Below are 71,108 nucleotides of genomic sequence, written 5' to 3'. Positions count from 1 at the left end.
TTTTGCTGTCTATTTCTTCTTGCAGCTCTCTTAACTTCTCCTTTAGGAATTTCAATGTTATAACACTAGGTGCCTTATATGCTTTTGTGTTTGTTCTTTCCTAATCTTGGATAAACAAGTGGATCCCAAGATGAATGTATTTTAGGCTTAGCTAGGATTTTGTTGGATTGAGAAGTGCTAAATCCTAGGTCCCATTGAATTAAAGCTACTTGGGGGCCAGGGAGCTGTCCAGCATTTTTGTAGAGGTGTTCAGTCATACTTCAGTCTAGTCCAACTCTTCATGATCTCATTTGAGGTTTTTTAAGGCAAGAATACAGAAGTGGTTTGCCATTTTCTTCTCGAGCTCACTTTACAGATGAGGACATTGAGGCAAATGAGATCCATTGACTTTCCCATTTAATTAGTAAATGTCTGAGACCAGATTTGAAGTCAGAAAGATAAGGCTTCCTGACTCTATGTTCAGCCTTCTATCCATTATTACCACCTAGAAGATAATCACCTTATTAGAGGATTGGCCCATGCCTATCTGTACCAGTAGTGATTTTAACAGTGCAGCTCTAGATATGGTATAATGGAATACTGAAATTTAGGAAGCCCTGAGTTTAAATCTGGCTTTGGATATTTCCTAGGGATATGAGCCTCAATAAGTAAACTCTTTAATAGCTATATGCCTTTGTTTTCTCATCCATTGGTTGGTTAGTTATTTAGTTGTCCTTCATTCTCAAAGACCAAAATTATATGACTATATTAGAGTCGAGTTACAGTGTATCTGACTGTGGCTGACCAATCAATACAAGCTTGAAGTGTTCTGCCACAGCTCAGACACAAATAGCCCATATAAATGTTTGGGACAGCTTCTCTAATTTTGCACATCTCACATTTCTTTTTTGCTCACAGAGCACAGCACTTTCTCTGATGAGGGCACGCCAGGCTGGGTGGTCCTGTGCCAGTGTCTCTCATGTCATATAATCGATTGTACAGTTGTTAAGAGATACCTTGAGAGTGTCTTGGTATCATTTTTTTCTGATCACCTTGTTTGAGGATAATAGCATCTCTTCCCCCAGCCTAATGTCACGATTAAATGAAATAACACATATAAAGCATGTTGCAAACTTTAAAGCTCTATGTAAATATTAATTATTCAAATTCCTAGTTATCAGTGATGTATACAGAACTTGCCCCTCACACATAGCATTGTGTTTTTATGTGGCTCAAAGGGAAACAGAATAGACAACTATTAGATTCTTTCCCTCCTTTCTCCAATAAAGACTTTATTTCCTACCACAGGGGAAGCAGGAAGTTAGGGACAAAACTTGGACATTCTGATCTCCTCAGAAAGAGGGGATACTGGGCTAAAATTATATCAATTCCCTTAAATATTTTTAGTCCAGGGAACATGATTTTCAGATTCAAGCTGAACTTCTGAGAACTATTCAAGAATTGAGAAAAAACACTCAAGCTTTATATCCAAGGCCCTACTCCCTTCCCACCAAACACCAATTCCTCAGTGAACATACATAGCAAATAGAAAAGAAACACATTTATTCAAGTCAGTAACAAAACAGAAATTAAAGAAAGTATACCTAGGAAAATATACACCAGACAATACAGAATGAAGGTAGTCTCCCATTGGGAACAAGTTTACTCAACTTGAACAAAAGGGAGTTCTAAATCTCACCCCAAGAGGAAATTCCCCAAAGCCTTTAGCAAGCTGGGGGTAAGGACATGACAGAGACTGCCTATTCCTATCATATTGGCTTCTTCTAAGAATTTTTTCCTTCAGCAACCTAAAATAATGTTAGCCTCTTCCTTCTCTTTTGAAGCTGGAAGTCAGGAGCACCCAAAATGATCGTAGAACCCCTCAAAAATTAAGAAAATCAAAGAGAAACAGGTATTCTTCTTTTGCCCACCCTTGCTGATTCCATCCCTTCATCATAAAGGCTTGAGGCTTTGATTTCCACCAATGAAGAGAGACCTATACCAATAAACTTTGGGACTCTAGTTACACATGAATATACCTTTTTGTTCTAATGATATTGTAATAATAATGATATTTAAGAATCAGCCTCCCAACCGATTATAATACTAGTTGCTTATTCTTATTGAATATAGTTTTAAATTTGTTTTTGTTGAATGTTTGTTTTATTTTAGCAGTAGTGTTAACTTCAAGTAGGAATTGGCTGCTAAGCTCATGCATAAGGATCTCTATGAGCAATATATTGACTTAGAAAACCACAAATTAATATTATCTTGGTTTTGGTGTATTATTTTTATTTTATTAAATATTTCTCAATTAAAATTCCATCTGTTTCTAGCCTTACTCACATATTTTACACCTCTTGTATATAGCATTTCTTTTGTGTAAAGGAATAAATTACTCATCTCATAGTCCCATACCTGACTCATATATTGTATATTTTGTTTTGTTTTTTCAGAGGTGATAAGGGTTAAGTGACTTGCTCAGCTAGTAAGTGACTGAGGCTGGATTTGAATTAGGTTCTCCTAACTCCAGGACCAATGCCCTATCCACGACAGCACTATCTAGTAGTCCCTTCATATTATATATTGAGTACCTTTTAACTACCCCTTCTTGAGAAAACTATAGATTTGAGTCATCACCTAAATTAAAAATAAAATTGTCCCTACAAACAATTAGCAACTACTATTATAATCAGCTGGAAGGCTGATTCTTAAATACCATTAGAACATAAATTAGTATTCATGTGTAACTAGAGTCCCGAAGCCCACTGGTATGAGATTCCCATCATAGTTGATATCCTCTTTTTCTGATTTGCCTTGGGATTGCAGGACTGATAGTGCTATTAGAAAGTCAAACTTGTTATTCTTTTATATTTAGCTCTCATGATGCTACGGGGGGGGGGGGGGGGGGGGGAGGAGTGTTGTAGCAAAGGTAAGGTGCTACTACTGGGCCTGTATCCCAAAGAGAGCATAAAAGAGGGGAAAGGCCCTACATGTGCAAAAATGCTTGTAGCAGCTCTATTTGTGATGTCAAGGAACTGGAAACTGAGCAGATGCCCATCAGTTGGGGAATGGCTGAATAAGTTAAGGTATATGAATGGGATGGTATATTACTATTCTATGAAAAATGATGAAAAGGATGATTTTAGAAAGACCTGGAAAAATTTATATGAACTGATGTCGAGCAAAAAAAGCAGAACTAGGAAAATATGATACAGCAACAGCAAAATTATGCAAAATTATGATTCAATGATCCAAGGCAATCCCAATAACTGGATGAAAAATGTCATCTACATCCAGAGAGAGAGAACTATGGAGACTGAATATAAATCAACACATGCTATATTCACTTTTTTTTCTCTCATGATTTTTCCCTATTGTTCTAATTTTTCTCTTCTAACATGATTCATAAGAAAATATGTGACTGTATGGACATGTATACATATATTGTATTTAACTTATACTTTAACATATTTAACATGTATTGGCCAACCTGCCATCTGGAGGAAGGGGTGGGGGGAAGAAAGGGAAAATCGGAACAAAGGATTTTGTAATTGTCAATGCTGAAAAATTACCCATGCATATATCTTGTAAATAAAAAGCTATAATTAAAAAAAAAAAAGAAAATATGTGAGGGCAAATAGGTGGCGCAGTGGATAGAGCACCAGCCCTGAAATCAGGAGGACCTGAGTTCAAATGTGACCTCATACACTTAACACTTCCTAGTTGTGTGACCTTGGGCAAGTCACTTAACCCTAATTACCTCAAAAAAAAAAAAAAAAAGAAGAAGAAAGATAAAGAAGAAACATGTAGTTTTTTTTAAAATTAATTTTATAATTATAATTTTTTTGACAGTACCCATGCATGGGTCATTTTTTTTTTTTACAACATTATTATCCCTTGTATTCATTTTTCCAAATTTTCCCCTCCCTTTCTCTACTCCCTCCCTTAGATGACAGGCAATCCCATACATATTTAATGTGCTACAGTATAACCTAGATACAATATATGTGTGTAAAACCAAATTTCTTGTTGCACAGTAAGAACTGGATTCCAAAGGTATAAGTAACCTGTGTAGAAAGACAATAGTGCAAACAGTTTACACTCAATTCCCAGTGTTCCTTCTCTGGGTGTAGCTGTAAGAAACCAGGTTTTAAAAAAATGAATGTACATGTATAATCTCCCCAAAATGTTGCTTTTACATGTAACTGGAAAAATAATTTTTTTAAAGTATAACAAAGAAACACAAAAAGCCCAGTCCATGATACAAACTAATGACAGCCACCCACATTATATCTCAGACAAAAGTACTATTAACAAGAATATCCCTAAATAACAATCATTACTTTAATAATTGATATTATAATAGGAGACATATCTATAAAAACATAGGAAAGTTGATTTTTTTTTCTGAGGCAATTGGGGTTAAGTGACTTGTCCAGGGTCACTCAGGTCTTCCTGACTTCAGGGCTGGTGCTCTATCCACTGTGCCACTGAGAGCGTCATTTAAAGGAGCGAATTCGAACTTTTCTTCAAAATCATAATACAGCCACTTAGCTGTCTCAATTTTTTTAAGTTAAAAAAAAGATACTGAAGTGGTTTACTGTATCCTTCTCCAGATCACTTTACAGATGAGGGACTGAAGCAAATAGGGCAATGACTTGCCCAGAATCACACAGCTAGTAAGTGTCTGAGGCTTGATTTAAATTCATGAAGATGAATCTTTCAAGATATATAGTGAATTTTGAGACAAGTTTCAAACTTCTTTCTGGAATGACTAGGTCAGTTAACAGTTCTACCTATAATTCACTATGTGCCTGTTTTCATAAAGTTCCTCCAACAATATTATTCTCCATTTTTATAATCTTTATTAGTTTATCTAAAGTAGACCCTTAAAGGTCATTTAATTTGCTTTTCTTCACTAGTGATTTGGATTCTTTTTCATCTTTCTTGATAATTTGTATTTCTTCTTTTGACAACTGCCTATTCCTATTTTTTGACCATTTATCCATTGAAGAATGGCTTTTATTCTTATAAATTTGAATCATTTCTTATATTTTGGATATGAGACCTTTAGCAAAGAAAAGTGCAATGAATTTTCCCCACTTTTCTCTTTTTCTTCTAAAGTCAACTGCATTGGATTTATTTGTATAAAAGCCTTTTCATCTTGCATAACTGAAATTGCCCATTTTTTATTTTTTAATCCCATTACCCATTGTTTATGAACTTTCTCACCTATTCATTCATAGTTGTGAAAGATATAATTTTCCTTGTTCTTCTAGTTGTTTATGATGTGATCTTTTATGTTTAATTACATATATATATATATATATGTATATATATATATATATGTATATATATATATATATACAGAGAGAGAGAGAGAGAGAGAGAGAGAGAGAGAGAGAGAGAGAGAGAGAGAATATATAGCTTTTCTTGACATATGGTGTCATATGTTGTTCTGCCAGGTTACTTTTCAATGTTTTCAGAAGTTTCTATCAAACTTACTGCGGTAACTAGGATCTTTATGTTTATCAAACACTATAGTCTGTGTTTATTTGTTCTTGTGTGTTATATATCTAATCTATTTCACTAATTAACCCTAACTTTCACCTTAAATTTTCAGTCCCAAAAAGTTTTGAAGATTATTGCTTTATTTAATCTTTTGAGATCTGATGCTACCTAAATGATATTTTCTCCCAACCCTCATAATATCTTCAAGAAGTATTCAGGCCAGAAGTTAGTAATCTGCTTGACTTTTCTACTATTTATAGTTCTGAAAGTATATTCTTCCTTGTTCCTCTAATTTATTTATGATTTGATTTTTTGTGTCTGAGATACCTATTTGAAGATTTTCTTGACATAATTTGTGGTCTATACCTAATTTCTGCCAGACTACTTCCAGTGTTTCCAGCAGTTTTTGTCAAATAGTGAGTTGATGGGATATTTAGGTTTATCAAATATTATATACTGTGTTTGTTTACTTCTTCTGTTGTGTACCTTAATTTGTTACATTGAACAACTCTAACCTCATTTTTTATTGAGAACTGAATAGTTGTATTGGGATATTTTCCCCCATATTAAACTGTTTTAATGGTCTCATTCTGTGAAATTTAATTTTTGTTTGTTTTAAATAATAGTTTATTATTTTTTAAATTATATGTAAAAATAAATTTTAACATTTATTTTTTAAAGTGTTGAATTCTAAATTCTGTCCTTCCTTCTATTCCTTTGTCACTTCCTGAAGGCTATTTGATACAAATTATACATGTGCAATCATGCAAAACTTATTTACATAATAGTCATGTTGTGAAAAAAAATACAGACAAAAAAAACCCCAGGAAAAATAAAGTGAAAAATAGTATGTTTCAATCTGCATTCACACTCTCATTTAATTTTTCATTCTATTTCTCATTTTTATCGTATTTCCTGAAAGCAACATATTGTTGAATTCAAATTTGTAATTTGTTCTTGATTTTTGTTTTATGGGTAAATTCATCCCATTCAGATACTAAGCTATAATTGCTTGTTGTATATTTTCCTCCTTCCTAATTTTCCTTCTTTGTTTTATTAATCCTATCCCTCCTCACTCCTTTACTTTAGTTCTCTTAAAACTTTTTTTTACTTGCAATTCCATTTCATCTTAGAAATTCTTACGTGACCTTGAGTATATAGGCATACAAAATATATATATGAATCAAACATTTACTAAAACAAATCATAATTTCATGACCCCCACATTCAATTATGAAACTCAATATGAGGTCGTTCAAGAAGCTGGATTAAGCTTTACTTCTACTTACTATCTTCCTCTTCTATTTCTAACCTACTCACCCCTCTAAAATCTTCCCCCCTGCCTTATCTCTTTCCCCTCATTTCTTTCTGAATTTAGAAGACATATCTTTCTAGATATATATATGTTACTTTTGAGATTTTATTTAATCAAAAATCTGATAATAATCATTAATATTTATACTATGCTCACTATGATAAGCACTTTGGAATCATTTTATTCCTCCAACGAGCCTAGGAAGTGGGTGCTATTTTTTATTATCCTCTTTATGTATAAAAAAGACTGATGAAATTCTTTGTTTTGACATAATTGTAATTTTAGAAAAAATTTTTATGAGATTGAATCCAGATTTATAATCCTCAATGATAATATTTAAATCTGAAATTTTCCAAGAATCTACAGTTCTCAATTAGCTTGTGCTTCAATTTTTTGAAATTCAGTGTTTTAAATATATGTATTACAAAGTTTCATAACCCTACAAATTGAAAAATGATGCTGGCTCTAATTGCTGACATGTAATGACACTGGTTCTTATTAAAGCAATTAAATGGAAATTAAGCAATAGTATCTTTGACTGACATATACTAGTATACTTATACATATACTTATACAAATTCTTATATATTTTAAAAAGTTGTTACATCAATTTCACTAGGTCTTTGCTAGTAAAACAGATTGTACTACCTCAAAAGTTCTGGGACTTGTCTTAAAAATTTGTAAAACATAAGATTATATTTCCAAGTGATGAAAATTTGTTTTGCATTGTAAGATTCCTATTCTATAAAATGTTTATTTATTTCAGTACCCAAGATAATGAAGCAAAGAACATTCTGATAGAATTTGCCTTTTTTTGCTCTCTGAAAACTTCTATATCTTATACTAATATTTATAAATAATATACTCTTTTCATTTTGATCTTTTGTTAAAATAAGTATCCTCCACATTAAGTAAGCTGCTGATTCCTATATCCTCTATAATATTATGTTCTTAATTAATTCTATTCTCATTATTATTATTTCTTACCTTATTTCTTGCTTCTTTTTGAAATACACTTTACTTCTTATTATTCTTATTATATTACGCCTTACTTCTATTGAAATACACTTTTGAATTAATTTCGCATTGATTTTAGCACAAGTTTACATTTCTAACATACCTAAACAATCAATTTAAAATACAGTGATGTTAAATTTCACTTACTTTTCACAACTTTTTCAGTTGCTTCCCAATTTTGAAACAATCTTCTTGCTATGATCATACTGAAAACGGCAGAATTTATTAGTTCAAGCTTTCAGTTATCTAATCAGTAAAATCACTTTCCTTTCTTGCCCCTACTAAAATAAAATGATTATTTCCCAGAGAGTGATAAAAGCAAATTTTATAGAGGCAGCCAAACCCCAATTTATTGTAGAGAAAACATCCTTTGGTCTCTGATGTAATATGATTTTATGGTCCCCTGATTTGGGGGGAGGAGACTTCTGTTCTGGCAATGTGATTCCAAAGTCTTCTGCCTGATTCCTGAGACCACTTCTCAATTCATTGCTGACAGATAATTCAGTAAGAACCAAATTCCTTCCTATCTACGAGGCATAGAATTAGCATATCTAGGATTGAAAGCTAGATAAATGTGTCTCCTAGCTTCCATTCTCTGCAGAATTCCCTTAAAATTCTGTCTGCTTGTAAAGATGTTACAATTGCAATAAAGCTTTGTCACTTGGTTAAGGAGATGGGTTCAAGCCTGCAAATTCTTTTGAGATACCTCGCAACATCTGTGATTCCAAGCTTTTGGGGTCCCTTTCCCAACCTCAATATGATAAGCTTATTCACTTATTTTTTGCAACTCGAATTAAAGTACCATTTTCTTATTTGTGTATCTTGTTTTCTTTCTTCCCCACCCAGTTTAGCCAAATCCACAAAGGAAGTCCTGCAGAAAGTTTCTATTCTATATTTAATTTTAAGAGAGAAACACAGAGAAACAGAAGTACTTGCTCACAAGTTGTTTTTTTTTTTTCTTTCTAATGAATTTATTCAAAAGATTTAGAAGCAATTTTAAATTTTAGTTTTTAATAATTGAAAAATCTCTTCTTTGGACCATATTAAGCATTCATATGAAATTTCATGTAATTTGTCAGCTAAACCTTTTTTAATTCTAATATCATTTTTCAAAGCCTCTCTCAAATACCTCCTGGTAGTCTTCCTTCCTAATTCTCACTAAAGATTTGTAGGAGTAGGACAGCTATGTGGTGCAGTGGATAGAGCACTAGCTCTAAGTCAGGAGGACTTGAATTCAAATAAGACCTCAAGCATTTAATACCTCCTAGCTATGTTGCCTCAGCAATAAATAAATAAATTTATAGGAGTTAAGTCCCTATTAGAAGCCTTTTAAGTATATACTCAAGACAAAAAATTAGGGTTTTATAAATACCAAAGATTTAAATGAATTTATTTCCTTTCTTAAAGGCCTTTCTTTACTTATTGCCTCAAGAGGCTTTTCCTCTACAATGAAAGAAAAAAGGAGAAATATCTTTCTTTCCCAATAAAGTGAGGAGTTTAATTTGATTCAGAGGAAATGTAGGTAGCTATTTTTGCATAACTATATGCCAGTTAAGTAGACAATCTAAATGAAATGAATATTTACAAAAACATAAATTGCTTAGATTAACAGAAGAGGAAATAGAATACTTAAGATTATTTTTTATCTTAGAAGAGAGAACAAGCCATCAATGAGATCCTCTCAAAAAACAAACAAACAAACAAACAAACAAACAAACAAAACCCAGGAGTAAAAGAATGAATAAGAAAATTCTGCCAATATTTAAGGAACAAATAATTCCATTACATAACTGTTTGCAAAAGCAGGTGAAGAAAGAGCCTACCAAATTCCTTATGTGACACAAATATGATATTGATACCTAAGCCAGGAAAATCCAAAACTGAAAAAGAAAATTAAAGACAAATTTCCCTAGTGAATATTGATGCAAAAATTAAAAATACATATATTATCAGAGAGATTAGAGCAATATATCATAAGTATAGCATAAGAACAGGTGGGATTTAAACCAGCAATACAGGGCTAACATAATTGACTATATCAATAACAAAACCAACAGAAATCTATGATTACTTCAATAGATGCAAAAAAAGCCTTTGATAAAATACAGCACTCATTCCTTCTAAAAACACTAGAGAACATAGGAATAAATGGAGCTAACCTTAAAATGATAAGTAGTATTTATCTAAAACCATCAGCAAGCATTATCTGTAATGGGAATAAGCTAAAAGCCTTCCCAATATGATTGAAGGTGAAGCAAGAATGCCCATTATCACCTCTACTATTTAATATTGTACTAGAAATATTAGCTATAGCAATAAAAGAAGAAAAAGAAATTAAAGGAATTAGAATAGGTAATGAGGAAACAAAATTATCACTTCTTATAAATTTTATGATTGTATTACTTAGAAAATCCTAGAAAATCAACTAAAAATATACTTGAAATTAACATTAGCAAAGTTGTAGGATATAAAATAAACCTACATAAATCATGAACATTTCTATGTATTATCAAAGAATGTAGCAAGAGATAAAAAGAAATTCCATTTAAAATAACTAGACAATATGAAATACTTGGGAATCTACTGTCAGAACAAACCGAGGAACTATATGAACATGATGAGGTCTAGATAATGTATACTTAAATTAAATTAGAGTTTAATTGAGGTCTAGTGGCAGGTTCGGGGCATAGGGAGTCAAATGAAGTTCCCTTGCAATCCCTTTGGATGTGGCGGTATAGAGTCTGCTGTAAAGGAATTTACAGGCCCAAAGACCTAGATTGATTTAAAAAAAAAAAAAAAAAGGTTTATTGTAGGGTTTGGAAGCAAGGTTAAAGTCTGGTTAGTAAAAGGTATTAGATAAAGAAAGAAATACACCATAAGTGGTGGACAGAGAATCTGTGATGCAAAGCATCGTGCCAGCATGTTTTGATCCTCTGCAAAGAAATGATTCCATCTTGGCTCTTTTATTTGGTAAAAGGGGCCTATGGGTGGGGTCCCAGATTGGTTCTTCTTAAAGGGGATGGGGGGTTGGGAATCAGAAAGGGGCTACCGCCCCGCATCAAACGCAATTGTAAAACATTTTTCAAAATAAAATCAGATCTAAACAATTGGAAATATATTAATTGCTCATAGGTAAGCTAAGTCAATATAATAAAAATGGCAATTCTACCTAAAGTAATCAATCAGTGCCAATCAAATCAAACTAGCAAAAAATATATATTTTATAAAGGTAGAAAAATATTTTAAAAATTCATTTGAAAGAACAAAAGTTCATGGATATCAAGCTAATCATAGGTAGAAAAATATGAAAGAAGGTACTACACCAGATCTTGAACTATAATATAAAGTGGTAATTATAAAAACATTTTGGTACAGGCTAAGAAGTAAGCTGGTAGATCAATACAATAGTTTAGGTACAAATTACATTATGGTAAATGATCACAGTAATCTAATATATGATAAACCAAAAGATTCAAGCTTTTGGAACAAAACCTCATTATGTGACAAAAATTACTCAGGTAAATGAAAAACTGTATGGCAGAAACTGGGTTTAGACTAATATCTCACACTGTATACCAAGAAAAAATCAAAATGAGCATATGATTTACACATAAAGAGTGATATCATAAAGGAGTATGGGAGAATATATCTATCAGATTTATGGATAAGGAAAGGATTTAAAACCAAAGAAGATATAGAGAGTATTACAAAATACAAAAAAATTTACTATAAAAGTTAAAAAGTTTTTGCACAAAGAAAACCAAATCATAAGGAAAACAGAAAACTGGGGGAAATTTTTTGCAACAATTATCTTGGATAAAAGTCTTATTTCTCAAATATACAAAGAACCAAGTCAAATTTACAAAAATACAAATCACTTACCAATTGATAAGTGATCAAAGGATATGAATAGGCAGTTTTCAGACAAAGAAAACAAAGATATATATCTTTAGTCATGAAAAATATTCTAAATAATTATTGAGTAGAGAAATGCAAATTAAAATAAGTCTAAGATATCACCTCACACCTATCACAATGGCTAATATGAGAAAAAGGAAAACGTTGGATGTTGGAAGGGATGTGGGAAAACTGAAGCACTCCTGCACTATTGGTAGAGTTGTTAACTGATTCAACCATTCTGGAAAGCAATTTTGGAACTATGGCCAAAGCTTACCCTTAGATAAAGCAATACCACTGTTAGGTCTATCTTCCAAAGACATTCCCCAAAAGGGAAAAGGACCTATTTGTGCAAAAATATTTATAGCACTTCTTTTTGTGGTAGCTAAGAATTGAAACTAAAGGGATCCTTATCGTTAGGGAATGGCTAAACAAACTGTGGTATATGATTGAAACAGATAGTACTATTAAAAAATAACAAGGAGGATGGTTTCAGAAAAAATCTGGAAAGATTTACATGAACCAATTCATAGTGAAGGGAACAGAACCAGAATGTTGTACACAGTAACAGCAATGTCGTTCAATGAAGACTTCTTCTCAGAAATACCATGATCAAAAATGCTTCCAAAGAACTAATGATGATGCATACTATCTAGCTCTAGAGAAAGAACTGATATTGAATGAATACAGATTGAACCAAGATATTTCTCACTTTCTTTTTTCATTGTTTTCTTTAAGTCACCTTACTTGGATGGAACATTTTACATAATTGCATGTGCAACTTCTAGATACAAGGAATGAAAGTGAGTAGACCTAAATTGTGAGTCTTGGTGACTGAGAAGATGGTAGATAATCTTAACAACCATAGAACAGTTGGGAAGAGGGGAGAATTTTGGGGGGAAAGAGAATAAATTCAGTTGGACATGTTGAGTGGGTTTAATTAAAAAGCTCACTGGAACACTGCTAAATAATTATTAAATTTTTGAATAGACTCTTCATGTATTAGTTACAGTTAAAATACAGGATGTCCCCAAAGTCTTAGTGAAGTTTTAACCTTTAATAACTTAAAACTATTTAAGAAACAGATAGAGCACTGGTGTTGGAGTCAAGAGGGCCTGAATTCAAATGTTCCCAGACACTCATCCGCTGGAGGACTCTGGGCAAGTCACTGAACTGTGTTTGCCTCAGTTTCCTCATCTGTAAAATTGCTGGAGAAATAAACACTCTTGACATCTTAGCCAAACAAACAAACAAAACCATGCAGACTCAGACATGATTTGAAACTACTCAGTAACAAGGAAAGAAATACAATATTTCTACAAGATCATCAAAGAATGAATCAAATTCATTATTTTTTAAATTATTAAAGTCATTTTTATTGTAAGTTTATTTATTTAGTAATTGTATGCCAAAAATAAATTTATGATTTATTATCCGCAAATGCTCCATTTTCATGCCTGTTTTATATATCCGTACACCCGGGGATGCGTAAAAATTTCCCGGGTGAGAGCGTTGCGAGTGGGAAGCTTCAGAAACTCAAGCGAGCTTGCCGCTCTCCACCCGCTCAGTGCTGAAAACACCCTGGAGTACGCCTGCGCTCATCGGCCTCGGCTCGCATTTCAGCTTCTCTCGCAATCCCCCTTCCCTTTCAGAGGGAGAGTCCTTCGCGCGCGCACTTTGAGCTCACTCTCGCTCCTCCCGCTGAGAATGCCTATTTGCCCTAGCACCTAGTGCGCGTGCGTAAACGCTCGGGCCGGGGCTGGGACGAGAGTAGCTGGGAAGGAATTTCTGTATCTCCCTCCAAAGGAAGCCACCAGCCCGTGTCTTCCTCCTGGAAACTGAAGTTCGGAGTGCGCAGCCTCGGTCGGATCTCTATTTCCTTCCGGTAAAGGCGGGTTTGACCTGGAAATCCTTTCTAGCCCGTAGTCCCTTTCAGGTCTGGCCCTCGGTGAAGATGGCGACGTTGCAGGGAGCCGTGGTGACCGGGGACGGTACCGAGGCGAAGCTGAGCAAAAAGTAAGCATTTTTGCAAGAGGGCCGGGGTCAAGACATGGCGGCCAGGCCGGGGATCCTCTTGGGCTTCCCCGAAGGGGAGGCTGTGCCTAGAGCGGTTCCGGCGGCTCGCGTGGGTGCTGACGTGCTTCTAAGAAGCCACCTTCGCCTCCGGAAACTACTAGCCCCAGCATGCACCGGGGCGCGAGGTTTCGGTTTGAGGCCGGGAAGGAGGTGGTCTGAGAGGGCTTTCCTTCCGCTGCGGAGCAGCCTCGTGCCGGCTTCAGACCGGGTTAGGGGGGCGGGGAAGGGGAGAAAATGCAGAGTTTTCCAATAATCTTAGGAGAGGCTGGCGAGGGGATTCAATGCCCCGTCCCCCAACAAAGGAAGGGTTTTTTCTGGCCACAGAGACTAGCGAGGCTTTGCATAGCGCTTATTACATGTTACTTTTATCCTCCCAACAGCCACATAGGTGATGGTCTAATTGTTCTCGTTTTACTGATGAGGAAACCGAGGCAGAGCTGGCAGGTAGACAAGCGGCCAAAGCAATATTAGAACTTCGTTTTTTCACTTATACCACAGTCTCCTGTAGGGACCCAGTTGTCCCCACGTTGCTTTCCCTATTGGGCTGTAAGGTTTTTGAGGACAGGACTAAATTAAATTCAGTGAATGAGCCGTCCAAGTGTTGTTCAGTTCCTCTTATGGAAAGCTTGGAAATGTATTAGTCTCTTCATGTACTTTAGGATCGCAGAAGAGAGGCCTGTGGGACCCCGCCTTTGGGGGGTGTGACCCAATGGGGCTCTAGCCGAGGAGCCTGAGGTAGAAAGGGAACTGGAGGGAGGGAGAGGGTGATCCTGGGGCCAGGACGGCCCCCGGATCCTGGTAAATAATTAGTGGCTCTGGAGGGCAGGCTGGAAGGAGAGGCAGTTGGTCCAGTGAGGATGCTGGAGGAGACGTGTGGAGTGGGGTTGCTCCCGGGCAAGTAGGATTGATGACAAGTAGTGGGGCCTTCGTGGGAGCCCAGACTGAAGGAGAAGCTGGGAGAGAAGCCTTTGAGTGGATGGGCTGAGGAGGAGGCAGCTCTGGCCAAAGAGTTCAAGAAAATGAAAAGATGAGGTTGGGGGGTGAGAAGGGATGAAAAGACTTGGAAGAACCTTGTAGAAAGTGAGGTAGTGACTTAGAACAGTGTGTCAAACAACTGCCCGCCTTCCGTTCCATGAAAATTTAGACGTCTTTATAGACTTGTGGTGGATCCAGTCAGCATGGCTTCTGATTCTCTCCATTCTTGTTCTGGGGTTTTCGACAGGGAACAGTCTCTTACATAATATGGGCCCTTGAGGTGGTTCACCAAGGGGACTGATGGGAAAGGAGCAGAGTGTGAATAGTTCCGGGGTGATGGCCTGAGAGAGAGAGAGCCGAAGGGTTAAAGCAGCGCTCCTCAAACTTTTTACTGTCCCTCAGACTGTGGGAGGCCGGACTACAGTAAAAACAAAAGCTCCCACTCTGTCTCCGCCAGGCCGATGCATCTGGCCCAAGGGCCGCAGTTTGAGAACTCCTGGGTTAGGGGATTGGAGGTGTTGGTGTGGATGAAGAGCAGGCTTCGAGAAGAGAAGGCAGAGGGAGAGGCTATGGTCAGTTTAGGGATTTCAGTTTTTGAAGATGGAGTTGTTGGTTTTGTGGGCGATTGGATTAGAGAAATAGGTTATATGTAAAATAGCTTGAGGAACTCTGTGCTCAGGGTATGTATATCTCTTAATAAATAAATTTCTTTTTCGTTTCATGGCTGAAGATCTGGAGGAAGACTTTTAGTCTTAGTTGTGTTACACAAACTGAAATTGATAATGAAAATGAAAAGTGTTCATTTCTCATCTCTCCACCTTGCCTTTTTCTCTCAGATTTCACATCTCCAAAAAATTAGCATTTATCGGATTTTAAAACTCATCTGGTCATGGGCAGAGTTTTTCCTTTGCCACATATATGATTGGGGGGAGGGGAAGAGAGAGGGGATCACTTACTAAATATTTCTCAGCTTGAGTTTTGCTTTTGAACCGGGACCGGATTCCTCCATGGTTAACCCACAGTCGGCAATTAATTTTTTAAAAAGTTGTTGGATGGTTTACTGAATATGGGCTCCCAGAAGGACAAAATAGGACACTTACTCACTTACAGATTTCCATGGGTGCAAAGGGCAATAAGCCTTCTCTTGTGGCTGTTAGTATGTCTCTCCAGATCTACCATCTCTGATTCCTGTTGGTGGTGAGCGTTTGTGCTGCAGTATTTTGCCTTAAAAGTGATAGTTCATTAGGGACCTGGGGTCCACTCCCTGAGAAGAGGAGGGTCAGGAGGTGTGATTGTGTGGGTTTGCAGCACTCCTCTTTCATTAGGGCGAGGCTTTTCTTGTAGAGAAAGGGGTTGTCTTTTTCCTTTATCATGCCATAGATATAACATTGCCCCTGATTTATCTTTGCTGCACTGTTTTTGTACATTTCCTTTGACCATTTCTTTTTTCTTGGATTTTTTTGGGGGTATAGATGCAGTCGTGGTTCTGCTGGGTCAAAGTCTACACTGGAAAGAGAAAAGGAAAACATTTATCTAGTGCCTTCTATAACAATACACTTGGGGGGGGGTGTTCAGTTATCCCTAGTTTGTCTACAGTTCATGAAGTTGAGGCAAACAGCTTAAAAGACTTGTCCAATACAAGACTGGAACATATTCCAGAATTAACTTCCATTAGTGATGAGTGGCAGCTTTTGAATTCATCTAATGAATGCAGTACAATTGATTTTCTCCCTAAAGTCTGTCCCATTCTCTGGAGTGGTTTTAAGCTGGGACAGGCTCCTCAGTCAGCCACCAACCTCCAGGGCATTTTAAGTGCTTGCTGGTTGCTATTTCCCCCTGTGAATTTGGGGCAAAGTATCGCATGGCTTTCCAGAATGGCAGAGCTCCAATCAGAATGAGACCCTTCTAATATCTTCCTGTGTTGTCACTTTGGCCTATCCGATAACCAAATGTCACAATTGCTTTCGTTTTCATTTCTTTAATTATTAAATGTTTGGGAGCATTTTTCTTCATATTTTTGCTTCAATTTCTCCCACTGAAAATTTTCTGTTCTTATCCTTTGAGAATCCTTAGAGAATGATTACTTTTGTTATAAATTGGAACATTATATAGAGTGTCTCTATACAGTTTAAAGCTTAATCAAGATTTTTGGGCTATCCTGTATGCCTTGAAATACAGGACCATTATTAGAGAAACTTACTGCAATGATATTCCCCCAGTTATCCTAATCTTAACTACATTGGTTTTGCCACATGCAAAAATGTGAACTTTGTGTAATAAAAATTGCCTGTTTTAGTTTCTGTTATCCATAATTCCATGCATGGTCATGAATTCTTCCCTGACCTTTCTATAGTTGTGAAAAATGCATTGTTCCTCCAACAGTGTGATCCTTGCTATCTAAATCATGGAGCCATTTGGAACTTATCTAGGTATATGGTATCATGTTGACTTGGGAAATGACACTTGTTCTGAATGTATTCCTGATATAAGGTATCAAAAAAATCTTAGTTGAGTTTTGTTTTGTTGCTCCATACCTGATTTCCCTATGATTGCTTTCCATTCTTTCCAACAGTTTTTGCAAAATATTAAATGTTGATCTTAGTAGCTTTAATATACTAAAGTATTTGGAATTATCAAACAATATATTACTGTGTTTGCCACTATGTTTGTATCTGGTCTGTTCTGCTGGGGGGGGGGGAATAATTTTTTTTCAGCTCTCAAGGCCTTTTTCTATCTGTTATCTTATTCCCCCAGTTAACTTAACTAAAGCTTCATTTGGAATTTATTTTGACATGCAGTCTCAGATGTTCTACACCAATTTTTTTTTTCTTTTTTAAAAAATTTATTGAATTACATACAAAATAAGAAAAAACAGAATCGAAAAAAAGCCAGAAAAGGAAAATAAACAAAATGTCATATTCTCAGCAAAACATCAGGAAGGATTCAAAATACAATAAATTTCCCTTTCAAGAGAGCATATGTAATAATAGAAGAAATATATTCATGAGTTGTCCATCTTTTCTTTGTTTTCTGATAGGTTATTTTGTTTTCTGCTGTGCAGTTTTTATTTTCTTTTTCCCCCTTTTGTTCCCTCCCCCAAGGAGACTAGAGTTAAACACAGATGTATTTATTTTATGTGGGCATGCATGAAGGTGCACACATTTATCTCTATTTCCTATCCCTGCTAACTCTTTTACTTTAATTCTACTCCTTTACTTACTTTGCTATTACTTGGTCTTATCACCCATAGGTCCCTCCCTCTTTATCTTTTTCCCCCATTAATCTTTATACATCCTCCCACTACCTTTACATATCCTACTAGACCACACTTTATCTTATCTTCTTCCCCCTCCCTTATTTCTTTATAGATTTTGGAGGGTGCTGTACTCTTCATGGCATGTATGTAGTGTTGCTTATTTAAACCATTCCTAAGTAGGTTTTCAGAGCTATGAGCCCTTCTCTAAGTTCAGGTTTGGTTGAAATAAAATCCTGAAAACCTGCAAGTTCATTGAATGTCCTTTTCCCCTCCTCCCCCCAATATTATAGATAATATTCCTGGATATATTTTTGGCCACAGGCCTAGTTCTTTTGATTGTCAATAGTTATGATTCTAGGACTTGCAGTCTTTTATTGTAGCTGCTGGTAAGTTCTGTACAAGTCTAGTTATAATTCCAGAGTATTTGAATTTTTTTTTTTTTTTTTTTTTGTTTCCTGCAAAATTTTCTCTTTGATCTGAAAATCCTATGTGTTTTCCACAAAGGATTTCTTTGGGGTGGTAATGGGTGGATTTTTTTGTTTTTACTTTGCCCTCGTGTTCTATCACTCAAAAATAATTTTCTTGAATTATTTCTTGCATTATTTTGCAAAGGTTCCTTTTTTTGGTCAGTTTTCAGGTGGTCCAATTCTTATATTTTTTCTTCTTGATCTGTTGTTTTTCTTATAAGACGTTTCACATTCTGTTCTAATTTTTAAAATTCTTTATATTTTGTTTTGTTATTTCTTGGCACTCTCATAGCTTCACTGGCTTCTTGCCCAATTTTAATTTTCAAAGAACTATTTTCTTTAAGACTACCTCCTTTTCTATTTTTTAATTTTTTTTCTCATAATCTTGTTTCTCTTGGATTTTGTTAAGTGAATTAGATTACTTCTAATTAGAGATCCGAGGACTGTATTTGTAGATTTGAGAATCGTTTACCTATAAATGATCATTGAACCCATGGAAGCTTTTGAGAAAACAGCTTTAGAAAATAGAGAAACTATTGATTCTGTATTCCAAAAAGATCATAAAAAAAGGGAAAAGGACCCACGTGTGCAAAAAGGTTTGTAGGGGCCCTTTTTGTAGTGGCGAGTAACGAAATTGAGTGGATGCCCATCAGTTGGAATGACTGAAGTTACAGTATATGCATATATTGGAATATTATTGTTCTGTAAGAAACAACCAACAAGATGATTTCAGAGGGTCCTAGAGAGACCTACATGAACTGATGCTGATTGAAATGAGCAGAACTGGGGGCAGCTAGTGGTGCAGTGAATAAGAGCACCAGCCCTGAAGTCAGGAAGACCTGAGTTCAAATCTGGTCTCAGACACAACACTTCCTAGATATGTGACCCTGGGCAAGTCAATTAACCCCAATTGCCTCAGCAAAAAGAAAAAAAAAAAAGGAAAAAAGAAAGGGGAAAAAAAAAAAAAGAAATGAGTAGAACCAGGAGATCATTATACACGACAATAGCAAGGTTATGCGATGATCAATTCTGATGGATATGACTCTTTTCAACAATGAGATTCGGGCCAGTTCCAAAGATCTTGTGATGAAGAGAGCCATCTACACTCAAAGAGAGCACCATGGGGACTAAATGTGGATCACAACACATTTCATTGTTGTATGCTTACTTGTTGGGGTTTTTTTTCCCCTCTCATTTTTTTTCTTTTTTGACCTGATTTTTCTTGGATAGCATGATAAATGTAGAAATGTTTAGAAGAATTGTACATTTTTAACCTAAATTGGATTATTTGCTGTGCAGGAAAGGAAAAAAAAAATAAGAAAACAGGGTTTTACAAGGGTAAATGTTGAAAAGTATCTTTGCATGTATTTTGAAAAATAAAAAAAAGAAAATAGAGAAAAGGGGGATGCATCTTAGGCTACATCCACAGAAAGGAATGCAGAAAGGATTAGGAGAATAAGAAAGAAATATGGAAAAGGAATCAGAAGCAAGTGTAAATTGTCTGAGCCTGCTGGTAATAGATATTACATCAGAATAGGAAGTGGTTGGTAATATAAAGCTATAGAATGGTAAGAAATATAATAGAATGTTGCAGTAAAGGGATCATTTATAGGCTCACAACAATTCCATTTGAGATGGGTTTGGAAATAGAGACACTGAGCACAAAACTCTTAAAGACTTGGCAGTTAAATGGAGGAAGAATAAAAGAGGTTTTGTTATTTCTTTTTAAATAAAGATTTTTTTAAAGATAGAAAGTCTGAGCGTGTTTGAAAGGAACCGTTGGATAAAGAAAATTCAATTATTATAAAGAAGTTGAAGGGGCAAACTTGGAGAGACAAAGGAATGGGGCTCATGAAAGGTGTGTATAGAGGGGGATGTTGGCACTGAGGATACCACTAGAAACATGAAACAAGAGTACAAGTAAAGGAAAAGTAAGGAAAGAAGAACAAATTGAGGGTGACAGAAGTATGAAAATGTTAAATGTGCTAAAGATAGAGTTCAGAAGACTTTGCCCTCATCCTGCATCAGCAGCTCCTAACTGTGGGGTCTTTATGAGCCTGCTGCCCCCTTGCAGAGTGAGAGGCTTGGCCCCTCCAAGGGGCCTCCCATCTCCAAGAGAGCTCCCATCAGCCTCTGTTTTCTAGATAAACTCTAAAAAGAGGTCATTTGCCCTCTTTTCGGGTATGGGAGAAAAGAGAAGTGAGTAGTTTACATGTAAATCAATGTGGCTTGCCCATGATTCAAGCTAAATTGCCTCCTAAATAAGAACTTCATCTTTTTCCTTTTTTTTTTTTTTTTTTTTTTTTTTTTTTTTTTTTTTTTTAGTTAAAGCTTTTTAATTTCAAATCATGCATGGACAATTTTTCAACATTGCCCCCACAAAAAAAAACTTGTGTTCCGATTCTTCTTCCCTTCTCCCCATATCCTCCCCCAAATGGCAAGCAATCCAATATATGTTAAACATGGCAAAAATATATGTTAAATCCAACATATGCATACATATTTCCACAATTATGCTGAACAAGAAAGATCAGATCAAAAAGGGAAAAAATGAGAAAGAAAATAAAATGCAAGCAAACAACAAAAAGAGTGAAAATACTATCTTGTGATCCACACTTGGTTCTCACAGTCCTTTCTCTGGGTGTAGATGGTTCTCTTCACAAGTTCACTGGAACTGGCCTGGATCATTTCATTGTTGGAAAGAGCCATGTCCATCAGAATTGATCATCATATTATCTTGTTGCCATGTACAATGTTCTCTTGGTTCTAATAGGTTTGTCTTCTGGGATTTATTGATCATAGGGAGAGATTCTGTCCTGTTGGCAAACTGTTTGGCAGGCACAGTTCCTGGTAGTTAAAGAGACCAAGAGCCCTTCAGTATTCTGAAAATGACAGAGAGATGGTCTTCTTGGTCTGTGTATTCCAATTAGCTTCTCATACATAGAACTTCCTTTCTGGGAATATAGCAGCAAGCTTGGCTTGGAAAAATGATCATTAGGGGGAAAAAAAAATTTTTGTTTCTTTAGGCATCAAACTCGGCCCTTACCTCTTGCTTGGTTAAGTCTTGAGAAATAAGTATTTCCTTATCTTGCTCATATTCTTCTCTCCTCTCATCTGCCTCATTCTCTATTGTTTGGTGTAGACTCTGTGGCTAAATGACTGAATTGTTGATTGAGTGAGTGAGGATGCTTTGGGAAGTGGATACATTAGCAAAAGGATCTCCCTGCTTCCCCATACAATCGCTATCCTGAATTTTGTTGTTATCTTTTCCCAGTGAGCTGAAGAGACGTTTAAAAGCAGAGAAAAAATTGGCTGAGAAGGAGGCAAAGCATAAAGAATTAAATGAGAAGCAACTGAATCAAGCCCCCACTAGCAATCATGCTGTTGACAATGGCGTGTGTGCTGATGAGGAAAATTTGGACCCAAACGTAAGTTTTTAATTTTTTCTTTTAATGTAACTATAAATAGTGGTGATAGGAAGACATAAATATGTCCAAGCATGGTCCCAGTGATGTCCCAGAAGGGTTTTAGTAATCCATTCAAACCAAATATCACCTGAATATATTCAACTATGATCTCCTCTCAAGTTCTGGAATTTCTCCCAATAAGAGCAGTTTTTCCTCTTTCCCTGTGCATTTACAAACAGTCTGGCAGTGAACCAAGACAAATGAACTTCTGGCTAGGACAGATATGAAGAGTGAATATAGATTGTTACTATTTTTTAAATAAAGGGCTTGATCTTCAAATTAGGGTAAGACCCTTTTTGTGAAGTCTTTTTGGAGTATCTCAAAGGCAGTGATACTTAAGAGTGGACAGTAAGTATAGAGATGGCAGGAGATGGGCAAATGTGATGTAGAAATCAAGAACATGAGATTAGTTCCTGGATCCTAGCACTAGGAGGGATTTTCACAATGTGCTTAGAATGGTGGGAAAGCTCTTTGGAGCTTTTGATGTTGGTGTTGAAAGACAGCCCTGCTCATGAGCTCCTTCCAGGGGTTTTATAGAAAAAGAAACTTCTAGGTTAAATTGGCTTTTTTTCTTTTTTTACCTTCTTTCCCCTTTGATTTCATTGGGTGGTTTTTTTTTGTTTGTTTGTTTGAATCTTTTCCTCCAAACCCTTTCTCTCTCTCCAAACCCTTTCTCTCTTTCTGACTTCCCTATTACTGTTGAGGGTACCATCTTCTCTTGGTTGCTCAAGTTCACAATTCAGATGTCATTCCACCTGCTCGCTCTGGGTACTCCCATCCAATCTATTATCAAGTTTTTCAATTGTATCATTGTAATATTTCTCTGTGGGGAGCCTTGTCTCCTCTGACACTGCAGTTTACCCTGACATGGGCTCTAATCACTTCGTGTCTGGACCATTGAAAGAGGCTGGTCTCTCTGCCTCAAGTCTCTCCCCAGCCTGGTTCAGGCCTTACACTTTGCTATAGGGGGATATGCTTAAAGCACAGGTCAGCTTCCCTCTTACATCAGCAAAGTGCAGTGGCTTTTTATTACTTCCAGAATCAAATCTTTTTTGTTTGGCTTTTAAAGCTTTTAATAACTTGACCCTGTCCTATCTTTCCAATCTTCCACCTTATTCCTGTCCACAAATCTTCTTGCTCCAAGAATTTTATCTGGCTGCCCCCATGCCTAGTACACTTTCTCTCCTCACCTTCACCTTCTGACTGCCCCAACTGCTTCAGGACTCAGCTAAAATCTCACCAAAAAGCCTTCCTGATTCTCCAGAAAGCCAGAGCCTTCTCACTTAGGGTTGTTCCAGTTTGTCTTTTGTAGAGCATCACAGACAGTGGGGAAATTCTGGGTGAGGTATAAGACCCTTCAGCCCAGAGGGAACTAGCTCCCATCATCTCCCCTAAGGGCTGTAGGCCTTCCTGAGAAGTCAGGGGGCAGTGACACCCTGTGTTGAGATTGAAGCAGAGTGGTACTAGGTGGCAAACTACATACAGTAGCAAGGTGTTTATGTGGTCCCACGTGCACAGTGTTGCTTTTGTTACATTATATAAAGGGGAAGATCCTTGAAATAAATGGATTCCATTTTTCCACCATCCTCAGGAGTCTTGCCTCATCACTTCTCTACTAGGAAGGTATATTTTAATAACCCCGGTATATTTTAAAGCCCCCCTTCCCAGTGTGGGGGCTCTGGAAAGCAACAGTATGTTTTGTCACCCCAGCTTGGGGGCTCAAGAAAGCAGGATATTTTAATCACCCCAGCATGGGGGTTCTAGAAAGCAACAGTACATTTCATCACCCCAGCTTGAGGGCTCTAGAAAACAGGACAACCGTCTTTTCCACATATTGTCCCGTGGATTATCCTGGGAGTTCCTTGAGGGCAGGGAGGCTGTTTTTTCTTTTTGTTATGTATCTCCAAGACTTAGGCCAGTATCAGGCTCTTAGAATGGGCTTATTAATGCTTGTTGACTTGACATGTGCGCTGTTGTTTTTTATGCCAGCAATATTACAAGATCCGCAGCCAGGCGGTCCAGCAGCTGAAGGCCAGTGGAGAGGACCCCTACCCACACAAGTTCCATGTAGACACCTCACTCACCCACTTCATTGAGCAGTATAATCATTTACAACCAGGTGACCATCTGACTGACATCACTGTGAGAGTGGCAGGTGCGTATTCTCTCCTGTCAGACAAAGAACCCCTCCTGAATTCAAGTCCTACATTGAGCTATGAACTGGTATGGAAGAAATAAGCATTTTTTTTTCCTTTATAAAAATACTCCCTAATTTCTGGATTGATTTGGGTACAGGGAGCAATCTTTCTCTTAGGAATACCTCTATCCTGGCTCTTCACAAATACATAATATAATCCTGAGGGATTCATTTTTGTTTAGAGGTATGTTTAGAAATCTGTGAATGAGGAAACTGGGCCCAGAGAGAAGGGTGGTAATATGTAATCTTTGTGGGGGAGCAGTGTTAGCCCTAAAAGCAACTAATCTGTGCTATTAAGATCAGGACCCTCCATGGCTCTGGGTTCTTCAAGCCATAGTTTCCTCAGCTAAAGTAAATGTTTGGACTTTGAGAGTAGCAACACTGGAATTTTGTTGTTTCTATACCAAATATATAATTCTTAGTTTGGTCAGAAGACAGTTTCTCTAGGACAGAGATGGGGAACAGCTGGCACATGGGTCTGCAAAATCATTTGGTTTGACTCTGCCAAGGCAACCATGGATAACAACGACCTCTTACTGTTTGAGTTCTTTAAGTTGATAATTTTATATGGCACACAAATGTTATAAATATCCAAATGGCCTTTAGCCCCCTCCCCCCCCCAAAAAAGAAAAATACCCACCTTTGCTCTAGGACTTCATAGTAAGCCCTGTTTTGCTGTTTTCTATAAACTTGATACAAGTACAGATGATTCTCATTAACATTAATTATGATGGCTTCTAACTTTGCCAGTGTAGGTCCCTTACTATTTAAAAAAAATTTTTTTTTCTTTTTCTGAATTATCTTCTCTCTTCTTCCTTCCCCTTCACCATGCAATGATAAGGCAAACAAACAAGCAAAAATAAGCATCCTTTCCAAATACATACGGTCATGTAAAATAAATTTCCACATAGCAATGTCGCAAAAAAGCGAAGAAAATATGCTTTGGTTTGCACTTTGAGGCCATCAGCTCTCTCTCTCTGGAGGTAAAAAAACATGTTTCATTATCAGACATTGGAATGGTGGTTGATTATTGTTTTAATTAGCTAATAAATCTTTTGAAGTTGGTTATCATTACAATACAAATGTTATTGTATAAACTATCCTCTTGGTTCTGTTTTGTTTTCTCTGCAGGTAGAATCCATGCAAAACGGGCTTCTGGGGGAAAGCTCATCTTTTATGATCTTCGAGGGGAGGGAGTCAAGCTCCAAGTGATGGCCAATTCTAGGTACAGAAGGCTTTTGTGGGGGTTGGAGATGCTGCTGGTCTTGTTTTCCTAACCCTTTTATCTCAAGTTAAGTGGGGTGGGACTGAGTAGATGAGCAAAGCTCAAGTCAATTATTTAGTTAAAATTTATTGAAAACATAGTTGGAAAAGAATAGTAAACCATGAAGGGAAGAGGGTCTGGCTCTGAGAAGGAAATGGGAATAGGAAGGAAACGGGATATAAGGCCCTACTCTCAACTTGGTTTAGGATCTAAAAGGAACTACAAGTTTGTTTAGGATTTTAGCGAGTGACCTCGGGTGAGAATACATGTCATCTCAAACTGGGACTACTGTTTACTGAATTAAGCGTCCCTTCCCCTCAGGAATTATAAATCAGAAGAAGAATTTTTTCATATAAATAATAAACTTCGACGGGGAGACATCATTGGGGTTCAGGGGAATCCAGGGAAGACCAAGAAGGGAGAGCTGAGCATCATACCTCATGAGATTACACTCCTGTCACCATGTCTTCATATGTTACCTCACCTTCACTTTGGCCTCAAAGACAAGGTGAGCTCCTATGCCTCCTTCCTCCAAATTCAGCCCCTTCTGGGCCTTCTCTTTTACTGCGTTCTCAGTGTTCACTTTCTTAGGATTTTGGTCTCGCATCCACATTTTATGTATCAGGATATGATGGCTTGCTAACTTCTGTGTTTGTTTCTCAAAGGAAACTCGTTATCGTCAGCGATACTTAGACTTGATCCTGAATGACTTTGTGAGACAGAAGTTCATCACCCGCTCCAAGATAATTACCTATATCAGGAGCTTCCTGGACGAGTTGGGCTTCTTGGAGGTGAGGAAGGAATGTGTCAGGTTCGCTTAGGTATTCTTAAAGTGTTATGTTCCTCACTGTTCCCTGCTCCTTCTAAGGATGGCTCTAGATTAGTAGCCTCCTCTATTCCTCTAATTCCCCCAAGGGACAAGACTTGACTTGGTAGAGTGGGACCATGGCGAGAAGCAATGCTGGCTGAAGGTGACTGGTGGACATGCTAAAAGAATCTAGCCTGACTTTCTCATGTTTCCCTACCTTGCTGTTGGGCTTGGGGGATTCCCATGGTTAGATGCGATGGTGCATTTTCCTGGGCGGTTTGCTGGCAGAGGCTTTTTTGAAGTTGATATAGAATTAGCAATCTCTTAATGGCCTAAAGTCCTCGCTGATTCATACTGTCTCTCTACCTGGTCAGTTCCCCAAGCCCCAGAATGTAGCAGATACCTCTGGGTTTTTGCTAGAACTAAGGGACCTGCCCCTTAGCAGGGCAAGGGGATGTTTAGGCAAAGGTCATGGATTCATGCCTCAAACTCAGCCCAGCAAGTGGATTTTTCTCTGGGGATAAACACCAGGGATGTTGCCGCATCCTCCTTCTACAACATTAAAGAAGTCTGGATGTTGTCATGTCTCTCAGCTAACATACTGCTGACTCTTTTTCCCTAGATAGAAACACCCATGATGAATGTCATCCCAGGTGGAGCTGTTGCCAAACCCTTTATCACCTACCACAATGAGCTGGACATGAACCTGTATATGAGAATTGCCCCAGAGCTGTATCACAAGGTCAGAAGAAAATAAATCCTTTCCCTTAGAGAGGGAAAGGGCCAGGAATGTCCTTTGTAAGTTTGTAGGTACAGATAACTAATTAAGAAGTCATTAGTGGATGGACAGAAACAACTACACCCAGAGAAGGAACACTGGGAAGTGAATGTAAATTGTTAGCACTAATGTCTGTCTACCCAGGTTACTTATACCTTCGGAATCTAATACTTAACGTGCAACAAGAAAATGGGATTTACACACATATATTGTATCTAGGTTATACTATAACATATGTAAAATGTATGGGATTGCCTGTCATCTAGGGGAGGGAGTAGAGGGAGGGAGGGGAAAATTTGGAAAAATAAATACAAGGGATAATGTTATAAAAAAAGTTATTCATGCATATATACTGTCAAAAAATTTTTATAATTATAAAATTAAAAAAAAACAAATTAAAAAAAAAAAAAAAGAAGTCATTGGTTTGATAATAACAGGTAAATGGGACATAACAAGTGATTTCTCCAGGGAGGGGTATGAGGAAACAACATCCCAGGATTTGAAATATGATCTCAACGTCATGCTTCTTTCTGCTGGAATTCTAGTTACCTCTCTTCTCCAGCCTACTTGGGATCCTCAGCACTCTACATACTTAAGACACATTTGCTGCATATTCTTCCTGATTGGAGGAAACTCCACAAGTTTAAAATAGACCTTGTTTTCTGTTGCCTCCTGTCCCATCAGACTCTCCTCTTTTCTGATTGTTAGGGGTGCTACCATCTTTCCTGGATGTTACTTTCGACTCCTCTCTTTCCTTAACCCACAGACCAATCTGTTTCCGTAGCCTCTTTCCTTTATGTCCCCTTTCCATTGCTATATGTCTCATGTAGTGTGGGCCTGCTATGGGCCCGTCCCCTTGGGCCTATACTGTTGCAGTGGCCTGCTGGTTAGCCTGCCTTCCTCAAGTCTTCCCTGTATCAGTCTGTCTCCCACTTGACCTATTCCGTTTAGTAAATTCCTGTGATTTACTGCACTCAGTGTGGAAACCATTATTTCCACAAATGACACTCCATCCCCATGCTTTTTTGTTTGTTTTCGAAATTAAATTTTTTGAACATAAAACCTCCTTGTTTTTCTCTTCCCTCATATCTATGCCTTTTCACTGGATGTCCCCCATGCCTGCCATGCTTGGCTCACCTGCCCACACACACTCCTACCTTCCCTGAGTTCTCTTCAGATTTGGATTCCAGCCTCCGCAAAGGGTCTTTACAGGATCATCTTTGCCTCCTCACACACACACTACTTGTGGCTTTCCTTTGAAATTCCCTTCCATTCACAGTGCATGATAATGTACAATATTTTGCATATTGTTTCCTCAATTAGTATCTCCTTGTGCTCAGAGACCATGTTTTTCCTTGCTAATTTATATCTGGTACATTAAAAGTACATACAACTTGAATATTGCTTGAGCTCAGGTGTTTTTTTAATTATTACATTTTTTTCTCCCTGTCACCTCCCTTAAACCTTGACCTCCACCACTAGGAGGAGGAGGAACCCCCAAACCTCTGTAACGGATATGCAGAGTCAAGTAAACATAGCCAGATTGGCTGCTTCCAAAAATACATCTCCTTCTGTTTATTTAATTCATCACCTTGGCTCCCCTGGGATTGCAATTAAAGTCTTTCAGCATTATTTATTTTTACAAGTTGTTACAGGATAAATTGAGTTCTTTTTACTTTGCTCTGCATCAGTTTATGCAGCTCTCCCCAGTTTTAATGGATGTAAAGTAGTAACTTAGAATTATTTCAGAGGCAGCTAGTTGGTGAAGTAGATAGAGCACCAGCCCTGAAGTCAGGAGGACCTGAGTTCAAATTTGGCCTCAGACACTTAACACTCCCTGGCTGTGTGACCCTGGGCAAGTCACTTAACTCCAATTGCCTCCCCCCAAAATTTTCACTTTTCTGACACAGCAGTCTTGAACAGTTGTTTGCATTGTTGTTGATAGTTTGTGTTTCTTTTTTAGGATCAGCAGTAAATTTTGTAGGTCACTTACCAAAGCTTGCTTTGATCATGGCTGCTTTCTCTCTGTTCAGATGCTGGTAGTTGGTGGCATTGACCGGGTATATGAAATTGGGCGCCAGTTCAGGAATGAAGGCATCGATTTGACTCACAATCCTGAATTCACAACCTGTGAGTTCTACATGGCTTATGCAGACTACCATGATCTCATGGAGATCACCGAGAAGATGGTTTCAGGTAACCTACCAGCATGCTTTTGACATTTGCCCTCGAGGACTTGTGCTCTCCCAGGGCATGTGGGATTTGGTAGATCCCTCTTTAAGCAGCAGCTTTCTCTCCCAGGAATGGTGAAGAACATTACAGGAAGCTACAAGGTCACCTATCACCCCGATGGCCCAGAGGGCCAGGCCCACGAGATTGACTTCACACCGCCCTTCCGGAGAATCAGCATGGTGGAAGAGCTTGAGAAAGCTCTTGGCACGAAGCTGCCTAAGACCAGCCTTTTTGAAACAGAAGGTAAAAAACATTTCCCCAGTTTATGTTTCTCCTTGACCTTAACTGTAGGGTCAGAAACTGAGATGATGTCCCTGCTCATATCTCACTTTTACAAAGCCCTGTCCTTCTGCTATAGTTCTTTACCTGATTCCTCCCCTGGGGACTTGGGAGCTTTCCCCTAATTCTGTGTGTTTGGATAACAGAAACTCGTAAGGTTCTTGATGACATCTGTGTGGCGAGAGGCGTAGAGTGCCCTCCTCCCCGAACCACAGCCAGGCTTCTGGACAAGGTGAGCGCCTGTGACCTTGGGGTTCTGGTCCCCTCATTCCAGGATGGAGGGCTGCTTCTGCTTCCTGTGAAGGTGGTAGCCCAAGGCTCTAAGGTCTCAGAGGAGTCGGACTAGATAAATGGGAAGAGCTGGGGCAGAGACCCAAAGTGTATTGTGGTCTTCCTGGGGTGGGGACTTAGGATTGGGCCTGGGAAAGTGAGATTCCAGCTTGTTCTCCAAAGTGTCCTTCTCTGTTCAGCTTGTAGGTGAGTTCCTGGAAGTAACATGCATCAACCCCACTTTCATCTGTGACCATCCCCAGATAATGAGCCCGCTGGCCAAGTGGTAAGCTAGAGCCCAGCTGTCTTGCAGAGAACTAGACACCTGGTCTCTTTGTTGTATGTCACGGGTTTAGTAAAAGCACGACAGCCAGTCTTGCATGTAGCTCTGGTCTATGACCTTATAAGTGTCTGTCACCAGAGCTGAACGGCGCTGCTGCTCAGTGACAGGTGAACATAGCTCCACCATGCCTGATGGGAAAGCCCAAGGTTGGAAGGATGAGCCCCTGCCCCTCATTGATTATCTGTGTGATCTTGGGTCTGTGCTTGGGCCTCGATTCCTGACCTGCAAAATGGAGGGGACATCAGGATCCCTAAGCCCTCCAGTTCTGCCTCTTGATCTGAGATGCTTTGAACTTAAGGAAGCCTCACCCTGGTGGCCGGTTGTGTGACCTGTGCTTTGGTTTCCACTGTTCAGGCATCGCTCCAAGGAAGGCCTGACTGAGCGCTTCGAGCTCTTCGTCATGAAGAAGGAAATCTGCAACGCTTACACAGAGCTTAACGATCCCGTGCGGCAGCGGCATCTGTTTGAAGAGCAGGCCAAGGTAGGGGAAAGATGCAGGTTTACTGAAAAACTCGTGATTATTCTGGAAAGGGTTTCTTCCACCCATAGTTTACCTCATCTTTGCTAGAAGGGAATCAGGGGCCATCTGCACATCGCCGAGTCCATCTGCTGCGCAGCTTGGTTGCTAGCAGTTTCCTGAAAGGCTGGGAAGGCTCTAGTCACGGGGCTCTAGCACTGGTCACTGCGGGTGTTCAGCAGGCCCCGGGTCTCCTTCTCTCTTTCAGGCCAAGGCCGCGGGTGACGACGAAGCCATGGTCATCGATGACAACTTCTGTACTGCGCTGGAGTATGGGCTCCCACCAACGGCCGGCTGGGGCATGGGCATCGACAGACTCACTATGTTTCTTACAGACTCTAACAACATTAAGGTAAATGCCTGCTGGCCCTTCTTACCCTCACTAAAGTCACAATGATCCCAAAGCACATTGAACTTGAATCAAACCTGAATGTTAGGTGCCCTTAGTTAGAAAAAGATAAAATGGAAATCCAGCCCGAAGAGCCAGCCTTGTACTTCTCGTTTGTGGTGGGGATGGTTTAACTGGGAGGTAAAAAGAGGTCAGCCGATTTCTGCTCCTTGCCAACTCAGGATCTCAGCACAAGCATTCTCAGGGAGATTTGGGGCCCCAACTGCCATATTTTTCTCTCCAGGAGGTCCTTCTCTTTCCTGCCATGAAGCCTGAAGAGAAGAAGGAGAATCCATCACACACGGGCTTGTCTGAAGGCACAGTGACTGCTGCATCCAGCTAAAGGAGAGGAGCTCAGCCTATTCTGGATGAGGGATTCAGGAACAACCACACTATTCTTGAACAGCCAGACAAGTGACTTGAGCACAGTCCTGCAGATGTCTCCTCCAGCCTAGGGGAGTGTGGCTAGAAGGGCTTTCTACTTCTCACCACCAAATAAAACCATTTTTCTCTTTTTTCTGCTTTATTTCTTATTCCTTACATCTTGGAAGGCCAACAGTTCAGCCAAATTAATATTTATGCCAATTATTTTGTTTTTCATTTAACATTTTTTTTTCTGATTATTATGGTGTATTAACTTTAAATACACATTTCTTAGACCCTACTAAAAATCCCTGAAGCTATTTTCCTGGAAATATGATGACCAGAAGTTTCAGATTTTAACAAAGGTCAGGGAAAGAAGGGGAAATGGAGGGGAATGTGCAGGACCCTCTCTACTTGGTATTGTCTTACTGTTCCTTAAGGGCATAAACTTTATGATGTATGCTGCTTAACATTTTTAATATTGACTTGGGTAAAGGCTGAAGAGGCAGGCTCATCTGATTTGCAAACACTGGATGGCAGAGATCCGGGGAAAGATCTTGACCTGCTCTGGGGAACAATTTTTAGTCCATAGTTCCACAGGTCAAGGACATTGAATAAAGATCTAAGGAGGATAACAAAGATTACTACTGCAGGCTTTGCATTCATGTCACCCTATAAGCTGTTTAACACATATTTGTACAGAGAACTGGTATTGCCGAGTCCGGGTGCGGGTTGCCTGGGGGCTACATTAGTTGTCTGCCGGTCACTAAAGGAAGGCCCTAAAAAAGGTAGACCCAAAAACGAGGGTCAGACTCGGTACCCGTTTTGTTTCAGAGAAACTCCGGGAGCAATGCTGAGGAACGTTTTATTTTATTGCCAGGAGGCAAATAGTTTGACCTCAAGAAAACCAGGGTTCTCAACAATGTGCGCTGTCCCGAGGTAGAACAGCCGTGGCCTCCTAACAGATTTTCTAGCAGAAGTTACAGAACCCGCCTCTTGCTGATACTGTGGAGAACATTCCTTGTGGTTCTTCCCAACTTTCGGGTTCTGTCCTCTATTCCCCATTTATTCTCCAGGGGTTAAATACCCTCCGAGGCGCCGGAGCTAAGGATCCAGACAAGTCAGAGTCCTTCCTTGCCCTTCTGAACTTCGCGGTCCTCGAAGGAAGCAAGTGAGGGGAGGAGCGAGCGTGTTCCGGGGATGCCAAGGCACCGACCTGAGAGCTCGGTGTGCGTGGAAAGCGAGGCGCAGGGAAAGGTAGATAGGGTGCCGGGGCGCGTGCGCCGAGTTCTGTGGCTGGAGTCAACATTTTCCTAGAGGCAATAGATAGGAACCTTGCTGGGCCTGGGAGTGATCTCAGACCTGTCCTTGGAGAGGACGGATTGAAGAGGGGACGCTCCCGAAGCCCGGCCCCAGCGGGTCAAAAGTTCAGCTCCTTCTGAACGTGGCCGGGGGCGGGGGGGGGGGGGGGATGATCCCTGAGCTTATCTCCAAAGCTGGCCGGGTGACGTGCTACAAACCAACTCCAATCACCTTGAGGTGCTTTGCCTGAGACTTTCTAGAGACGGTTTTGCGCACAAGGAGTCACGCACAACCAAGGGGGCGTTTAAAGCAGATTAAACGTAAGTGTGCGGCGCGCAAGCGCCCGACCCAGCACACCGCTGAAGGGCGTGCAAAGGGATTGCCTTGGCTTTAACGTCAGCCGGAAACTGCCAGGTCTCTGCGCGTGCGCAATCGTGGAGCTTTGCGCAGAACAGCCAGCTTCCAAGACACTACATGACCCAGAGTGCTTTGCGTTTTGCAGGCCGTCTGACGTCACGTCCGCTGCTGCAGGCTGACTTCTTAGTTCCGGAGCCGGGTTCGGCGGGTCAGAGGTGAGCGGAGTCGGTGTGGGATTGGCCTGGTTGTCGCCGCTCGGGGGGAGGAAGGTTGGGGCTGGACCTGCTCGCGTCGGGCCGCGAGGTCGCGGGAGCCCCCAAGGAGCCCCGGTGGCTGCAGTGAGCCACTCTGCTCTCGCGGAGACGGGGACCGCCCCGCGGGCCCCCCACCCCCGGCCAGCCCAGACCGGAAGTCCTCTCTGTGGCTGTACGCGGCGCTCTGCGGCCGGGGGAGCCTAGAAGGCCCACAGATAAAGGGTACGCCCGGCCCGGTGCCCCTTCCGGGCCTGGCTCTTCCGCCAGCACCAAGAAACTGACCGAGTTGAATGCGGACTTGGAGTCCGGAAGAGCTGAGTTCGAATCCAGCTCTTGACACTGACAGGGGGCTCGTTGCCAAGTCACAGAGTCCTTGGGTGGTGAAGCCCAAATGAGGAGGGGCGAATGGGTGGGTGTCCGGTTCTGTGAGTCTCCGGAGGTCGGGAGTCATGATTTTGTTCCTGACAGTTAATGCTTTCCAAAACGGGAATGAGTTCTCCAAAAAATAGTATACACTTTCAAATGCAATCCAGATGATCATTTACCCAGGGATAAGTCACTGGGTCTAGACCCTTGAGGACCAAAGAAAGTCTGGGATTTGTAAAACTAGGTTTGCGTTAGATAAGGGTTTTTTTTTTCCCCTTTTTAAATGTATTTTTTACTTTATTAAACCTTTCCTAATTACGTTTTAAAAATATAAGTTCCATATTCCCTCCCTCCATTCTCCCTTCTTGAGAAAGTAAGCAGTTTTATATCAATTATATCACTGAATCCAATGTAAAACACGTTGCAAAAGAAAAACATAGATGAAGAAAAAATAAATTAAAAAGCTAATCTTCATTCTGCATTGAAGAGTTCCTCTGTTTTATTTCTGAAGGTGGGTTTTTCTGAAACTTCCCTGCTCCCCATTCCCCCCCAGCCCCAAGCTGGAGTTAAGTGACTTGCCCAGGGTCACACAGCTAGGAAGTGTTAAGTGTCTGAGACCACATTTGAACTCGGGTCCTCCTGAATTCAAGGCTGGTGCTCTATTCACTGCGCCACCTAGTCGCCCCCCCTGCTCCTCATTTCTTATAGCAACTTGTATTCCATCCCAATCATATAGCGCAGCTTGTTTGACCTCTCCCCAGTTGTTGGACATCCCCACAATTCCCAATTCTTTGCCACTTAAAAAAAAAAAAAAAGCTGCTATAAACATTGTTGTACAAATAGGTTCATTACCCATTTCTTTGAGCTTGGGATACAAACCCAATGGTGATATTAAAGTCCTATCCAGCAAACAAATCCTAAATCCCTTAATTAGAACACTGCCTAATTGAAATTAAGTTGTAGTTATTGGCCAGGCAACTAATCTTAAACTTACATTTCCTCCCCACACAATTCACAAAAGGTACTCATCAGAGGTTGTATTTCTCATTTTGAAACTACATTGGTGCATTGGGAGACATTTTATGTCTAGACCCCCTCATTTACCTTTATCCCAGTTGTACCTTGGAGCTTCTTATCACCTTTAGCTCAACCTTAGCACAGCTCCCCCTTGGAGAAGCTTAATCAAACATTTATTAGGCACCAAGGCAGATAAAAAGAAAAAGGCAAAAGGAAGTCTCTTCCCTCAGTTTATGTTGTAACGGGGAAAAGAAGATGCAAATATGTTTAAAGTGACCAAGACAATAAGAAACAAAGGAAAGCTCTGCAATTAAGAGGGATTTGGGAAGGCTTTCTGAAGGTGAGGTTTTAATTGGGATTGTGTTTATTTTGCTTTCATTGATATAGAGATTAAACTGGTGATCATCTTTCAGATCAGTCACTCTTCACTTAGAGATTAACGGCTTGTGGTCTCCCAGATCATTTTCTTGTCTTTCATTTTGATGCTGGAGGGAGCAACCAATGTTTATTTAATTGAATGAGTATTGTTCACAAAGGTGTTTATTGTGCCCTGCGGCTCAAAAATAGAAGTTTAGAAATAGTGACCTGGGGTTGTTTGAAAAGAAACACCGTACCCTTTCTAGTCCGGAGGCACTTGTTTAATTGCATTTAAATTTCTAAATCTACTCCACGGAGGCTCCTTTTAATCCAGGAATCCCTTCCTATATTATAACCCAGGGACACAGCTCTTAAATGCCACATAATGTGATTTCTTACAGCTGGATGTGTGTTGGTTCCAGTCATAGCTAGTTAGGGTTTGTGGAGCTATAGTTAAGAATTCTAGTTTTTGGCCTGCCTCATAAGCTCAGGAGGTACCAATTGGGAAAAATAAATTCTTAAGCTGTCAGTGAAATAGTGCTTTAAAGTTTGCCAAATTGATTACTTATATTATCTCATTCGAGCCTTACAACAGCATGATGAGCTACTGTCATTCCAATACTGAGGAAGGGGGGCAAATCACAATTTCTGAGCCCCAATTTCTTCATCTGCAAAATGGGGTGGTACTTGTTATGTTATCTAATTTATCTTATGGGGAAACACTTTGTAAACTGAAAACTGATAGATAAATATGATATATTTTAAAATATGTTTAACATATTAAATGTTATGGGGGAAAATTTGGAACACAAAGTTTTGCAAGGGACATTGTTGAAAAATTATCAGTGTATATGTTTTGAAAATAAAAAGCTTTAATTAAAAAAAATCCATGGGGAAAAAAATAATCATATAGTTAAGCAGAATTTGAATACAAGATTTTGTAACCTTAAAAAAAAACAAAAAACAGAATGTGAGTTTGTGACTATGGTAGAACAGTTTAAATCATCAGCATCTGCTCTTGAGATATGATTTTTACCATCTATCACATTTCTCTAGGTAGGTATCTGTTATAGGAATAGCATGTTCATAGGATAATGTATTAACTCAAGTAGAAGAAATATGAAAGGATCCATTAGGGCTGCATATTGACTTCAAAAACCACATATTTACATAATCTATATCTTATTAGGTATTTTTATTCACTTTGCTAACTATTTCCAAATTACATTTTAATCTGGTTTATCTGCAATAGGAATATTGTGGGGACCTCGTATAGAACACCGCTGGTATACATTGCCAGGATCCCTGTGTGCAGGAATAGTGTGATAGAAAAAGATTCTTTTGGTTGGAGCTGACTGCACAGATTTCTGATGGAAGTATCTAGATACTTGCCCTTGCTCCTTTTGTCTGTCCTTTCCATTTTCCAGGATGCCCTATCAGATCTGACTCAGATGGAGGCCAGGGCTTCTGCTCAGATCATGTGGACTGCAGATGAGATTGCCCATCTGTGCTACACGCACTACAGTACCAGGCTGCCCAAGCAGGGGAAGCCAGAGCCCGATCGAGAATGGACCTTGCTGGCAGCTGTGGTGAAGGTGAATTCTGCAGCTGACCCCAAGGACAAATCCTCCCAAGGTGAGACACCTGGCAGGCCATTAGCAAGTCTTTATTAAGGACCTAACTAGATTCCAGAGACTGAGTATTTGGAGATCAGTGTGAAGCGGGGCCTGCCCTCAAGGAGCTTGTTTCTGTTCAGCTGAAAAGGAAAAACAGCATCAGTCCTAAGTTGCTGCTTATAGAAGAATGCAAGGAGAGAGAGTCTTGTGAGCAAAACAGTCACGTAGCATGTTCTCTTCAAGGCTTTGTCCCTTCTTGGTCTTGGGGAGGTGGCAATTAGGTCTGCTGCAGCACGCCCCTGATCAGATGCTTAACTTTCTTGGGCCTCATGTTCTCCACGGAGTTGCAGGAGGGAGTTAATCACTAAGGTCTCCCTGCTGTGCCCTTCCCAGGACCACAGTGATTGATTTGGATCAAATGTGCTGTTAATTACAGGAATCTTTTCAAGGCTACAAGCTACTAAGTAACCTGACTCATTAAACCTGGGGAACATTGAGATAATGGGAACTCATTTGATCATTTGTTTTTCCCAGTAACTAAGGAAGTTGTCTCCATGGGAACAGGAACGAAATGCATTGGCCTGTCCAAAATGAGAAAAAGTGGTAAGCAAGGGGGGGGGGGGGGAGTCATGGATTCTGACATCTTTGAAACTAGTGTCCATGCTGAGATAGTCTCCTTTTGTGTTCTTAGCAAGAGATGGGGCCGTTGCCAGCTGAAGTTAGCTAGGTATCCAACGCTTAGTAAGCACAAGAAGGGATGAAAAGCGATTTATGAAAAAAAAAATTAATTTCAGAAGGGAAGGTTTTTAAAAAAAAAAAAAAAATGGAATCCATTCCAAAGATTCCCTCTCATCAGTTTTGCCACGTATCTGGCAATCTCTAAATGAGATGAGGAAAATGGAGCTTTCTAGTTTTTTATTATTTCTCTGTTTCACATACAGGTTACGAGGGCTATCAGTGTGGAATTTTCCATGGGTATTTTTGGCAGTTAAATTTGTCTGTAACCTTAGTTCTTTTAAGTCTGTTCCATATGCCCCTGAGGCTCTCACAATCACGTGTGGAGCAGCAAGCATCAGGGCAATTCCAGGTTATAGTGGTTAAAAAAAAGCTATTTTTCCTGCTAGGACAATGGGCACACCAGAGGCAGTGGGCAGCCATGGGTATATTAGGTTGCTGAAGAGAACCTTACTCCCCTGTGTCAGCAACTGTCATTGCAGGTAGGAAAACATTTTTAGTTATTAGACAAGACCTTATATTAAGCAAAAGAGTCATTCAAAGTGCTACACATATGTGGCTGAGACCTCTAGATTAAGGATTTGCTATTGATGTATCATTGGGAGTGGTGTGAAACCTTAATAAGGTTAGCATGATTTGTCCAAAGTGGCAAGGGAAGGATCTTTCTGTTTCTGGGGATAAGGCAAAAAAATCATTGTGGTACTTGGAGGTAGGGAGGAGTCCTCTTCAAGTTCAATGTGATTTCACAGAGTTTCTTATTTTTGACACAGGAGACATCCTTAATGACAGTCATGCTGAGGTCATAGCCAAGAGGAGTTTCCAGAGGTGAAGTATTAGAAACTATTAAAACTATTTAAATGCCTTCTATCACATTCCTTGTATCTTAAAAAGTTTCAAGGAATATTCTTGCTCAGCTTACCAATGGTATGGAAATTCTTAAGAATAATGTCTATTCTTGAAGCTAAGTATTTGAGATTGGATTTGAATTTAAGTATTCTTGACTTCAAGTGTTTGTCTCTGGAGTAAAATATCAGGTAAATTCTTAAAAAAAAAAAAAAAATAATGTCTATTGGGGCAGCTAGGTGGCGCAGTGGATAGAGCACCAGTCCTGAAGTCAGGAGGATCTGAGTTCAAATCTTGTCTTAGACACTTAATATTTCTTAGCTGTGTGACCCTGGGCAAGTCACTTAGCCCCAGTTGCCTCAGGGGGAAAAGAATAATGAATATTTACCCCAAAGGGTAAATAGTAAATACATTTAAGAAGATCCATGAACTTGGATGGGGAAAAGATTATATCTTCATCTACCTTTAATTGAAATTTAATATTTTCCATAATTATAATTTTTTTCTAAAAACCATGATTCTGAGAAGGGATCCATAATATTCACCAGACTACCCAAAGGGCTGTATGCTAAATACAGAAATATTAAGAATCCCCACTCCAAATCAAGCTGTTGCTTAGAATTATAACACCTCAAGACAGCTAAATGGTATAGTGAATAGAGCACTAGCCCTGGAGTTAAGAGGGTCTGACTTAATATTCGGGGTCAGACATTTACCAGCTATATGGTCTTGAGCAAGTCATTTAACCCTAGTTATATCCCCCTTTTTCCCTCCCCCAAAAAAGAATTCTAGTTGTTCTTCCTAGTGCCTCACCAGATTTAATAACAATATGATTGCTCTAACAGATGACGCTGATTCCCATATTCTCTGTGAATACCATTATTCCTATGTCTCTACTCTGTGTTTATATTTTCTGGTCTAATTTAGATATGTTTAATGCCCCATTAGAAGAATGTAAGCAGCTTGAGAACAGGTTTCATTTTTACTTTCTTTTTGTATCTTACCTGATCCATAGGAAGTGCTTAATAAGTGTCCATTGATTCCTACCTACCAGACAGATTTTTAAAAGTAACTTCTGCAACAACCAAGCCTTACTTAATCACTGAGGCTTCACCTGCTCACATAATATGCCTTGGCCCACTGTGTCTTAATGTTCTCAATACTGTTAGCTTAAATGAAGTTGGGAATCCTTTGGCACTGGGCCCGGATTTAACTTTTCCATTACTGTGTTATATCTCTCCAATATTTGCTGCATAGAAACTTCCCAGTAATTGCTCTGGTGCCATTGATATTGATGTATGGGCATTGAGGGCCAGTGATCTAAAAGCAATCAATCTTCTTGACTAAGGTGGGAGAATCTTGGAGATAAAATGAAACCATATTCTTCGGAGGAGAACCTGGTAGCTCTGGTAGAAGGGCAAGCTGTATCGTTCTTCTCCACTTGATCATTACTCCATGCTCAGGACTTCTGGATAACAGCTCCTTCCTGAGAGAGGGCCTAGACATATTCTTCCAAACTCCAGGGATTCCAGTTGTCAGTTAATCTTTATGTTAATATTTTTTACTTGGCAGGTACCTATTCCACCAGCTCAGGACTGCAGTCAGCCTGCCCCAGGATAGCATCTTTATGCCAGGAACCAAGACAGGAATGTGGAAGCTCAAACAAGACTTGCATTTTGTGTTTTTTTCTAGCCACACTCCCTGTGAGTATAACTGAATCTTTGTGTTTATGAGACCCCCCCCCCCCACTTTTTCATTTATTTCCAAGTTAATCAAAGCTACAGGTGCCTTTTACAGTATCCTTAAGTAGTATCTCTGCATTTTCCCACCAATGTGGTCGTATCTGTCTAATATCAGTGTTCTTATTAGAGTCTGTTTATCTAGATAGGTCTCTATCAGTATCTTAAAAAGATTCAGAAAGAAAATGTTCATTTCCCTAAGAAAAAAAGAGCCTAAAGAACAAAATCCATTTTAATACTAGCTCTTCAGTTACAGAGTTCTTCAGATTCGTTCACTCATTTGGTCATCACAAGTAGAATGATCTGAAGCATTGTACTTTACAAATGGGGAAATTGAGGCTCCCAGATACAGCTCATGGTGATACAGCTAGGAAGTAATAGAGCTGATTCAAGTCATTCAAGCTGGGACTTCCACCCAGGTCTTCTGAAGCGAAGGCAAGTATTCTTTTCCATCACTGTATTCTGATAATTGTTTGAGAGATCCTCATAGCAGATTTTCAGGCTTTAATGGATGACTCACCATTATGTACAGCAAAGAAATACAATGGAAGGTGTAATGTTCTTAGTTTGATTTTTCTGGAGGTCTCTGGACCAGCCTTCAAAGTCTTTATTGTCTCCTTTGCCTGGTGCTCAGCTAGGTTTCTCATGGCCTTCAGAGGACATTTGGTTTCAGTGAAGAAAATGCAGGAGGACAGGCCACCATGGTGGTGAAGTGAGTCTGAGTCCAAGGGTTTGTGCTTCAGCCTCCAGCCACCACAGAGGTGGACGATGGAATGAATCAGTCCCTCAGTCCTCCAGGAACGCCACCAGGAGCCTGACTAAAGATGGAATGAATTTCATCCAGTCCTTGCTGGCTGTTATATGCTCCATTATCATAGGTGTGAATCTTGTGAAACTATATTAAGTACTAAATACATGTACCAAACTAGAGAACTATTAGTCACCATGCTAAACTAGATAACCATTATCTCATCAATTCCACTGAGTTTTGTATATTACTAGTCTGTCCTAGACCCACCAGAGTACCTTTGACCACTGTCCTTTGCAGTGTGAGCTCTACCCGGCTCGCCTCCTCTGAGGCCTTCTAAGGTCTCTGGCCACAATCTCTTGAATCTATAGCTTAATAACCGGTAGCGCACTCAAGAACAATCACGTGCAATCTTAAAAGCCTTTATTATACCTACTCACATAATGCCCCAACTGATGCCCTGACTTGTTGGTTCCCGAGTGAACACCTGGTCAGAAGACCCATGTGTTCACTACCAAAATCCTTACCTCTTTCGGCTACCCATCTTGGCTTGGCCACCCAGGCTAGGAGCCAGGGTGAACAGCACGAGGTTAAAGAGAACAACTGTTGCCTGCAGTGGGCTTATAAAGGGCCTGTGAGGTCACACACACAGCCAATCAGCAAGAGAGTCACCCATTACGAAGCTATCTCAATATGGCCAGGATCCCGCCCAAGGGCAGTCCTAATATCCACAGAAATTATTTCTGGGCCTCTATCTCCCGATGCACTGTGTCCGCCCATTTAAAGGGCCCTTACAGAGTTTCATTCCTTGTAAGAATTCTTGTTTTAAGTATAAGAGTTCTGGCCCATAACAGGAAGAAATATTGTATTTTGAACCAGAAGACTATCATTTATCCACACTTCCACTTATTTGGCAAGTCACATTCCCTCTAGAAGTAATTCCTGTTAGCTGTTCTTTCACAGTCTCCCTCATGGGCTGTTGTGAAGATGACACAAAATAAAATATGTGAAGCACTATATAAACCAGGCAGTATTAAGTAAACGTCATCTGCCAAATTTGTTATTTCAAGCAATATTTGATATAGCTAAAGGCTATGAAAAATGAAGTTTAATGACATTTTGACTATCACATATGATCTATAGTCTTGGAAAATCACTGAGGCATATACAAAAGAGGGAACAAATTTTCTATTCTGGCATTGAATTCTCTTCATCTGGAGTAGAGATAACTGTGTATTTGAAGCATCATTTGGGCAACAGTTTTGTAGAGGTGGGAGATCTACAGGTATGAGTAAATCTTCACTAGTTCTCAAACTTTTCCAATGCATAGTTTGGTTCTCTCTTCTTTTTCTTTAAAAAAAAAAAGAAAAAAAAATTCTTTGTGATTGCTTTCAAAAAGGAGGAAAAGGAAGACTGGGAGTTAAAGTAATGTAAAGCGAAAACTATTCATGACAATAATTTAATAAAGGCTGTCACGTGGCTGAGGAGGCTCAAGACTGATCTGTCATTGAGTATGGATTTAGGTGTGACATTGTGAGCCAGAACGTCCTTTAAACATCCAAATAGAACATGAGTCCTGGGAGCCAGGATCTATGAAGACTAACGTAGTAACTTTTCACCTGAGGCCTTTGTGTTCTCTGCCTTAGTTATTAATGTCTGCAACAAAAGAGTCCCTGTTCCTTGCCAAGGTCGTAGGGAGATGCTGAGGACTGGAAGTAGACAAAAGTAAAGAAAGCTCGTTTCAGCTTTCTTTAGAGAACAGTATGGAAACACACATTGCTCACTGTCACTTGTCATCACTCTTTAGTGAACCTTGGCTTTGCTGGCATAATCTCTAATGGCTAGAATGTCTCTAATACTCTCAGGTATCAGCAACTATAAAAGTCTTTGTCTTCGGGAATATTTTGTCTTATAGGTGGGGATTCCTCCATCATCCCGATGCTGGAGGGTGAAGATCAGCCTTACTCTCCAGTCTGTAGTGATGGAGTATCCAGCCAGTCAGCAGAGGCCATTAGTGATCCTGTGGTGCTAGAAAATAAAAGGAAAGGGGAAGAAATCCCAGCACACCTTATAACTAAGAGGATGAGAACAGAGAGCAAGGATCTCTCCTCAGAGATCCTCAGTGAGATAGCCATGCATTATTCTACTGGGAAGGAGGGGAGCTTACAAATATCGGCAGATGCCAGCAATTCCAGCTCTCCAGCAAATGGATCAGCAGCAGGACCAGCAACTACTAAGGGGACTGTCCCAGTTGGTGCTAAAGTAGTGGATATTTATAGAACTGGAGCAAAATGTGTGCCAGGAGAAGCTGGAGATACACAGAAGCCTGGTGTCAAATATCACCAGGTGGGATTACTCCGAGTAAAGCCAGGCCGAGGAGACCGAACCTGCTCTATGTCCTGTAGTGATAAGCTGGCAAGGTGGAATGTGCTTGGGTGCCAAGGTGCCCTGCTGATGCACTTCCTGGAGGAGCCGGTCTACCTGGCAGCCCTGGTCATTGGAAAATGCCCTTACAGTCCTGAGGCCATGAAGAGGGCCTTGATTGACAGGTAAGAGAATAGCTGCCGGGGCTTGGGAAGTGGCAGCCTAAGCACAATGACCTGAGGACAACTCACCAGCTGGACATTTGACCTTTGATTTGATGGAGCTGTGGAGTAGTGTCAGTATTAATCTCTGTGTCGTACAGAAGTTCAGAGAGGTTGTGACTCATCCAAAATTACACATCTAGTTCATGATGGAGTTGAGGCTCAAATCCATTTATTATATTTAGAATAGGCTTCCGAGAACTCAGTGCATTGATCTTTCTTGGGTGCTGTGCTACCTGTCAGGTAACAGGTACTTCCTCCAGAGTCTGAGGACATTGTAAGTGCCCTGGCTAGGGCACTGTGTCCAGAGAATCCCTGATCCTGATGGAGGAACAGGATGCACTTTAACCCCCATAAACAAAGGATAATTTTTGAAGGCTGATTAGGGTTGTGCTTGCCATTATCATTCTCCCTTGGACATATTTGGAGAAAAGATACAAGGAAAAGTGAAAGTGCCCTTTGTACAGGAAGCCAGCTTCAGACCTTTACCCAGACATGGTGTTTTACATCTAAGTCACTCAGAGTCCAAGGGCAGTCTTTGTTGTGGCTGCTTCTTTCAGATTGATGAGATCAAATAAAAGAATCTCACTTTTAAAAAACCCACATCCTCAACAGAACTTCCCCCACTGCTGTCTCTTCAAAGTGGGGGCAGGGAGAAACTAATGGTTGTTTTCTCATCGTGGAGTGAGTACATCATGATCCTGTGAATGGGATTTCTGGAAATTTCTTAAGGAATTCTCAGTCATTAGGAAGTCATCTGGGGCAAGGGGTGGTGGGAGAGAGGGGGAGTGTCAGAGCACTGTTGGTTCTAAATGATGAGGTGCTGTTTCCCCTTCATTAGGTGTCAGCATGTGTCCAGCTTGCCCAGAGGTTTCCAAGTCCAAGAGCTGAAAATGCTGCAGTCAGATTTGCTGTTTGAACACAGCCACCATGCGGTTCAGGCAAAGAGAGCTAACTGCCCAGGGAAAATTGTTCCTTGTGGGGCTGGTGAGTAACCCAGTGTTCTTCCTTCTAATATTATGGAGCATCCTAAGATCCACTTTCCAGAGTGAGGAATTTACTCTGGAATGACCTTCCCAAAGACTTTCCCATCTAGTTCATCTAATACACTACAGCATGAAGGGACTAATATCCTAAACAAAAATCAGATTTTCATCAATTACCAGCTTTAACAGAAAAACAGCCCATTTTTATGCCAGAATTTTAAGAAACCACAAAATCGTATTCTTGTATGATCTCATATTCTTGGCGATGTTCAGTCAGATGTTAGTGGAGGAGAATATTATGGATCTCCTTTATTAGACCCTCCCTATGTCTCACCCGGGTCAGCATTAATTCCCACATTTATTTGTCCTTTCCCTAGTGTGGTACAGCGCAGTTCCTGTGCTAGATGGCATTGACTTGGTGATTTGTGTCTTCTCACAGCCATAAGTTGGAGTGCAATCCCAGAGCAGCCTCTTGATGTGACCTGCAATGGGTTCAGGCAGGGAGCTACAAAGAAGAACATCGGAAGTCCGCAGGCCAGGTGCGCTATCCAGGCAGTATTTGGGGAGGAATGCTGCATCCCGAGACACTCTCATTTTTATAGGGACAGAGAAGAGGGACTGGCAGGGAATGAAGCAACGGACTAGTCAGACAGCAATTGAGCCAAGCCCTGAGCTGAGCTTGGAGGATATAAATAGAAGAGTGAGATAGGAATGAGTGCTGTGACCCAGAGGGGAGGGTTAGCTGCCTGCTGATGAAGGGCATGACAATTGCTGGAGTTGTGGCGGAGTGGAAATCTTGCCCATAACACCAGGAGTTAACCACGTTCTGCCCTTTCTACCTCAAAGATCATTTTCCTTAGAAGAGGAAAAAAAAGCAAAGTAACAATTGAGTATTTCTTCCTTCTCTCCTTTGTGTATTAGTGTTCTTCCCTCTACTACAAGCAACACTTCCTTTGAGCATCCTCTTTTTCATTATTAAAAAAAAAAAAAAAAAAAAAAACCTTTGGGGTTTTTTTATTCTTCACTCACCCCCAGCATTACCCCATTGGGAGCTGTATTATCCAGTATTCCCGCAGGACCAGGCCATATTTTTCTATGTATTCTCCATCATCTGATTTTGCTTTCTGTCTCTGCAAATGTCATTTTTACACTTTAAATTGATCAGTGAGTTTCAAAGATGTGGATATCAAGGAGATCACTCCTTATCTTCATAAGCTTTTTATCTTTGTAAAACTCAGTTTGTAACCTATAGATTACCTATCCCTCCTTTGAATCCTTTGTAATCTGCTCTTCTAAAATTAGAAATTGGTGCCCAGCTTTTCTAGCACAGATTCTAATATAGAGTATTCACACCCTGTATCCAATCTCCATCCTTCAAGTCCTTTCCATTTTATTTCAGCAATGGTGGCTTCTTGTCAGTAAAAAAGCAAACGTAGAATATGCTGCTCTTATTAGTACTTCTCTCTTTTGAAGACTGAAATAATTAAAACATGCCAACAAATCATTGGCTACTTTGTTAGGCCTCCAGATAACTGATGCCTCCTAAACTTCCTCTTATCTCTTGAGCCAAGGTTATGATCTGTTTTCTAACCATTTCATCTTCCTTATTCCAAATGGTTGGTTGTATGTATTAATATCCTTCTTTGATCTGCACCCAAATGCTTCTTGCCTCTGATGAGATTTCCAGTCTCATCTTACCATTTATTCAGACATCCTTCCATATGTAGGCCTTTTAAGGGTAAAAATCCTTCTAGAGCAACAATATTCAAATTCTACCAACTCTCAACACTAATTCAGTCTACCTCCTTGCATTACAATCTCTTGATCACCTTGTCTTTATTATCCATACATTAATTATGCTCTTGTGTGTACATATCAGAGACTGGTTTTTCAGTTGGTACATTTCATAGTATTTTGTCTCCTATGAATTTGGTGGTTTCTTTACTATTTTTCTTCCTTTATTATGGCTTGTAACATGCCCTCCTGGCAGTAATAATTACTAGTCTGTCCTAGGCCCAATAGAGTACCTTTGACCACTGACCTTTGCAGTGTCAACTCTACCTGGCTCGCCTCCTCTGAGGCCTTCAAAGGTCTCTGGCCACAATTTCTTGTATAGTAGTTTAATAACCAGTAGCGCACTCAAGAACAGCCACATGTAATCTTAAAAGCCTTTATTATATCTACTCACATAATGTCCTGACTTGATGCCCTGACTTGTTAGTTCCCTAATGAACACCTGGTCTGAAGACCCACATGTTCACTACCAAACTTCTTACCTCTTGGCTATCCATCAGTTTGGCTTGGCTTGGCTACCCCAGGCTAGGGAGCCAGGTTAAAGAGAGCGACTGCTGTCTGCAGTGGACTTATAAAGGGCCTGTGAAGTCACACACACAGCCAACCAGCGAGAGAGACGTCACCCATTATGAAGCTATCAATATGGCCAAGATCCCACCCACAGGGCAGTCCTATATTCACAGAGAATACTTCTTTACCACTCAATCTCCTGTTGTGCTGTGCCTGCCCATTTAAAGGGCCCTTACAATGGCTCATTTTTATACTTTTTTTTTTTTTTTTTTTTTGGTGGAGTCACACAATTTCATCTCTAGTTTTTTTTTGTTTGTTTGTTTTTTGTTTTTTTCAGTTTAAAGCTCTTTTGATGATATTTGTGAGAGTCTATGAAAATATATTTTAAATGTTCCAAGGATCTACCATTTCTCTATAGTGGAAATACAAGGTTTCCAAGGTCTTCACTTTCTTGTCTGGTATTTCATAACCCTTAATGTTCTAGATAACTCCCAACAAGATCATCTGTGCCCAAATAAATCACCAAACATGGGTAGTCTAAAAAGTGACAGGTCTTGGGGGTTTCTTGGTCCCATCCTGGATTTATGTCCCAGGAAGACAGCAGATTTCCCTCCACCATAATCATGCTCATCAACTTCAGATAGCCACCTTAAAAGAAAATCACCAAGTACTGTTCTTTTCTCTCTCTGACCCTTAAAGGTGATCTCTTGGCTGATGGCAGATCCACAACTTCATGCCTTAGGGGAATTCATCTGAGTTCTGCTGCCTTTCACTGATTGTTTGTGTTTATATTTCTGCAATCAATTTATGTTATTCTGGTTCTTCAGTCTTTGCTTTGCGGCAGTTAAAAAATCCTTCCCTTTTGTAGCAGTAGGGTCCTATCTGTTATTCAGCTACAACTATGCAATTAAACTTTCCCCCTTTCTCCTATGTACCATATTCTTTCATTCTCCAGGATATTGGTGGAAGTGCCTCTAACTCCCTTTCTTTCCTGATAATATGGAGAATGGAAGGCATTTTGAGTCCCTTTCTCTTCTAAAAGGGGACAACCTACACTTGAGCAGTTATTTGACGAATAGAAATTTAAATAATACCTGTCTTCTATATAAGTCACTGGGATGTTGGTCCTGTCCTCCAAACTTTGGAAAAGCAAAAGCCTCCTCATTCCTGTGACATTCTTGCTCACCTTAGCAGAGTCAAGGACCAGAAGCCAGAGCTCTTCGTTCCAACATTTTTGGCCCAGTACACATTGTCCTCCTTATTGTGGTCCTCCAGAAGTGTGCAGTTTTAAAGTGATCTGTTCCATCAGAAACTTTGATTTTTTTTTTTTTTTAAACCTTTGGTACATTTCTTCTTCTTTTTTTAATTAATTAATTAATTTTATGCATAGGTAATTTTTCAGCATTGACAATTGCAAAACCTTTTGTTCCAATTTTCCCCTCCTTCCCCCAGATGGCAGGTTGGCCAATACATGTTAAATATGTTAAAGTATAAGTTATAAGTTATTTTTCTGTGGTACATTTCTTAACATCGAATATTAATTGAGTTTTTCCCTGATTTTTACTGAGGTACATTGATGGATTATGGAAGTTTGGAGTCTGCATCTCCCTTATCAGCACCTTAAAGTTAGTAGAGCTTTAATACCCTCAAGGTATAGCTGGGTGAGCAGTCTTGTTTCATCTTAATCTGATTCCACCCCTGTTCTAAGAACATTAAATGTGAAATCAAAATATAAATACCAGTCACCAAGATAATGTCTTTTAATATAATGAGTTGTCTAAGGGCATGAGGGCCCAAACCAAAAATTCATCTCTTTTAAGCTTCTCGAACTTTTTTCCAAGTCTTTCACTAAGCTATTTATCTGCATGCACAACACTGAGTTCAGTTTCTCTTTATTTTCACTGATAACCTCATATATTCAGATTCTAAATCAGGTGCTATCCCTAGTGGCCCATCATATCTTACGGAACACAGAAAATGTGGAAAAGTCAGGAATAACTTTCTAGGTACAATTATATAAACTCTTGGTGGAGCTGTGAATTGGTCTAACTAATCAAATGTCAGAAATCAAATTAAACTGTTCATGCCCTTTGACCCAGTGAGTCTACTGAAGTACACATATCCTTAGAATCAGAAAGATTCCATACATACCAAAAAAAAATCGGGGTAGTATTTTTTCTTTAGTGTCTCCCCCCCCCCCAAAAAAAAAAAAAAAAAAAAAAGGAAACAGGATTTTCATCAACTAGGAAACAGATGAATAAACTGTGACATCTGGATGTAAGGTAATACCATTATACCATGAGATGTGACAAATATAGAAAATTAAGGCACGTGTAATAAATTAAGATTTCATTAAACTGGTACAAAGACTGCAGAATCAGAATAACATAAATTGACTACAGAAATATAAATGAAAACAAAATTGAAAGGCAGCAGAACTCAGATTAAAGGTAATAACTGCTCTTGGCCTTGGAGGACAAATGGTGATACACTGTCTTCTGAGTACATATAAGGTGCATATGATGTCAGTTTTGCTTAATTGTTGGTTGTTGATATGGAGAAAGGGGTGTGAATTAGTGGAATATATATTTGAAAGTCACTGTCATAAAAAAAAATCTAAGGGGAGGGGAAAGAAGATAGACTTCCCTCCCGGATTTTATAGATCCCTGTTCCCCTCTTTTTACATACTTCTTGGTTATCCTTTCTGAAAAGGAGATTCTAGAAAAGCAAAACAAGTTAGGAAGAGCCACTTATTTTGTGCCATTTTTAAGGTATGAATGAGCTTCTGCTAAAGAGAAGTGATGATTAAGTAGGCATTTGAGTTTGAGGAGCAGTTCAGAAGTGGTGGGCTTGTGACAGTGGTCCACTATTTCTTAGAAGCTCATCAAGCTAGATGCTTCTGTTTCTTCCTGGTTGAGTGTCTTGTTAAATATTTAAGCTGTTACATCTTGTCTCAAATCTATTTTTGAAAAGGCCTTGAAGGATCTGAGGATAAAATAGCTCACTAAAATAAGTGTTTGGGGAATGGGCTTTTCTAGGCTCAGAAGGGGTTTCATGTTGTTTCATGGACTCATCAAAATAGTTCTTAGGATGGATGTAGCAGTATCGTTTTCTAGACATGTATTTGATAGCCAGCCTGAAAAAAAATTGTCTTGTATTTCTCTGGTTTTAATGTTAATAAGAATTTCCTTTTTCCTCTTCCAAATTAACAGCCCAGTTCTAAAATATGGACTTTTTTTGTTATGGATGCCTTCTTAGAATGTTTTTAATGCTTAAACTATGTAAGATTACATGAGAAATTAATTATATTGAAATAGTTGCCAAATCTTTTTTTTTAATTCACAGGCCCCAGATTGAGAACCCCTGATTCTAGCCCAACTGCCAGGATTTTCAAGGCCCAAGTAGTACAGTCAGTCTGCATCCACAGGCACTAAAGACCGATTCAGCAGCCATTCTGGGTGCTTGTACTAGGTGGTGAAAAGATGCTAAAGCTTTATGTTTTGTCTTTTTTTAGGTAGCTAATTTGTCCCCGGCTCAGATTACTTACTGGTTTTATATTCACATCAGTCATTACCTCAGCAATTTAACAGTGAAGTCACGTATAGACTAGTTATAAGTGGAGAGATTGGGTCCATGAAGCAAATGTTAATAAAATATCTTTTTAGTAAATACAAATAAATATTCAGTAAGGCTATGGAAACAAACACTCAAAAAAAAAAAAAAATACATATAGACAAGTACAGCTCCCTAAGTCCCTGCCCACAGGGATACATGTAGATCAACAATGGCCTGCACAGGAATATAAACAGCCTGTCAAGATACAAAGAGTTATTGTCTCGTTGACACTGGTTTATAATATAATTTGTTAAAAGTAGGCCTTACTGCATTTTAGCCTGTGCCCATTCTGGGTTACATAGTAATTTCTAAATCTCTGGGACTTGCAGCCATTGTCAGCCTCATTAGCATCTAAGACTTGGACAGAATTGTCTACCTGGGTTGACTGGGGCCAAATAGATATTGGAAACTAAGTTTTGCACTTGTATAATACTGAATCAGTAATAGCATTTAAGCAAATTAAATAGTTACTAGACTCATTTTCACCTAGATTAACTTTCCTGGCTAGAGGCCACCTCTGGCAAGGGAGTTGTATCTCCCAAAAGGTCCATCTCGTGATGGGGACCACTACTTGAGTAACACAGAACATCGAAGCACAGCTTGTTAAAAATCCCTTCAGTAAAAGCACAGCCATTCACCATATATGCTGTGCTCATTCCTCTCCCAGTGTGTTTTTGGATAATGCTGTCCATTTTTCATACCTGAAATATGGAACTCCTGGCCTCTACTCAGATCCTCTACTTTTTTTTTACAGACCTCCCAAGTGTCCCTCTTTCATGAGGCCTTAATCACTAGCATAACCAACAATGCTCTTTGCCATCTGTGAATTCTTACAGCATTTTGTATGCACAAGGAAGCACTCCTTCCATACTCTCCCATGGTTTCATCTATAGCTAGAAAGTCTTAGGTCTATAGAGGAAGTCATAGCCCCCTGGAGTAATGAATCTTTTGTGTCCTCTGATGTACCTAACCCAGTGCTTGGGTCTATGCTCAATAGTGAGTAGTTTTTCTCTTGAACAGATCCAAAGTCTGTAAAGTGGAACTCTTCAACATGTTCCAGAATCTGATAAGAAGTATTTCTGAGAACAAGCAACCCGAATCTCTCAGGTAACTAACCTTATTGTCATAGCTAAAAGACTATTTTGTCGAGCTGTTAATATTTAAGAGTTTATTTCGAGGAGGAAAAGTGTCGGAGAGCTTTCTGCAGAGATGACTGTCACAGCTTCCTAGCAGGCCATATTTTTCTTTTGGACCCTTTTCCTTTCGTGTCTTTCTTAGAAGACATTTCATGTAGCTGATGTGAGGGTGGTAGAGTGAAATTGTCTGCTGGTTCTAAGACCCAGAGAGGACTATGCAATGAGTTGCAAACAGAACCTGGATTAGAATTTTGGCTTAGACTATCATTGTTTAGCTTTTACTGACCCTTAGTCAAATGACACTTGGGAAATAAATTCTCAGAGTAGCCATAGCCCTCTTATGTTTTATATTTTCTGTTCAGAACCTCCTCACTCCTTTTCTATTCCCATCAGTGACTTACTTTTCACAGAAATTAAAGGGCATCTGGACAATAGGACACAGTAAAGCTGACCATCACCAAATAAGATCTCATCTTGAGAGATTGAGCCATATGTTGTTGCTGCTCTGCATTCCAAATATCTAGACTGCTGGCAGCTTTTGCTTCCTAAGATACTTGTATTTTTTGTACAGAAAACTGACTGCACAATAGCTGGTCATTTTAATACAAGCTTGGGCTATATATAGAATCTCAAACTAACCCAATGAAGATCAAGCTTTCTAGCCTGTGTGCCTTGCTGACAAAAGATAGTAGGGGGTCAACAGAAATAGTTATACTTGTAATTATAAGAAAAAGGTTTCTGCTGTGGGAGGTGTCTTAGCAAATCACTAGCTAGAAAGCTAGTGGAACTTTAATTTAGGTAGTCTAAATTAAAAAGCTTAAAAGCTTGTTAAAGCTGGAAGGAACTTTGGAAATCATCTAAAGCAAAGCTCCTATCTTACAATTGAGAAAACTAATCCAGGGAGACACTTGCTGTGTGGGTAAGAGATGATCAGGCACTGAATAAAACAAAAACTTTTTAACTGCACTTGAACATCTTAAATATATCTCAGAATGGCAGTTTCTCTGTAGAAATTGGTGTCCAATAGAAGGATAGAGAGTACTCAGATGTTCTATTGGGAGAGTCACTTGTGTCTGATAAAGGCCCTAATGTCTCCTCTACTGGCATTGTACAAACAAGGTAGCTGAAGGATTATGGGCTGTGTCACCTGGGCTAGATCATAAATTTTGAGAAAACTTGGCCAAGAAGTAGGTGCAACTATTTGTTTTGTAAAATATTTTACTCCAGCAGAATTTGATAGTAATTAGCATCAATAAAGGTTCCTCAGCAAACTCCCTTTAACCATCCGTAAGAGTTGCTCTATTGGTCCAGTTGTTTTAGTCTGTGTTGCCTAAAACAGTGTATCGATACTCAAGAACAGCTTTATGTGTGAATGTATTTGTATTAGGGTCAAGAAGCTTGAAACATACTGGGAATACAAGGTGGCAGCAGCCAGCTACCAAGAAGCCTGGAAGACACTTCAGAAGCAGGCATTTGGCTCCTGGATCAGAAATTCACCAGATTACCAACAGTTTAAATGAGAAGACAAAATCTGCACAAACCTTTTAAAGATAGTATGCTTTCCAACCTTTGTCCCACCCATATTGGACAAATCTCAGCTTTTCTGTTAAGGAAAAGCAAACCTTTTTCCAAAGGATCTTAAAATGCCTATGCAGATGTTCATTCTGGAACAGAGAGGCAATTAGAACTGATTGGAATTAAGCTCTCTAGTAAATATGATTTTTTTTTTTTCAAATGCTGTCTGTTGTGATAGGGACAATACCCCTTGCCTTCTCACCCCCTTCACCCCAATTTAAATGGCTACTGATATGTGGGTTCCATCTGTTTGGTTGAAACTGTCTTACAAAGAAGTACCCCCTTCAGGGTAAGCAGACCATACCCAAGTAATTAACATTATCTCTTTTGATGACCAGAGACCCTAGGCAAACTCACCACTGGATGACAGTATATTTCTTCCAACATATCTGTAAATAGTTAACTGTTTTAAAATGGCCTTTTCCAAAAAGATCTAATTATCCTGGTGCCTAAGGAACTAGCCTCCTAAATATTTTCCTTACACTCATGGAGGAGTTCGGTTTAATGCTGCTTCAGTTCTTGATGTTCTGTGCTCCATTAGCAGATTCTAACCACACTCCTCGGAAAAAGCATATGCAATGTTTCAAAGTTTTGTTCTGATTTAAAAGAGTTATATTTTAATGTATTCTTTGTGTGGCCCTTGGGCATAAATTGTAAACGGGAATTGTGTATAACTATATTAAGTGCTTCATTTTGGAGTAGCAGTGCCAAACATTAGCTAATAGTCTGGGAAAGAGAAAGACTTATGTGGGGGGAAATGATCAATCTTTGGCACAGACTGCCCTGGCACTGGCCTGATTTGGTCATGTCTGTTTCTATAGAGTTGCCTCTGCTCAGACCCAGGTTCCAATATGTGGTTGAAAACAGTGTGCTGAACAAACTAGTTAAAGGTTTCTAGTCGTTACATCAATTTCCTCTCTGACTGTAGTGAGACAACGCTGCGGGTGTTTCAAGTTACCACCCTTTCTTGGTCCTGCCTTCTGCCTCTTCTAACAGAGCTGTTCCTCTTCCAGAAAAGAAAGGTATGGCTATTAAATGGAAAGAAAACACCTTCCTCCCATATTGAGATGAAGTAAACCCTCAGGTTCCCCAAATCCTTTATATTCTCAGAAATCCCTAATGGGAACTTACTCAGTAAACCTGGCACAGATTTTTCTTCAGCCACCTACCTGAAATAATGAATCCAAACTTTTGGTTGTGATAAATATTAAATACCAATCTGTGCCAAATTACCTACAAAAAGAAATCCACCAAACTGGGTACATCCAGAATTTTACATTGCAAATTTTGTCTTGTGGAAGTATATAATCTGCAAAAAAAAAATTATAAGCATAATTGGGGATTTCAGATTCCATAGTATTCACTTAAAACATAGCATTCTTGAGTGTTTCCCCTTTATCTCCTAGACCAGGGGTTCTCAAACTATGGCCCGCCGGCCAGATGCGGGCAGGCTGAGGACATTTATTCGGCCTGCCGGGTTATGGTAAATGGGCTGAGGGGCGGAGACAGTGTGAGTTTTTGTTTTTACTATAGTCCAGCCCTCCCACAGTCTGAGGGACAGTGAACTGGCCCCCTATTTAAAAAGTTTGAGGACCACTGTCCTAGACTCTTTTCTCTCTACGTTATTTGTCTATTTTGACCTGTCATCTTTGTATTTAAATGATGCAAGTTTACATATACAGCCTTAATCTCAGTTCCAGTTTTAGATCTTCATTTACCTGCTGGACATTATCATCCCCATCAGTATGTCCAAAATAGATTAGATTTCATCTTTTCTCCAAAACCTATCCCTCCTCCAAACTTGCTATTTCTGTTGAAGGTAGCACTTTTAACAACGTAGGACTCACTTTCAGTTCTCCACTCTCCCTTACTCCCTTTAATTGCAAAATCTTCACTTCCACAATATCATCTCTTTGCACTGCAAGGGCCACTCTCTACCCTCAGCTTTTGCCTGAATTAAACTTGACTACTTCATAACCAATTTCCTTGTTTCTATTCTCATCTCTGTCATCTACGTACTATAGCACTGCCAAGTGAATATTCCTCAAACCCAGTTCTGCCCATGTTAATTCTCCAGCTTTAGTGAATAAAACACAAACTCCTGACACTTAAAGCCCATTGAAATCTGGCCAGCCCATCTTTCCAGACTAATTACTCATTTCCCTTCTGCCCTCTATTCTTTAGCAAAACTGACTTACGACTGCTGCATCTTTCATCATTTTCCCTTGCCATCAGTGATTTCCCACTTCATCTCTCTCTCTCTCATGGACCCAACAGCACAGTTCAACTGCTACCTACTTCACAAAACTTCCTGACTCCCCTGGTTCTTGTGTTCCATCCCACCCCTACCAAAATTGCTGTATTTCTGTTATATTTATATTTACATGTGAATTTGGATCTCCTCAGTAGAACATCTAAGCTTTTTGAGCTCAAGGACTAGCTTGTCTTTGTATCCACATTGTCTAGCACAGTGCCTGATACACAGTGGGCACACAATAAATGCCCCTACCTGGATTGGCTGAATTCTAAGAAAAGAAACTTCTTCTAAGAAAACATCTGGACATTAAGGGAATTGTTCTCATATTTAGGGGTGACAAATGTGATGGCAAAGGCACATTTTCCTAATGATGTTAATGTGCTAGAATTTTTTTTAATGAACAAAGCTGCTTTTCAATCTCTAAAATGCAGGAAACTTGCTTGGCACACTGGTGGGCTCTCCCATCAAGGGAATACACAGCCAGAAAGATACTCCAGCTTGGGACTAGCTGCCAGGGTCAGGTCTCACGCACGTCTCTGAACTGGCTCCCAAAAAAGGGGAACATCCTGTGGAAACAATGATGGTGCCTTTGCTACAGCAGCCTACAGACAGCACAGAAAAACGAAAAGCTTCTCCACACTCAGCAGTACTACTCTGGGAGAGGAACAAAGATTCACCATGATAGTGACGTGACCTAAAGAACAAGCCAAGATTAACTAACACTTTTCATTCCCCACCTTCTATCCCCATCCAACAAAAGTCTCTCAGTACAGGCCCGCTTTGGACGGGAAGTACAAAATCTGGGCCCCAAATATTCCTGCAGACATGGGAATATTTCTAGGAGTCTTGTTAGACTGGGCAGATGCTGAAGAAAATATGGCTTCACAGATGCTTGTTCTTGTTTTCAAGCAATGACTGTTGACTGGACAGACTGTTTGCTGTCTTCATCACAACTTTTGCCTCCTGCCAACACAACATTTGCCATTCTCATCTGCAGTCTGAACACTTCTGACCTCCCTGTTAGCCTAACTCTTACTTCACTCTGCTTTTGTCCTTTCTTTACATCCAACTCCATTCTCCCTTTTGTGGATCTCCTTCACCCGATGCTCATATGCCTTCAAGCCACAATCTTGAGTAGAGGAAGAGCCAGGCCTGCTGGGCAATGCCAGGCCTCCAAGCCTCAAGTCCTGCTGCTTCCAAGCTGCTGTGACTCCTGCTCATCATTATTTCCTTTGACAAGCGCCAGCAGCAGAGCCTGTCATTCACCACTTCTGAGTACCAAGACTTTAATTGCAGAAAAAGGGATTTCATTTGTTTTAAGGTAGGTCAGAATTATTGCTTTTTAATTTACATGTTTAAAATGCTTGATGTCAGAAATATGAAAAAACAACCAATTCCTCTGAATTTAGAATTTGCTGGCCTAGGTTTCTAGAGCTCTGGTTAATGGTTGCAATAGCCTGATTCTCATCCTGTGTCTTTAAGCAAGCAACATTTCACCTCAAAGAGTTAAGTGAGGAGGAGGCAGAACTCGACATCAGAAATGTATAAATAGGCCCGTCCTCCCACTCTCCTCTTGGATGCCTCTGCCTCCTCACAACCGCCTGGGTTGGAGCTTTTTGCTCCCTTAGGAAACAAAGATGAGAGGGAAAATCAGATGGAGGAGGAGAAAAGTCTTTAAAACATCATTCGTCTGACAAATCCCACTGTGGTCAGCTTTCCAATTCCCGTTAAGTCCATTTTACCTTGAATGCTGTCAGCGTCTTCTCTAGCTATGATCTGCCCTGGTGGCTGCTATCAAATTACAACCAAACTGATTTCACTCTTAATTTATGTCAGAGGTCCCAAATAGATGCCAGAAAAAGATTCCAGAGATGGCAGGATGATTTAAAAGGAAGACCAGAGAACTCTTAAGTCACGTGAGACTTAGGTAGGTTCAAGCAAGGGACTTCAATTTAATAAGCATTTATTGAGTACTATTTGCAAAACACTGAAGACAGAAAGCCAAAATCTGCCTTCAAGGGAGATGGAGGAGGGTTTGTCCTTGTATAGATCTGAGCCTGTGAAAACATCTGTAAAACTGAAAGTGATATAATATAGGACATATGCCTACCAGCATTAAAGCACCAATGTCAGTATATGAGATATTTACAGATAAAACTCTTTGTTGGTTTCATTTGTACTCTTAAATCGTGAGGCTATTTTAGTTGAATTTTGTTTAGTGGCTAGAAAATATGGGCTCTTTCACCCTTGGCAAAAAGGTGATGGACTACAGCAGGTTCCTAATCTTTTTGTCTTGAACCTCTGCAGCGATAATCTGGCAATTTCTACAAATCCCTTTTCAGAATCATAAATGCATGAATTATATGCTGTATGTGATGACAAAGGAAACCAAAATTTCCAAGACCCAAAATTATGAGTAAATCCCTAAACTAGAGGTACAGGATCAAACTTGCATTCTCAGACATGGCTAATGTGTTGATTTCTTTTATCAATCAAACTACACATAGTTGTTACTGGGGAGCTCTTCTACTGAAGGAAGGAAAAGGTTGGTGCAGAGTAACAGAAATGGGTGAAAATGAAAAAAGTTTTTAATGATTTATTCACTGAAATTAATTTACTTGGAAATGGTTACTTAGGTAGCTGAATTGATTTTCAATATGACATTTTTCATAAAACACTAACAAAACAAAGATTGGTCAGATGAGAAAAGCAAAGTAAATGGTATAGCCAACGACTAGAGAAACCCAGACTTTCTTCTGCAGACTTATTGTTATTTAGGAAAGCTGGGTCCACAGTTCAAGTGTTTTCACATACAGTAGCTAATTTTATCCTCACTAGACTCTCCCCATTTTATAGATGATTTAGTTTTTATTAAACCATTTGCCCAATGTCACATAATAAACCAGGTCTTCTGATTCATAAGTTCCATGCTGTTTCTACTATATCATGCTGGCCCTCAGCAGGGTCTGTTTTCCTTTTAGATCTTTGAGACATATGCAGCAACTCTAGATTCCCTTTTGTCTTCCCCTTTAGAAGTCATTTCCCCTCTGCCAGAAACCAGCAAGAAGGTACTGGTTTGCAATAAGTCAGATTTATGACAGACTAGCATGATGTGTAGTAGCAAAGTGAGAGACCTCTTCTGTTTAGTTAACATTCTGGCTTTTGTAAGCATACAAGTAAACTTTAATGAGGTCATCTGTATAATTTGGGGCCTTTTAAAAAAACCAGATGACAACCTGTGAATCATTCACTGAATGGAGAGTACAATCGGCTCTTCTCACAAATATCCTGGCTTTATGTGTTAAGCGAAAGAACTGCCATTTGCAACTGCTTGTCTCAGCACCTAGGCAAAGAAAATAAGGGCAGAAATAAGAGCCCCCTAATTTATTTTTCCTAAATAAATGAAGAACGTGCTGTCTTCTACTACTTCTTAGCACCACACTTGTAATTCTGGAATCTCTAGTAATCTTGCTTTGGGCCTAACCACTCAGGACTGACTTAGCATTTTCATGAGCAGCTAGCACAAACCACTCAATTCAAACGGTCTACACTCCCATCGGCTTTCCTTTTTCAACAGGCAACAAGTAGCTGCTTAGCAAGCCCTGAAGAGAGGTAAATGAAGGACAGTGTCACACTACAGTGCCTTTGTAAGAGGAAATTTTATTGTAATTATTCACCTCAATAAAGTTCAGAAATAACAGATTAGCTCAGTCCAACATGATTGGCAGTTGGAATAATCTAGTGAAGCAAGTGACCTGACTGCTAAGGATTTAACTTGGATGCTTTTAATACTTATCCAACTGACACCACAAACATAATCCAGAAGAATGTGTTATCTTCCCCCCTTTTCACTTGAGTTCCCCAACTACCTCATCTCCATATTGAAATAACTTCATTAAATACGAGTTCCAGAGGAGCAGAGTCCCTTGGAGCTTGCAGCCATAAGGACAATGCACAACAAAGAAAAGAAAATGAAAATAAAACTCTGATAATTTACCAGTCTAATAAAACAAGACCTTTCAATATATTAAGAAATAAATCCAGTTACAAATGCACTATGGGTCTATGTGAAGAGGGTCTGGTGTAATAACTGAAAGTGACCGGCTATTTACAAGATACACAAGCAGGAAAGATGCACCTAATTGGGCACTGGCCTTCAGAAGCCAAACGTATTCTCTCCACTGTAGGCCACGTACAAGAATCCATCTTCATCTTTTTCCTTCTCATAAAGTTGTCCCATAGTTAGGCTTGAATTTAAAAAGAAAAAGAAAACAAAAGGATACTGGAGTCAATTCACTAAAACAAAATGCTGGAAAGACTTAAATCTCTAGATGCAGAACACTCTTATTAATTATCATCCTAAATCATAACACTTTTCCATTTTGGTGCCACTTACTTGAGCAATTCCCATTTTATATCAACCAAATGTTCTTCCCAACAATCCGTGATTCAGGTGACAGAAAATATCTTCTTTTGTAAATGGGAAGTTGGATCCAGAAAAGTTGAATGACAACTTTCATCAGCCAAAGCCGCCTCCTCACAATCATGCTAGAGTTGGCCAGCTATTCACCCATTGGTGGATATATATTTTTTAAAGTATGGTAAAAAACTTGCAGAGACAAGTAAGCTAAGAGTAGAACAGAACTTTGGGAGCAGCCATCCCACGAACAGAGCCCTGTCCATTAACCAGCAGTTAATGGTTGTCCTGGGTCTGTCCTCTGAAGAGATGTCCCCTTGAATTTGTAGCTGTCCTATAGGAGAGGCCATTTGAAAAGTGGCCTAGATCTGTTTCTACATCTCCCTCCCTTTCTCATTCTTCTTCCTATCCCTTTTATGCCTCCCCCCCCCCCCCCCCCCCCCGCTTATGCCTTGGGCCTGCCACTAACACTGCTTGGCTCCACTGGTGAAAATGCTCATGGGAAGGATTGTGGGACAGAGGATATGGAAGGTGGCTCCATGCTGGTAAAAAACCTCTTTGGTTTGGCAATGCTTAATTCTTTTGGGCCATTAAGGTCCTACATAAGATTAGCACCATGACTGTTGTTGGCATGTATGCTTTAGCTTTAAGTACATAATTAGGTTGAAAAATAGGTCATCAGAAATGAAAAGTCTCTGTCCTAATTTTTAGGCTACTGCAGGCTTGTGCCCTTCCTCCTTATAAGGATTTTGTTCTTCATTTTAAAAACTGACTTCTTTGTAGAGGTCTAAGGAAGGAGAAAGCTCAGTGTCATATTAGAAAAGCTATACCATTCAAGTCATTCTTTTTCCCCTTTTAGGGCACTGTTTTAAAAGTAATGATGTCCCTAATTACCTCTTTTATTAGCTATTCAGGAGTTTCCATTGGAAAAGAGAGATACTATGAAAACTGATACAAGAAAAGAAATGCAAATAAAATTTCAGTTTAAAGGAATAGAGAGTGCTGCTGTAGCTCCAAAAAATGTCATCCTATCAGTTAAGCACTTAGGCTCAGGGCACAGTACTTAACTACTTCATAAAAAGGAAAAGGGCATCCTGAGTGGATCCAAAAATCCTCCCAAAAAACCAAAGTAATTTCCTGTTCCTCTATGGTTATAAACAGATTCATGCTGTTAGGGCTCACTGCCAACTTGAGACTCTGGGCAAGGTCTATTACTTTAAAAATTTACCCTTCTTCTCCAGGAGCTGTGCCCCTCACAAATGGGCTCAACTAGTGAATATTTTGGTGCTTTTGAAGGTAAGGAAAACAAACTTAAGGACATATGTTTCCAATTCATTTTAAGAAGATCAAATGATAAATTCAGCACTGAAAGAAACCCCAAAGGTAATTTTGTCTACACTCCCTCCCTTAAAAAAAGTACATACACAAACCAAACAGATGAGGACACAGGCTCACAGTTGTTAAGTGACCTGTCACCAAAGAGGTATAAGTTCATTATGCTAAAGCTCTTCTAAATTTAAAAATAAAGAGAATGTATAAGGAATTATTTTTGTTAGGTATAAGTTGGTAGTCTTTTGGATGTTACCCAACAGATAGAAATCCTTGTTTATTAAATAGAATGAAGCAATTCCCCTGGTAACAAGCAAAATATAACTGCTGTACCAGAAACCCGAAGGTACCCACAAACTCCAGAAATAGATATTTCTAAGACCAAACTCATGTGGGTGGCAAAGCTGGCGCTCTCTCAGCCTGAAAACAGACTGTGGGAGACTAAATCCATTCCAATGCCATGAAACAAAAATATATATGTGAGAGTAACACTAGTAACACTTAGAACTCGATATATATTCTTACCACATGAATATGCTGTTATCTCCATGATAAGGAATGACTGGATATTGAGAGAGGTAAATATGTACTGAGTAAAAAAGTAAATATGATGGAAGTAAACAAGTTTTAGACTGACTAAGCTTGATGCTTGCTTTGTTTTGAGGTCAAGATAAAAACAAGATTGAGACATGTGGTCTGATATGTGGTGATATCATTAGTCCAGTAAGCTCACAGCAGATGCCTAAATGACCCAAGCCATCAGTCAGTAACTTGCTAAATTGATGGAAAAAAGCACCCAGCACCCCTCAGGAGAAGTTCCAAAGCATTTACAATCAGGAAAAAGGTACTGACTGTCCCAAATGTTCTCTGAGCCTTTCTTGCCTATTCTGTTAGGGCACTTCGGCCTTTAAAGCAATAACACAAGTGAACCTTTACTTAATCTGGACAAGAGGATAAATAATCAAAATGTGGGAGTAGATAAATTTTAAAATAAAAATGTATATGATGGCATGCAAAACCAAAAATATATTCCAGGTGAGAATGTCTCAATATCAAATTGATGAAAGAAGGATTCATTACTATAAGCAAACATGAGCTCAGACCAGCATGGTAAGAGATAAGCACAGATATGCAGCAAAAGGCTAAAAAGAACAAGTAAAGTGACAGTTCTAACAGAAGAGCATGCAAGTGCTTGAGGGTGGTTTTTTCATAAGTTATTGGAAAAATGAGGCAGCGCTTCAGAATGAAGATAACCTGATAATATTTATATCTAATATCATGCCTTTTTCCCATGCTTTTTTCTGGGTCTGAGGTACCAAGTGTGACTGGTAATTCAGGACAACATCTCCCCCAAAGACATCAACCAGTATCTTTTGTGAATATGAGATAAGCTAAGCATGTAGCAAAATATCTGGGTCAAAGACAAATGTTCTCATATCAGGAGCTAGTCCAGGTTTGTTTCCCAATTCAGATTGTATAATTTAATCCTAAAGTCAACAATGGCAATTGTAACTTCAGACTGAAGCAATGATTAGCTTTGCCATTTTGATGGGAAACTTCCAACTTTTCTTTGTTGTTCAACGTGTTGTGGGCCATGGAGACCAAGTGAATGGTCAGCCAATCAATTCTAATGGCCCAGCAATAAGATAAATCCATCAGAGTTCTTCTGAAGATCCTCTAGAGCAGTTTGCCTTATATCCTCCAGAAGGAATAGTCTAATTTGCATATTCTGGAAATGGCTAACAAAATCTGTAAAAATCTTTTTCCATGAAAAGAATTTCCCATTTAGCTTCTATACGTTATCTTAAGACATCTAGTTGGCTCCTCTGTAAAGTGGTCAAGACTTGTAACAACTTTAGTGTCATATCACCATCATCTTTTTCTTTGGCACAATAATCTAAATGGAAACTTTAAATGGCAGATATACTGTAAATATGAACCCATAAATTTCAGCTCCTAAAGAAGGGTGATATTTAACAAGTGCCAAGTCCTAAGCTAGAGAAGCAGGAACAAACTAAAAAGTTTCCATAGACTCTAGTGCTCCTTAGAAAACTGTCATCAAAAATACAGGGAGCCACTTCTCTGCTCCTTCACAATAAAGGAAAATAAACACCCAAACCTAAGTAGGATCTGAGAAACTATGAAATAAAGAGAAGTCTCATGTGGGAGGCATCAGCTGGTAGGGCAGTTTGAGATGTTCTGGGTGACTTCCAGGAAGGCAGACTTCCCCATCCTCTACTATTGTGTTCAACTTGCTCTACTTGCCACCCCCACTAAGTATGCTCCTTTGGTATTCTGGGATAATCCCCAAGTGTCAGTATAAGCCTCATAGTTGCTAGGCCCCATGCTTATAAGCTGGCTATCTTGCAATTCCAAATCATCACTACAACTAAACTTCTGGCCTAAATGACTGGGAAATTGGAGCAGAAACTAGTGAGGTGACTGCTTTTCCCAGTGCATTATCTGATCTTGGAGCCTGGCAATGAGACAAACTGTCAATTTTTTATGAAAGGCATACACATATCGCATGTGTCCCTCTACCCACACAAACTGGTTCATTCAGAAAACATGCTATTATCATTAATGCTGCTGACATTTGCTGGATGAGTAACACTATCTTAAGGAAAAATAATAATAAAACAAGAGAGACTAACAGGTTCAAAACTGACAATGAGTTCTGGGTCAGTAAGGCCCTCTAAACAAAATATTCCTGTAAAAATGGTGGTATCCCTCAACTCAGTTCAGTACTGATGATTGAATGGATCACTAAGTTCCACATGATTACCTAAATGCCATCTACCGTATTTCCTCTAACGAGCTCAGCACACAATAATCTCAAACAGTATTAAAACTTCTCATTTGTGTGTGCTTTTGACCACTTTCTTAAATCTATTTCAAACATTGTAATAATCATCAAGATTTCATATATATATATATATATATATATATATATAAAATATACTGTCTTAGTGTTCTCTCTAAAGTCAGTCCCAGAATACTGATTTTGTCAGTGCTTCTCACAACATTCTTTTTCAGGCTCTAATAATCCGGATGATCTTGCAGTTAGTTTGATTTGGCCAGAATTTCAATTAACATAGATCTCCAAGGGAAAAAAGGCCATTCGGATACCCCTTCTTAAATTAGAATTTAGAATATAGAAAGTCAAACTATTAGGAATCAAATTCTTTAGACTTATCAGTGAAGTTAATTTCAATACCCCAAACTTTTACATTGATACAGGGGTGCCTGGAAACAATTGAAGGAGGTGGTAGAAACAAAACCATAATATTAGGTAAAGCTGCTAAAAAACTCCAGTACAGAAACATGAAATCCTTATGAAAGGAAAAAAAAGAGCTTCTCAATGGCAGAATACCATTGGCATTTATTTGAATTTGTATATTTACATAGGATCTGAATCTGTGGTTACTAAACATGACATTTGTTGCTTTCTCTGAGTTAATAAGCTTATTTTAATAACTACAACCCCAAAGACAAAAAAAAACAGCTGTTTCTGAGTGTGAGGAGAAAAGCCATTAATCAAGGATTAACAGGCTAAGGCCCTGGACTGGCTAGTTATCTTAGAATTATTTGGCATACATCCTCTCCATAAGATTTCTGTATGCAATGTGCAAAGTATAGATTCTAAATCCCTAGCGGACCATCTTATAAAATGCTGAGGTAGGTCAGTAAATCTACGTGGAGCCTCCCTCCCCAAGCTTGAGCTTTGAGAGGAAGTGGCTATGAAACAGTCCTATATGATAAAAATCACTTGGCACTTCTATTTACATTACTTTGTTAATGGATGAGAGAGTAGCTTACAGCTCCGCTAACATACTGAAGTGCAGCACCACTAAGTGACTGTTCTCACCATATTTTGGCTTTTGTTTTCTTCAAGAAAAATGACAGGCAAAAAGATAATCGATACATATCCTTTCTAAGATGAAACAAAATAGCTTCTTAAACTTGATGCTAGAGTTTAAGATGGTAGGAAATGAAGTACTACCTCTTATCACAGGATGATCCCATCCCCTTAAGGAAGGATGAGTGACTATAGCTATCCAACAGCTTTCAACCTTAAGAAATACCAAGAAATGGACTACCCTCCATTACTGAACATCAGGCCTCTAAGAAGAGAGCCAGAAGAGATAACACCAAAAAAAAAAAAAATTAAAAAAAAAAATATATATATATATGTTTAGAAGAATTATACATGGTTAACCTATAGTGGATTGTAAGGGGAGTGGGAAGGAAGGAAGGAAGGAGGGAGAAAAATTTAGAATGCAAAGTTTTGCAAAGGTGAATGCTGAAAACTATCTTTCCATGTCTTTTGAAAAATAAAAAAGTTATAATTTTTTTTTAAAAGAGAGATGACATCAAAGTTACAAGTTTGTTCCTAATGACACTGAAACTTCCTGGATGACAGCTGTGACTAGCCCAAGAACCTTAATGGGGCCTGGCTTTTCCTTTTCAGGTAGGAATCACACCTTTGAGATCTTCTTAGTCCCTGTTTCTATCCAGCATTAGGAGGTGGATATTGTTGAAGGGACTTAGGGAAATAACACCTAAAGCAAAAAGCCTAGAGTTGTTTATACCTTAGAAGATTGAGTTTAAACCCCACTCTGGAGCTTCAAAGGTTTTCAAATCAAGGGTTAAGTATTTGTTTTCAAAAAAAGAAAGTCTCAGAAACTCCCTTTCAGACAAAGAATAGATAGATAGAATTTGGCCATAGACCAGAGAATAACCAATGTACAGTAAAAGAAGTGATTAGTTAACTATTCCCTTTCATAGGAAGATAAGGCTGACATGGCTAATATAGAGTGGGAGAATGAAACGACGTAGAAACTGGATTTTAGATACCAAATTATAATTAGAATAAAGTTCCAAAGCAGGAAAACAGCACTGAAGTTATTGTATTGCCAATCAAAGCAAGAAGTGATAAAGAGGAGTCAAGAAGAACAATCCAAGTAATTCCCATAGCCCTTTACAAGGAATTTCAATAAATGGCATGATAATCACTCAGCTAAAAACCAACTTCAATGAGAAAAGCTAAATGAAGCATTTGGAGACACAGCAAGAGGGGTGGTTAGTTCAAGTCTAAGACAGCAGCATAGACTGAATTGATGTCGTGGACTGTTAAAGGAGACCTTTATCTGGGATTTAAGTCTCAAAACCAGGAAGCAGACTTCAGTGGTTCTGGGAGATTCACAGCCAGCCTTGCTGACAGATAATATCATGGTATCTTCCCCTTCTAGTTATTGCTTGTAAACAAAAGCCTTTATCTCAACCACAATCCCTAAGAAAGGGCCAACAAGTTCTGAGTAGTACCACAAAACCATCAATACAAGTGGGCAAAGCATCAGTCAAGCAACCACTGCTCACCTAGACTGTGGGACTGTTTTATCCACAAACAGGAAGATTGCTTTCTCTGAGGGTAGCTGGATGCGTTTCCTAATGATCCACATGAATTGAGCCACAGTGATATCAGATGGGACCAGGTACTTCCTCTTGTCAATGTCAACAATTTGAGAGCCTGAGACTTTTTCCACAATCACCTGGAAAAGCAGAGAAAGAAAGTCAGGGTTAGCCTTCTGAAATAAAGGCTTTAGGTTGCCAATGTGCTTGGGAAGCCAGTGAAGAAATATCGGGTTAGAAATGTCAGGGGATTTAGAGAAAGAGCACTACCTGACTGGATGGCAAAATGTTACCTTTCCTGCTTAAAATTTTATGCATTGGAAAGCATATTTATAGGATGAGTTGTTTCCTTCCATTTCCCGGCTGAGGGGAATTTGTAGGGGAAAAAAATGTAATGTTTTTTCAACACATCTAAACTGGAATTTAAAAAACAAATCAAGCTTAGAAAGCTACTCATAGCTCTATCTAATCTCCCAACATTCAAGCCATTATAATTCTGAGGATAATGTTAAAGTTGGGAGGGCCTCCCATCACGGGGCAGGTGAGATTAAATGACTTGCTGAAAGTAACAAAAGATGGAAGTGATGGAGCGCCCAAAGGCTTTTAAGGAAACTAGCTCCTGACCCTGGCCCGGTTCCTTTTTCCACTAATAGGACTTTCAGTTTTCGAAAAGCTTGACAATTTCAGGTATTCGTTGACAGGCAGGGCCCTGGAGGACAAGCCACAGGACAAGGTGAACCCCACCCCTACTCCCCGGGGGGACAGGGTGACCTGTTGCCCCTTCCTTACATAACACGGAGTCCAGAGCCTCCGATGGATGACTAGCCCCCAGCCCCTTCCCCTGGCTCCCAACCCAGCCCGAGGCAGATCTAGGCTGGGGGCATCGAGGGACTGCGGGGGTCCGGGGGGCGGGGCAAGGGAGGTTGCGGGGTCCGGGGGGCGGGGCGGGGGCGCCGAGCAAAGCTCGTACTCACCGGGACTCGGTCGGGATACTTGGCTCGGATTTTGGCAGACTCTACACATCGGTGTTCTGTGGACGAAACAAAGAAACGGGCTCTGGACGGGGGTCGTCGCAACGGGCCCTCCCCTCGCCCAGGGTCGGGGCACCGTCCGAGCAAGCGGCCCCGGAGCCGGGCCGGGCCAGCTGGAGCACGCGGGGACAACGACGCGCTTCCCTGCGCCGGGCCCGGCCCTCGGGACTTTTCGCCGCCGGACGGGCCGAGGCAGGGCCTCCGGCCGGGGGCTCGAGTCGGGCCCAACCTCGCCAGCCATCCCCCAACCAGACCCCGGTCTCGGGCCCGCACCCCAACCCAGCCCTTACCCAGCGAGTGGTCCTCCTTGAACATCCACTTCATGGCGGCGGCGTCGGAGAAGGGACGGAGCCGGCTCTCGGAGCCGCGGAAGGGACCGGACGGGCCCGGCCTCGACAACAACAACAGCGGCTACGACGGACGCGAAGTAGGAGGTGACGGCGGTGGTGGCGGCGGCACGAGAGGCGGGACTTCCGACTGACAGAGCCTAGCAACTGGGGCGGGGACGGGTCTTCCTGCGGCTGTCGCCAAGGGCGGAGCCAGCACGCTCCTTCGCTAGCTTGACAGTCTGGGCTTGGCGTGTGAGACCCTCTCTAGTACTTGTGAAGGGGATTCTGGCTGAGGGAGGGACGCGGCCATGATAGCAAGGCTGTGGGAGGAGGGTGACGTGTCTCTCCGTGGAGTCACCGTGGGAGGGGTGATGGTGACATTCCCATGGAGTTACCGGGGGAGGGGTGACCGTGACAGGTCCGTGGGATCTCCGCGGGGAGGGAGGGGTGACGAGGAGAGCTCTGTGGGGTCTCGGAGATCGGCCTGACCGGCGGGGTCTGTCAGTGAAGGGTTCCAGGGTTTGTGTGTTAGTGACATCACCGAGGGGGCAGCGGGTCTGGAAAGGGGCGCGAGCCCCAACGTTGCCCCTTAATGAGATTCCAGAAAACCTGTTCATCGCAGATGCCCCGTGCAGGCTTCAGTTACTGGGGGAGAGGGAAGTGGGGGTGACAGTCAGGAGAGGCGAAGGCCTCGGCAGCCGGTCATGAGACTGGCCTTCCGGCTCCGGGCGCAGAAGTCACAGGTCGGTGCGGTCCCGCCAGCCGCCTTTCCGCATGTTTTAAAGGCTCTCCACCCGGGATGTAATTACCTTCCTCACTACCGAACGGGGAAGCTACAGTCATCTGTCTGTGAGCAATGGATATTTGAAGGGAGTGTTCATCAAATTATGTGCACAATGCGGATCACATGCTGGCGTTCTGACGTGTCTCAAAGGCCCCCTTTTAGTCCCTCGTTACTAAAATTCCCGAGATGCCCCAGGCCTGACACATCTAGAAGTATCTGAGTTATGTGGAGGCCGCACACCTGAGGCACGCAAAGATTTTGAAAGTGAAAGAACGCGGACTAGACGTTGTTAGCTGAGGGTGTTCGGTGCCGGGAGTGCACAGTGCTCAGGGCCTGCTTCTCCTGGAAGTGGGGATTATTCCGTGAACGTTCCCCTTTCACTGAGGACTGATACTGGGGAGAGTTGTTCAGTTATGCACTGAATAGTAGAAGGATCTTGGCCCAGTCAGGTCGTCCCCGGTGTGTATTTATGCCCCCCTCTGCTGGAAAAGTAGTTGCTTTTATTCTTCTCTGGCTTTAAGAATTACTAGGACTACGATTCTTTTAGTACAGCTAAACAACTGTTTGGACATGTACACATATAGTGTTTTTAACATATGTAACATGTATTGGTCAACCTGTCATGGGGGGAGGAGGAAATTGGAACAAAAGGTTTGACAATTGTCAATACTGTAAAATTACCCATGCATATATTTGGTAAATAAGAACTATAATTAATAAAGAGAAAAAAATGACAAAAAAAAAAAAAAAGACAAGGACTAGCAGCTACCTGAATCATTTCCCCTCACCTCAGTCATGTGTAATATTTCCCCCCATCTTGTATTCTAACGGACCTTCCCTTCATCTTTTCATAGCTCACATTTTACTTATTATATAATCTTTAATGCTCTTGTTTCCATTAATCTTTCTAGCAATATTTTCTTTTTTTTTCTTTTTTTTATTTCTATTGGGTCATTTATTTGCCCATATTAGCTATTTTTCCTTTGGAACATCAGCATAATTTGTCAAATGTTTACAAAGCTTTTTGAATAGTGGATTTATTGTATATAATACAATTGTATATTTGCATATAATTTCCACTTTTTTTATAGCTTTTTATTTACAGAACATATGCATGGATAATTTTTCAACATGGACCCTTCCTAGCAATATCTTTGTTTTCCCTATTTCATCTTGATTATTTTAATGATCTTCCTACTAGTTAAGTCGATATTTGAACAGTCTTTTCAGGAAGAATACAAGGGAAGTAAAACAAATCCAGTCTTTGAGAAGCTTATACATATCTAATAGAGGAGGTAAAATAATGACTCCATGTAAAAATACAAATAGATTAATTTTTAAATGCAAATGAATTACAGATTTATATTTGTGCATTCTAAGGATATGTGAGTAATTGCAGGTTATAGAGGCTAACTGGAATTAGTAGAGGAAGGCTTCATGGGAGAAGTGACTCAGAGTTTTGAAGGAAAAGATGGACATAAATTAAGCAGATGGAGATGTAAATGTTCCAAGTCAGGAAAGAAAGAGGCAAAGATTCCCAGTAGAGCAAATGACTTGGATGAAGACATCGATGACATGCTTGTCAAGTCTGTGGATGCCAAAGAGCTAGAAGGAATAATTAACACATTAAAAGACAATGTCAGGATTCAAAAATATCTCAGTGATTTAAAATGGCGGGCTAATTTAATAGGATGAAATGTAATAAAAATAAATGTACAGTTTTACACTTGGGATTCCAAAAATCCATTAAGTATGTAGAGGATGTATTAGATATACATAGACAACAGTTCTTCTTGGGGGGAGAAATGTGAAGATTTAGCTCAAAATAAGTCAATTTTTTAATAACTTAATATTTTAATAAAGTGATATTGCTCATAATTGTCCATATTCCTAAATTTTTATTCAAGGCTGTTGCTATAAGAGTCATCATGTACAGAATAAGATAAAGTAGTTGTCCTAGTCTGCTCTAGCCCAACTCCATTTGAAGTATTGTGCCACTTCTAGATGCCACATTTTAGTAATTAAAAAAAAAAAACTTAGATATTTGTTTTGTTTACATTTCCATTTGTACACGTTTCCTCCAAAAGAATGTAAGCCTTTAAAAATTTTTTCAATATTTTATTTTGTTTACATTTCCACTTCTATGTGTGATGGGGTTCATAAACCCTGAAACTGTCCAAACTCTCCTCTGAAAAAGGCCCACCCTTCAGGGCAGTTAAGTGGTCTCTGGCCAGGATTGAAATTGTACCCTCTATAGAGTTGAAGATTAGTCTGGAACCACTCCCAGTAGCTCTAACTCCCAAAATAAGTAATCTCTTTTCAATTGAAGATCTAGGCCCTGGCATTGACAATATTGAGTGAATCTCATTCAATTTTGAATTGAAACCCCAAACCTCAGACTACTAATAAAAGACAACTCCACTGACCTCATCACATATTTCCTCCAATAGAACATAAACTTTAAAAAATATTCAATAGGATCTTATTTTTCCAAAATACATGTAAAGATACTTTTCAACATTCATTTTTATAAGACTTTGTATTCCAAAACTTTGTGTTTTCTCCTCTCCCTCCTTTATCTCTCCCCTCCCCAAAACAGCTATCAGATATAG

General features: G+C 39.8%; 3 protein-coding genes across 5 annotated transcripts; 2 read left to right on the top strand and 1 right to left on the bottom strand.

Annotated features, from left to right (window-relative positions):
- Positions 1-13,451: 13,451 nt before the first annotated feature.
- Positions 13,452-31,554, top strand: KARS1 (lysyl-tRNA synthetase 1). The gene is made up of 14 exons (XM_074286024.1): positions 13,452-13,738; positions 21,771-21,924; positions 23,953-24,118; positions 25,292-25,385; positions 25,746-25,932; positions 26,090-26,215; positions 26,855-26,974; positions 29,044-29,206; positions 29,312-29,485; positions 29,668-29,753; positions 29,992-30,077; positions 30,489-30,615; positions 30,860-31,003; positions 31,284-31,554. The coding sequence occupies exons 1-14, from the start codon at positions 13,677-13,679 to the stop codon at positions 31,380-31,382; spliced, it is 1,788 nt and encodes a 595-aa protein (XP_074142125.1). The 5' UTR covers positions 13,452-13,676; the 3' UTR covers positions 31,383-31,554.
- Positions 31,555-32,628: 1,074 nt separating this feature from the next.
- On the top strand, positions 32,629-53,097 carry ADAT1 (adenosine deaminase tRNA specific 1). 3 transcript variants are annotated; one of them, XM_074286027.1, is made up of 11 exons: positions 32,629-32,659; positions 33,207-33,276; positions 36,483-36,690; positions 37,206-37,274; positions 38,177-38,231; positions 39,822-39,952; positions 42,652-43,285; positions 44,163-44,308; positions 44,747-44,846; positions 51,247-51,333; positions 52,750-53,097. In XM_074286027.1, the coding sequence occupies exons 3-11, from the start codon at positions 36,507-36,509 to the stop codon at positions 52,880-52,882; spliced, it is 1,539 nt and encodes a 512-aa protein (XP_074142128.1). In that variant the 5' UTR covers positions 32,629-32,659; positions 33,207-33,276; positions 36,483-36,506; the 3' UTR covers positions 52,883-53,097. The 3 variants fall into 3 exon arrangements, with proteins under 3 accessions (XP_074142128.1, XP_074142127.1, XP_074142126.1); XM_074286026.1 differs by lacking the exons at positions 32,629-32,659; positions 33,207-33,276 and adding an exon at positions 33,575-33,724; XM_074286025.1 differs by lacking the exons at positions 32,629-32,659; positions 33,207-33,276 and having other exon boundaries at positions 36,337-36,690.
- A 5,737-nt stretch (positions 53,098-58,834) lies between these two features.
- On the bottom strand, positions 58,835-68,215 carry GABARAPL2 (GABA type A receptor associated protein like 2). Its single transcript, XM_074286028.1, has 4 exons — positions 67,674-68,215; positions 67,327-67,382; positions 66,320-66,492; positions 58,835-59,441 (listed from the first exon to the last, which is right to left on the bottom strand). The coding sequence occupies exons 1-4, from the start codon at positions 67,705-67,707 to the stop codon at positions 59,351-59,353; spliced, it is 354 nt and encodes a 117-aa protein (XP_074142129.1). The 5' UTR covers positions 67,708-68,215; the 3' UTR covers positions 58,835-59,350.
- Between the last annotated feature and the right edge of the window lie 2,893 nt (positions 68,216-71,108).

The sequence above is a fragment of the Sminthopsis crassicaudata genome, chromosome 2 (assembly GCF_048593235.1).
Source record: "Sminthopsis crassicaudata isolate SCR6 chromosome 2, ASM4859323v1, whole genome shotgun sequence".
NCBI classification, from domain to species: domain Eukaryota; kingdom Metazoa; phylum Chordata; class Mammalia; order Dasyuromorphia; family Dasyuridae; genus Sminthopsis; species Sminthopsis crassicaudata.
This window is presented reverse-complemented; position numbering and strand designations above follow the sequence as displayed.

What these genes read in the sequence shown, in the direction of transcription:
- KARS1 (XM_074286024.1), top strand. Translation starts at nt 13,677, where the DNA reads ATGGCGACGTTGCAGGGAGCCGTGGTGACCGGGGACGGTACCGAGGCG. An exon ending in TGTTTGAAGAGCAGGCCAAG is followed by an intron (nt 30,616 to 30,859) that starts GTAGGGGAAAGA and finishes TCTCTCTTTCAG; the next exon opens with GCCAAGGCCGCGGGTGACGA. An exon ending in CAGACTCTAACAACATTAAG is followed by an intron (nt 31,004 to 31,283) that starts GTAAATGCCTGC and finishes TTTTCTCTCCAG; the next exon opens with GAGGTCCTTCTCTTTCCTGC.
- ADAT1 (XM_074286025.1), top strand. Translation starts at nt 36,426, where the DNA reads ATGGAAGTATCTAGATACTTGCCCTTGCTCCTTTTGTCTGTCCTTTCC. An exon ending in CAAGGACAAATCCTCCCAAG is followed by an intron (nt 36,691 to 37,205) that starts GTGAGACACCTG and finishes TGTTTTTCCCAG; the next exon opens with TAACTAAGGAAGTTGTCTCC. An exon ending in GTCCAAAATGAGAAAAAGTG is followed by an intron (nt 37,275 to 38,176) that starts GTAAGCAAGGGG and finishes TTTTTGACACAG; the next exon opens with GAGACATCCTTAATGACAGT.
- GABARAPL2 (XM_074286028.1), bottom strand. Translation starts at nt 67,707, where the DNA reads ATGAAGTGGATGTTCAAGGAGGACCACTCGCTGG. An exon ending in CAAGGAGGACCACTCGCTGG is followed by an intron (nt 67,383 to 67,673) that starts GTAAGGGCTGGG and finishes TTTCGTCCACAG; the next exon opens with AACACCGATGTGTAGAGTCT. An exon ending in AAAACAGTCCCACAGTCTAG is followed by an intron (nt 59,442 to 66,319) that starts GTGAGCAGTGGT and finishes TTTAAATTCAAG; the next exon opens with CCTAACTATGGGACAACTTT.